This window comes from Silene latifolia, chromosome 9 (assembly GCF_048544455.1).
Source record: "Silene latifolia isolate original U9 population chromosome 9, ASM4854445v1, whole genome shotgun sequence".
Lineage (NCBI taxonomy): Eukaryota > Viridiplantae > Streptophyta > Magnoliopsida > Caryophyllales > Caryophyllaceae > Silene > Silene latifolia.
In genome coordinates this window covers 126,018,330-126,090,418 of record NC_133534.1, presented here as the reverse complement: position 1 = coordinate 126,090,418, position 72,089 = coordinate 126,018,330, and the positions used below count along the sequence as shown (strand labels likewise).

General features: G+C 37.8%; 2 protein-coding genes and 1 non-coding gene across 4 annotated transcripts; 1 reads left to right on the top strand and 2 right to left on the bottom strand.

Moving 5' to 3' along the window:
* Positions 1-16,706: 16,706 nt before the first annotated feature.
* On the bottom strand, positions 16,707-16,813 carry LOC141603534 (small nucleolar RNA R71). Its single transcript, XR_012525404.1, has one exon. It is a non-coding gene; the product is annotated as a small nucleolar RNA R71 (small nucleolar RNA).
* A 28,900-nt stretch (positions 16,814-45,713) lies between these two features.
* On the top strand, positions 45,714-50,919 carry LOC141600049 (putative receptor-like serine/threonine-protein kinase At5g57670). 2 transcript variants are annotated; one of them, XM_074420221.1, is made up of 9 exons: positions 45,714-46,013; positions 46,297-46,415; positions 46,532-46,650; positions 46,928-47,346; positions 48,901-49,155; positions 49,423-49,580; positions 49,878-50,096; positions 50,244-50,393; positions 50,480-50,919. In XM_074420221.1, the coding sequence occupies exons 1-9, from the start codon at positions 45,875-45,877 to the stop codon at positions 50,663-50,665; spliced, it is 1,764 nt and encodes a 587-aa protein (XP_074276322.1). In that variant the 5' UTR covers positions 45,714-45,874; the 3' UTR covers positions 50,666-50,919. The 2 variants fall into 2 exon arrangements, with proteins under 2 accessions (XP_074276322.1, XP_074276323.1); XM_074420222.1 differs by having other exon boundaries at positions 45,715-46,013; positions 46,300-46,415; positions 50,480-50,918.
* A 529-nt stretch (positions 50,920-51,448) lies between these two features.
* Positions 51,449-57,377, bottom strand: LOC141600050 (ADP-ribosylation factor 1-like). The gene is made up of 8 exons (XM_074420223.1): positions 57,009-57,377; positions 56,837-56,875; positions 56,678-56,740; positions 54,701-54,719; positions 53,351-53,462; positions 52,610-52,657; positions 52,140-52,270; positions 51,449-51,889 (listed from the first exon to the last, which is right to left on the bottom strand). Exons 1-8 carry the CDS (start codon positions 57,109-57,111, stop codon positions 51,856-51,858), a joined length of 549 nt encoding a protein of 182 aa, XP_074276324.1. The 5' UTR covers positions 57,112-57,377; the 3' UTR covers positions 51,449-51,855.
* Positions 57,378-72,089: the final 14,712 nt, after the last annotated feature.

Sequence of the window (72,089 nt, the reverse complement as noted above, 5' to 3'; positions counted from 1 at the left end):
CGAGTGATTAAAGGGGGAAGAAGTTCTCGATCGAGAGGAATGCTAATGAATATCACTCGATCGAGAGCCTTAAGTGTTCGATCGAGCAACAATCCTTGACGGGCTGGGCTTTTAAGCTTTATTTTCCGCAATTAGGTTAATAAATCTTATTTTTCTTATAAATAAGATATTAGGACGACATAATGGGGGGCTTCTCCTCTCTAATAACTCTTAATACTCTGCTGCTTGTTACTGTTACTTTGCCCTTATTTTCCGGATCATTTATATCAGTAATTTCTTCTCTCCTTTCTCTCTTTTTATTCAATGTTTATTGTTCCCTCTCCTTCTTTATTTATTGTTCTTATTTATTCCATGTCTAGCTAAATCCCCGTAGTATGTTAGGATTAGGGAAGCCGTGGTAGCGATGTTTTAATTGACTTATATAGATTAGTCTTGCGATAGGAATTGTATTAGGCAATTTAATTGTTATCCTCGAATGAATGCATGCGAGAGACCATAAATTTAGTTGACCCCGACCTAGATCGAAAGATTGGAAGGGAAGGCTTGCTTAATTACAATAGGGTATTGCAGTGAGGGCGAAAGTTAAGCTGTTTACGCTCTAGGGCGGTTTAAGGACCGAAAGGTGACGACCATAGCTCTTCTTATCAATAGTCTAATCGCCTTAGTATTCCCGATAGTATAAGATCTGATAGCTGCCACGGTAGACCGACTCCTAGCATACTTCCTTTCTCTTATTTTTAATTTCCTTTATTCCCTTCTCTTGCCTTTAGTTTCAGTAGTTTAGTTAGTTCACAATCAATTCAAAACCCCATTTCGTGACACCCTGACAGGACCAATTAAACAGGATAGATAGCAACTTAGCCTCCCCGTGGAGATCGACCCTACTTACCGACTTCATTAGTAGTAACTTAGGTATTTATTTTTGGTACGAAACGACAAAGATCAAATTTTGGCGCCGTTCTTCGGGGAGGCGACGCTTTTTATCTGTTTTATTTTGTTTGCCCTTTCGCCTCAAGGGAAGACTAAGTACCTTGAGGCTGTTCTTATCTTCTTCTTTAGTGTTGTTTTGATAGGCCTACAGGTTTATTAGACAGGCTAAGGGAGATTATCGAAGGGAAGGCTTGAGTACCTTCGATCCCTCTTTCCAAGATGACATCTGTCTCCCGACTAATTGCTCAGTTTGAAGCCCAAGCTGAGAAACCTGCTAGTTGGGAAAGGAAGAAATCTTGGGGATGTGGTGTTGCTGAGCACAATGCAGCTGTAGTTGTGCCGCCACATCCACTCCATCAATGGCCACCGCAACAAGATCCTCGTGATATACAGAAAAAAGAAATCGCGGAGCTGAAATCCTTAATTCTAGAATATGATAGATATATGGGTGCTCAAGTCACCGAGCTGCGATGCAAATTGCTCGGTTAATGTTTGGGTTGAATGATCGGCAACCGGAAGAGGTGTACTTGACCAAGAGCGGTTTTTCCCATGAAGAACCCGCGTTGCCCAATCTTGAAAATGATTTCTATATTTCGGATGACGACTTTCTATCGTATTTCCGTGTATGCGAGGATATCAGCGTGACAGGAAGAAAGTCCTCGATCGAGTAATATCTCTTCTCGATCGAGTGACATGCAGGAGGATAGTTCTCGATCGAGTGATTTTGTTACTCGATCGAGTGAGATGCGGGAGGAAAGTGGTCGATCGAGTGGTTATTCTGCTCGATCGACTGAATTGGCCATTGGGAGCTTTAATTCGTCACTTGGGTTCATATTGGATGACGAGTTTGACGATGATGAAGGTTACGGTGAACCTCCCTTATTCACAGCAGAGGCGGATACACGTGAAGCTGCGATTTACGGGATGGATTCCACTGAGGAGGTTGATGATAAAGCAGCTGAGACGGTAATTGCTCCTAGCACGAATGAGGTAATCCATTCCTTTGTCAGTGATTCCGTCGTTGAGAGCGACCAACCCGAGGTAGTAAGCGATAATTTCATTATTGTTTGTTTTAACAGTATATTGCCTCGTTTAATTTGTGCTCCTTCTTTTAATGCTACACCCTCTCATATGTGGACGCATAATTTAACGAATTTTCACCGTCCTTATCATTTCAAGTTTGCTAATCTGAATCGGGACCCTTATATATTGACAATTGCTCCCGCGCTCCTTTATTTTGTGGATAAATTTAGGAGCGCTCATAGGAAATTTGTTCGGCTTAAAAAGTTAAACATTTTTATTTCCTATTTCTGTATTCCACTTTTGTGCTACTTATGCTTTTTTGTAGCACATGCGCAGCTATTTGACAGGTTGCTGCGCGCTTTGAGCTGTTTTGATTGTGATTAATTATAGGGGCTCGAAGAAAAAGAAGGTCGAGCTGGGACCTGTCTGAAGCTAGCGCTACCCGGGAGGCAACCCGGAGATTTTATTTTGCATTTTAATTCATTTCAGTTGTAATAAATGGTTTTTATACCATAAAACTATCTCAGTATGCTTGTTTTTGTCAGTTGCGGGCTATTTTTCATTGCATTATGCAGGAATACGCTGCGGATCACTCGAGCGAGTACTTTTTGTACTCGATCGAGCACTCGTGCTGCCAAATCCATTCGATCGAGCATTTCATCTACTCGATCGACCACCTGCGAGCTGATTTTGGGTGCCCTTTCACGTTTTGACTTGGATTAGCTTCCTGAGACGGTTTTCCGGGCCTTAGCAACCTCCCATTTCATGGTCGGTTTGGGGAGGTCCCCTTATTCGCGCATTTTGTGAGTTTTTTCGCTTTTACTCTCTTTCTCCTTCAGTTTGCATTTCCTTTCCATGTTTTGGTACAATGGGGGCATTGTACGGTTTGGTTTGGGGAGGTTCTGCATCCATATCTGTGTCTGCATTTTGTTTTCATTGCATTTCAGTTATCATATTTAATTTATGTATGCATCGTCTGTTATTTCCATAAAAATTGAAAAAATGGAAAAAATTCAAAAAAAATTTCATGTTTATTTTAGCATATAGGTTGAGTCGGAACGGTAGATTTCAATGATGAAATTGCACTATATTTGTCGTTTGCTTAAGCCTTGCATTAATTAATATCTTTTAGCTTTGTCTTATTGCATATCTACGAGTTAATGTTTAATTCAGCTGAACATATAGACTTGACCTGAAATTTTGGCAACCTACTTATAAATTCTAAGATTTAGAGCCGTATAAACTGGTGTCATTTGTGACCAGTTTCATGTAGGATTGTGAGTAGTTACTCCTTGCATAACATGTTCATTAATTTGCACATATATGAAATTCAAATTGCTTTTTGCCGTCATACATTCGGGTTAGTGGTTGGTGTCACATGCAGGGAGGTGCTTACATTTCCCTTTTCTTTCATTTTTACCCATAAACTCCACATTAGCAAAATTTGCCTGTTGACCTTTAGCTACATTCCAAATTTAGCCTGCCTTGTCAAGCTAGTTTAGATTGTTTTGCGGTATATTGTCTATTGTATCAAATGTTGGCGCGTATTCTGTTGATTCGGAGTTGGTAATTTATGAAGAAAAGGAGGATGATGAAAAAAAAAAGACGTGAAAAAAAAAAGAAGGAAAAAAGAGAAGTTGAAAAAAAAGGAATTCAAAAAAAAAAAAAAAAAATTCGAAGAAAAAGAAGAAGAAACCGAAAGAAATAAAGAAAAAAAATTCAAAAAAAAATGTTGTTTGTTAGTCGGTTTCACTCCTATATTCTATCTTATATCATTTGAGGAGTATGTTTGGTTTGGTTTGGTGAGATTTTATGCCAAATGAAGGGCATGTGCTTTATTCTATAATTGAGTTGGAAATGGATATGTCTCATATGGTTCTGTTTAGGTACTAGCTTGATCACCTATACCTCCACATTCCCATAAATGTTTTGCCTTTTCTTACCCATTGCCTCACTTTACCATATTTTTGTAAGCCCTCGGCTGTGACAGGACCTTGTTTGGTTGGAATGTGTGTACGGTAGCTAGAATTGTCTATCATATTAGTTGCATGCATGTTTATGTGGGTCGTAGTCTAGGTGAGCGACTATTTTTCTCCCTCTCTCTTACATTCATATGCTTACCCTTTGCTTCATGAGAGAAGAGTGACCCGTGAGAGTCCATTATTAAAGGTCTTGCAAGGTCGACGGTTCAGCTACTTTTATAAACATCTTATAACTCGTTTGCATTTGACTATCTTGCTATGAGTGTTAGTTTGCTTGCATTAAATTGGTTTAAGTGGGCATTTGTAGCTAGCTCTGAGTTATCTTTTCCGTTCCATTAGTTGCATTTTAGTTTACTCGGGGACGAGTAAAGGTTTGGTTTGGGGAGATTTGATACGTGCATTTTATATAGTCTTTTTAGCCTATTTTATGCACGTATTTCTATGCTTTTATCGTAGTTTTATGCTACGAAATGCCCCGAATATGCTACTTTGGGTTATTATGTCTTATTTGCAGGTATGGATCCAAAAGTAGTGAAATCAAGCCTTTTACCATCCTTTTAGCATGCATTTGGAGGAAGAGTGAATTTGGAGCGGGAATGAAGCTATTTTGAGATGCGCATTGGAGTAAGGAAGTTAGGCGAGCCAAGAGAGTGCTTCAATTTGCTAGTTCCTGCTTGTAAGAGCCATATCTCTAGTTATACAACAGATATTCAGGTGATTCCAATTGGAGATGAAAGTTTGTCCTTTTAGCTTTCCAACGCCACCAACCACGCCCTGTTTGCCTAAGTAACGAAGGAATGGCAGCCGTTTGAAGTTCAGTGCGCGAAACAGGAATTACGCGCTGAGAAGTGCTCGATCGAGAACTATTTCTGTTCGATCGAGAGCCCATTTGCTCGATCGAGAGCTACTTCTTCTCGATCGAGTGATTAAAGGGGAAGAAGTTCTCGATCGAGAGGAATGCTAATGAATATCACTCGATCGAGAGCCTTAAGTGTTCGATCGAGCAACAATCCTTGACGGCCGGGCTTTTTAAGCTTTATTTTCCGCAATTAGGTTAATAAATCTTATTTTTCTTATAAATAAGATATTAGGACGACATAATGGGGGCTTCTCCTCTCTAATAACTCTTAATACTCTGCTTGTTATTCTTTGTTACTTTGCCCTTATTTTCCTGGATCATTTATATCGCAATTTCTTCTCTCCTTTCTCTCTTTTTATTCAATGTTTATTGTTCCCTCTCCTTCTTTATTTATTGTTCTTATTTATTCCATGTCTAGCTAAATCCCCGTAGTATGTTAGGATTAGGGAAGCCGTGGTAGCGATGTTTTAATTGACTTATATAGATTAGTCTTGCGATAGGAATTGTATTAGGCAATTTAATTGTTATCCGGTCGAATGAATGCATGCAGGAGACCATAAATTTAGTTGACCCCGACCTAGATCGAAAGATTGGAAGGGAAGGCTTGCTTAATTACAATAGGGTATTGCAGTGAGGGCGAAAGTTAAGCTGTTTACGCTCTAGGGCGGTTTAAGGACCGAAAGGTGACGACCATAGCTCTTCTTATCAATAGTCTAATCGCCTTAGTATTCCCGATAGTATAAGATCTGATAGCTGCCACGGTAGACCAACTCCTAGCATACTTCCTTTCTCTTATTTTTAATTTCCTTTATTCCCTTCTCTTGCCTTTAGTTTCAGTAGTTTAGTTAGTTCACAATCAATTCAAAACCCCCATTTCTGTGACACCCTGACAGACCGAATTAGACAGATAGATAGCAACTTAGCCTCCCTGTGGAGATCGACCCTACTTACTACTAGCTATTAGTTAGTTGTACTTAGGTATTTATTTTTGGTACGAAACGACAGTATCAGTATAAATAGTTAATGATTACATGTTCCAAAAATCAAATCCAAAATAAAGATTACTAAAGTTCAACAACTGAAACTGAAAGATAAATCTCATCACAGCGGAAGCTAGACTCGAGTGATGACTCCCTATCTCGTCCCCATAGCTAATACTCACCATCACCTGTCACAATCTGCTCACCATCCCCGAATGAATCACCACAGATTTTACAAAACAACAACGGGGTTAGTTTACTGCATAATCAAAACAAGACAAGTACGATAACATATCAGCTGATCATCATCCACCTCCAACTCCCAATCACATCAAGTAACTGACTACACACTAAAGTGTGTAGCCCTACCAGTGGGGGACCGCAGCCGTACCCACCTAAGCCCCGCTCGTCAACGAGCGATAACCCTGTTCATTAATGTGCACATCCCTTCCTGTGGCGGGTTACATAGAGGGCGAAACTAGGGCGTGAAGCCACTCCCGCAAGTGACTCCACTCAGCCGGGACACACCTCGTGAACATCACCATCAACCATCACAACTCCAACACCCAACTCCAATTCAACAATCAGCAGATAATCACAATATCAATCGTACAGCAATCACAATACAATCTTAAATCAATTAACAGTAAACCGAGTAGGGAAACCCTACCTTCTCGCAATCTGTTATGCCTCAGCCAATCATACAAATTGTAACACCCCGTATTTTATTAAGTTGGATAAAATTCTTTTAATTTCTATTTTGAATTTAATTACATCATTTAACGATTTATATATATATGCTTAGCTAATTAATTAATTTCATCATAATTCGATACGTTAATTTTAATAATCATTAATAGGTTTATTTAAAGTTAGTTCGAGTTTATTGAAGTTAGTTCGAGTTTATTTATTTAATAATTTCCGTTTCTTTACGAGTCCTTATGAAAGTTGTTTTAAGTGAACCCGAGATGGATTTTGGGAACAAAACCGTCCAATTAGCTATTTTGAGCTTATTTCACTAAGTTAGCAATTTTTATTAATATCCGTTAGTTTCGTAAAAATCACTAATAATTCCGTTTCAAGCCGATTTCTTATTATTTCCGTTAACTATCTGAGTTTATTTTATTTTTCATTCTTTAAACTTATTTATTATTGATTCCATTTCATTTATGAGACTCTTTCTTAAACCGGTTAAATTTAACTCGAAACGGTTTTAATAACTATCGAAGTTTCTTAACGACGAAGAAATGTACGTATAATAAATAGCAGGCTGGCAGGCTGCTGCCTCATTTTTGATTTCCCACGTCTCTTTCTTCTTTTCCTCTTCTTCGCCCTTCTTTTTTTCCTTCATCATTTACCTCTTCAATTTTTTGTCTATAATCCGTCCCGGTGCTCCGTTTGTCATCCGTTTTCAACATTTTTTCATTCCACAGTGGTCCTCTTATCGTTTCCGTCAATCCGTTGTAAGTAAAATTCATTTTCGTCATGTATTTTTACAAACCCATTTATATTTTCAGCTTTATTTATTATAAGACGGTTGTATGTACTAAAATAGACGGTCTGGTAGAAGATTACAAAGGTAACGATAACGGATTACTCGATATTACTTGTAAAATATGTTTATTTCGAATGCTGGTTAGTCTGTTTTATAATTGAGACGGTGTATAATTATATATAGGGATCTTTATGGATGTTAATTAGTCAGTTGTATAGTTGAGACGGTGTATACTGATATGTGGAGATGATTGAGACGGTGTATACTGACCTCTAGGGATCATTTGGGATGCTAGCTAGTAAGTGGTATATTTAAGACGGTGTATCTTTGACATGTATGGATTGTTTTGGGTGATAATTGGTGTGTTTTATAGTTGAGACGGTGTATACTGACATGTAGGGATTGTTTTGGACTGATTTGGACTCTGTGTTGGGGCGATTTTTGTAGTCTTTAGGGACTGTTTTTGAGTTGCTTTATACTTGTGGATTTCCGCTCTAAAACCGTTTTAAATGCTGACTTAGTTGGCTCAGCTAGGACTGTTTTTAGGCGCGAGAATGGAGTCTTAAGGGGACGATTGGTACTGTTTTGGGCGGGGACGAGAGCCGTCATCGTGGGTTTTCACTTTGCATTTGAGGACTGGAGTTGGGGTCGAACTTAGGCATCTTTTGGGTTCTGTTTTGGACTGATTTTTGGGTCAGGTTATGAAGTAGTTTGTGTGAAGGGTCTGAGTTGGCTCACTAAATGGGAAATTATATGGGTGAGATTAAGGTTAATGTGGCATTAGTATCCTGTAAGAGTTTAATTTCATTTGAAGCTTGGAATTACCGTATTGAAGTGTCACGTAAAACCTATGTATACAACAAGTGTCTAAAATTCGAGATAATAGTCTAAGATTAGTTATCTATTTAATTTCCGTCTCTTATTTTATATAACGATAATTCGTTAATATCGTCCTTTCACATAATTATTTTAGATGGCTCATATGTGGTTGAAGATGAAGAGTAATTTTGGGTTTTAGAAGCTTTCTCAAGTTATTACTTGTCTCTTTGCTAGCGTAAGGTAACTATTCCGAGTTACTCGACGAATTAATGTCACATTAGTAGTAATTGATGTTGTGTTTGGTGTTTGTTAAGTGTTTAGGTGATTGATAATGTGTTACTTTCGTTTTTCACATGATAGAAATTGGAAATAGCATGAGAATAATATTGCGATAAATTTTATGATTTGGGCCAAAGTAGGCCAAGACTCTGAGCTGGGCCAGATTGACCGAACGAGTTTGATCAAACTAGGTTTAAACCGGTCAGCCTCGATTTGACCGATGACCCGTCGCGGGACTCGGGTCGAGGGTTTGTCTTTGAGGTGAGATTGGATGTTTTACGTTGATGCCTTAATATTTGTGACTATCATTTCACATGTTGGTTGTTGGATGAATTGGTTGCTTTATACTTCAGTCTTCTTGTCTTGTTGCCATTTTAGCTTGTTCTCATGAATTATGAGATTAACGGTTAGCTGGAATTTGGGTTATTATTGATATTGGAGATATTGTTGGATTGTCAGCTGAATATGCTCTTGCGTAGCCTTTCATATACTAGGGTGTGTATGATCATTTGAGTGTGCAAGTTTGGACTCTTTGCCTCTCTTATGGTTAATTGGGTGTCCTACTTGTCTTGTGTGGTGTGGGCTAAAGTATTCAAGCTGGGACCTAGATTGGTTTTATTTAGGTCCTAGGTGAGTATTTCGGCCTTCATCATAGATAGGTCTTTATAGTCTTTGACGAGTGTATGTTCACTGCTCAATAGCCTTTGTGTTCCTGACTTGGTGGGTTTATATCCAAGTTGGGGCATGACCTCGTTACTTATTTTGAGAGTAAGTGGTCAGCTTAAGTACTAGCCAACCCTTTGGTGGACTCCTTAGGGTACTCACATGGTTTTATAAAATTGTGGGTCTTGGGTGCGGTGGTGTGTATCCGCATGTCTAGGTCTGCAGCATTTAGGACTAGGGTTGTGTTGTGTCTTGGCCATGTTTTTATAGAACCTCTGAGCCAGGATACCGGTTCGATTACCTTCCCTACCTCGTGGTATAGACTCGAGTTACAAAGTGACTATTGACCGTGCTAAGAACTTATGCCTGTCTTTGATATATTGTCCTTTCGTGTATGATGATTCTATGAATCATAGAAGGTGAGATGCAAGCCGGCTATGGTTGATAGAGTTTGGATTCCTGGATGTTATGTGATTCACATGATAGTGTAGTATGAGTCGGTCTAGTATTCACATGCTAGGACTATGTGTTGCTATATTGTTGTTCACATGATAAGCACGACTGTCTAGCATCTATATGCTAAGGCATTGTGTGATTCGTATTCATATTCTTATGTTTACATGTTATATTAATTATGACATTTCGTGGCTGGGAGAACTCGGAGTTACTCCCCACTGACTGTGGCTTTCGTATTTGTATAAAATGCGAATGACAGGTAGGTGATGCATATATGGGGTACATGGACGAGCTAGCGAGCAAAGTAACCTTGGAACCTAGATTGGTTTTATTTTATTGTGACCCTTATACACTTTTTATGTCACATACATTTTTGGGACATATGTCTCCCTCTTTACATTTGGTTGTATAATTTGCTATTCGCGACTTTAGCGATGTTTCATTCATAAGATTTGTTTTGGACCTTGCATGTTTGACACCTTCCCTTTTGGATATCTTTATAACAGGTTCAGGTTTTAAAAATTACAGGTTTTTACTATAATGAACCTATTACAAACATATCCATGCAGTTTTTATTTAGAATTTACATGTTTAATTTTTTCCGCGATAAGTGAGGGTGTCACACAAATGTATAACGTGTAACACATCATGACCTACAACAACGATAATCAACAATGAACCACACATACGATGACCCAAAACCCTAAACCCCCAAAGCCCAAAACTAGGGCAAACCCTAAAAGACAAACTGACAGACTCATAGGCCTAGTGACTTACCGACGCAAGAGAGGAAAGGACAAGACTCACGAGCAATCCACGCTATTAGAGAGATTAGAGGTGATTAGAGTTACGTATAAATGTTTTAGGTTTTGTAAAAAGTAAAATAAAACTGTTAAACTCAATTTATAACTCTAATCCACTTTAATCAAACCGCATAAAATAATTACCGTCAGACCGGATACTCAGTCGAATATAGAATATACTCGGCCGAGTATCCTCTACTCGGTCGAGTATTCCCATACTTGGCCGAGTATTCCAGGACAGTAGCCTGTCCAGAAACACACGACGCACTTACTCGGCCGAGTAAGCTATATTCGGCCGAGTAACAGACTTAGAAAACCGTAGTATTACAGTCATCCTCCTTAAAAAGAACTTCGTCCCCGAGGTTCCAACCCAACTATAGAACATGAACACCTAACACTAACTCTACCAACCAACACCGCTCAACACTCATCCCCCAAACTTGACACTAACTCACCCAACAAGGCCTACCTCAACAACGTCATTCAACTTAGCATCAACCACAGAATAGCCTCTTTAACTTCATAATACCATCGAATGCCAAAATATTAAGTGCTGCCAACTCTGTCTTACTCCCATAACGCTCACTAGCAACCTCAATACCAAGACAATCCATCAAATAAGATGGACCACCAAAACGGAATGTTACATTCTACCACCCTTAAAACGAACTTCCTCCTCGAATTTTACTCATACACATAAACATCATCATCCAATCCATCCTTCATTCCACACCAACACTGAAACTTCCAATTAAACTACAACATGTACAACTCTCAAACTCTCTTTGTCGCATGCTACTCCTCTTAAGATAAATGTTACGTCCTCGTAACTCACTAATACAAGACCCTTAGCTATATCTTCTCATTATCTTCATTACCACCGCATGTCAACGATAACCGCCTAGCCTCAACACCTACCTATATCCATTCTTATATCCAAGGCTCTCTTACTCTAGTTGTTCTCATACCTCAATTCATTCGGCACACCACCTAGCCTATACCACAAACGACATACTTCTTTATACATGCACTTATCTCCACAATCATAACTCACGATCCACAATTGTTACACACACTCACACTAGATCCTCAATTCTCTTGTTTATTATCGTAAAACTCATCCATAACTCAACATAGCACTATTTCCCAACACCCTATACTCACTGTCCCAATAAGGATCACGAACCACTTGCCGCTTCCAGCTCAGCGCACACCCATTCCACAAAACTCTTGTCACAAAAATGTCAACCGATGCCTCCTCTAAAACACGATCGAAAGTACTCTAACAACTCCTCATAACAGTGTCCCATCAACAGGATATCACTATACCATGATTACAATGACCATATGCGCAACTCCCTTCCATGTTATACTCTACTCTCACTCCCAAGCCGAAACTGGCAAGAAACATCAATAAACAAAACAACAGTCCATATGTCCAGACCGAAATCACAGGAAACAACAGTAAACAAAACAACAATCTATATAACTGGTATAAACTTTCGAAATCTCGTCTCATAAGTATCCCGCCTACTCCACCACAACCGATGACGGTATCGCAACACCGCCATCAACAGCCGCACCGCAACGCGAAAATACTCATATTACAACACGAAGCACCGTGCCCGGATCGCCACTCTAGGCACAACAACCACATCGTTAGCCATCGCAACTTATACAATCCCATAAACACTGACTTAGTACAACTTCCTTGACCAGAAGACTTCCTTAAAACCGCTTTACTAGATCACAATGCAACATATTACACGGATTAACAAATAATAACCTTATGAATATCATCCATACTATTAATCATGTGGCCAAAACCGCACACTATCACTTACATATATCATACATACACATACAAATATAACATGTGATGCGGAACACTCATATAACGACTCATAACTATAACACCATACCATTACTCGTGAGGTCAGAACCCCACACAAAGATTTACACACATCATAGACCCATAATCGAATCTAACTAGATAATCATGATCACATAAGTTACCACTTGATAACGAATATCTCTCATCCGAACTTAACTCAGATGCCCTTCATAAAATATCCTACCATCCACACACTTATCACCACCCGGCGAACGTAACCATATCATCAGTACTCAACTACTAGCAAACACCTCATGTATCAACATCTTATACTCCCTCACAACCATACATACCAATCAGTGTCCACAAAATCAACCCCTTTAGAACAGCTAACTTCCATATATCACATTATCCTCAACCACTAATGACAACACTACAACACCACCAACCTTCATGTGACTACTCTCTTACTATCACTTCTTAATATAACAATCGTTTCCTCTCTTTGGTTGTCATCCCAATAACGAACATCAAATCCACCAACAAAATTACCTCAACATTCTTTCCAATTCTATCCATTATCGTATCGTCACCTAACTCTCCACCAAAATCTCATATCGTCCAAACACCCTAACAGCTTCTTATTCCCTTAATACATCGAAAGTCACGGCTAACATAACGTCCTGAACTACTATATAACCATTAACTCACACCTTCTCATGATGCTATCGTACATTTCCATGATTCCTTACTTTCATGTTCCATAACTTTGGTCAACGTTCTCTAAGCTTACTTCCATCCAATAATACCAATTAATACTCCATCTCCTTCCTTATTCTACCTAACTCTTTAGTAATCCGGTTACCTTCTTGTTGCTCCACAACTCAAATCTCATTCATTCATATTAATATCTTCTCATTCTTTCTTATCACTGATCATCTCTCATCATACTACTCACTCACACTTGTCACCATCAAGTCCACACAACTAACGGTTACTCTTCAATTAGTTATCTCTCCCTTCCGTATTCCTAGAAACTAAAAATTCACCTCATATCGTTAATTTCCCAAAGAATTACACACTAGGCTCACGTCTTGATAATCCAAATTCCCCAAACTGAGTCACTATCTACAAATCCATGTCGCGACATAGCTCCATCTAAGTTCACTATATACCCCTCTTCTCCATCCCTCTACAAACACCTTTCATTACATATATATTCTTAACCAACAAAATCATATCCATCTCCCTCCATAAGTCCTTACACCTCTCAAGTTGTCACTATTCACATCCTTCCTTTCAATCTTTCATTCTCACGTTTCTTTACACTTATATCACCCTTGCCCATATACACTTACTTTTATATTACTCAACACGTGACTATATCACTCACCATATCTCACAAAACATACTCCTCGCCTCGATTAGCTCATAAATCTTCCCTTTATTTTTCCACTATCCCTCACAGCCACATATAACTCATGTCCTCCCTATCCAACACATATCCCTCTTAAGTCGGCATTCCCCACTTCATAGCATCTGGTAACTTACGTATCAAGACAGTCACAACTGTAAAAGAATGCTTTAAGACCCAAAACATACGTGTGCACATAACCTATGACTCAAAACATTTGTAAGAACGTAGCCGCCGACTCAAAACAACTACCCAAAGAGATACTCGGTCGAGTGCAAGACGTACTCGACCGAGTACAGGACACTCAGTCGAGTAATGAGACTACTCAGCCGAGTTCGCGACTCCAGAAACTAGATAGAATTATCACGGGAAGATTAATCGGCCGAATATGGGTTACTCGGTCGAGTATGAAAGATACTCGGCCGAGTATGGCCTACTCAGTCGAGTACCGACACAGTTCTCAGCAACATCCAGTTTTCGTAAAACAGTCATATCTCACTCGTTGCTTGGTCATTTTGGGCGTGTGATCTATCGTTAGAATCGTAAGAAGATAAGCTATCACCTCCAATTGAAATTACAGCAATACCATTTCTATAACTCGACTTATGACCAAATAAAGACAGCCTTACCGAAATCAAACTCTATACAATTCACTCTTTCTTGCCCAAACAACTTAAACAACAACAAAGAGAACACAAACAACTCAATACTTTTAAAAGCATGATGTGACTCATATTTGAGCACATTTAGTCCCCAAATTATCCTCATTCCTATGCTTTATAGTGCATAATTGGGTCATTTACTATCTTTAGTTTCCCATTTTGCATATTCTTTGAGGTTTTGTTTCCTTGGTAGGAGAGGAGTGCAAACCTTGTATTTTCATGGCAAAATGGAGCTAAATTGATCGCATTCAATGACCAAGCATCAAAGGGAAGACGGTACTCAAAGGCCTATGTAGATAATAAAGTAGATTGGGCAATGATGAAAGGATCCTTGCATCCTCAACAAGATCCCCGCGGATTGTTGAGGAAAGAAGAGAAGAAAAGTGTCTGACCTAGGATCCGAGCGGATCGCTGCCAATCCGAGCGTCCCCCTGCCCAGCAATCCGAGCGTCCCAACAGCAAGACGCTCGTCTTGAAGCCTCGCAATCCGAGCATCTCCTCCATGATCCGCTCGGATCTCATTACAGGAACCACCGTGCCAGCTTCCAAGACGCTCGGGACGAGCATATTTATGTGGGACTAGCAAAACGGAGATGCGCATCTCCTTGGAGAGGAGCACTTCCTCAACTTTTCTTAAGGGTCTTAATAGTCATTTAAGCCCTTGGTAACTCTAATCTTTGTACCTAATCTTTAGTATAAATACCCCTTTGTACTACCTAGATTAGCAAGCAATCTTAATACTCTCTAAATCAAGTTGTAATCAATTAGTAATCTCATCTTAATGTTGTAATCAACTCTTAATCTAGTCTTAATACAAATCTCATTTCTTAATCTTTCCTTAATTTCTCTATTGTTCATCATTTATTTTGGGTAATTAGAAGATCATTTGGGTTTATTGGGAGATTGACAACCTTCCATCAATCATCACGTACTTCTATTATTCTTTGCATTATTATTTTGGAATCTCCATAGGTATAATTCTCTTAATCCTTGCTTTAATTATTGTTAATTATTTTCATTCATTCATCATGTTTTGCCTTGTTAATGTGATTGACAACCTTGTTAGCATGTTAAACTTGATCATGAGTGAGTAGTTTCCTTAGCTAGGGTTAATGGGTAATTAGGAGAAACCAACATGGGGATTGATTCATGCTTAACCTAATATGTTTTCATAATTAATTTGCTTGCTTGTTGTGATTCCAACTTATGCACATGTTATGTTTGATGAAATGCGAGCCTGTGAATCCTTGCATTTTTTTTTACCCATTACTTATCTTTTCAATGAGGCTTGTAAGACATAAACCAACTTGAGCCTCATTAGACCATGCATAATGTTGAATAGGGAGGATTAAGTCAACTTGTAGGTGTTGTACAATCTAATCGATTCGGCCCCGGGACCTAAACCTTCTTAGGGATTGTAAGATATACACTAACTCGATCCCATCCCAATAGTAATTGCTTGCTTATAATTTGAGAACATATTTGTATGATCAACTCCCATGTATTCCCCTATGAACCCATGATACCCTAGTGCTTCTAATAAATTGTTTACACCTTCATTTTATCTACCTTGCTTTGTTTTTATTGTTAATTAGTTTTAATTGATCCCTTATCTCAACCCCAAATTGTGACACCCTAAGACACGACCATTTACAATTGAAAATCCTACATCAATACTCGTCCCTTGGGATCCGACCTTTACTTGCCTCTTTACTAAGCGTAGTTTGTGAAGTTATAAATATTGTTTTGGTTGAGTAACTTTTGACAACGAGTTTTACAACACCACCAGAAATGGCGCCGTTGCCGGGGACGGTGTTAACTTGATTTGATTTTCTTTGAATTGTTTTTAGTTGTGTCTTTCTTCACCTTGGGGAAGTCAATCTCCTCAAGGTTTGTTCTAATTGTTTTCAAGTTGTTTTATATCTTGCATGTCTAGGAGATCACAAGGTAACTTGTTACCCATTGATCTTGAAATTGAAAGAACTTTGACCAACAATAGAAGACTTACTAGATATACTTTGAGAGGTATTGGTGAGATTGTGGACATTCAACCAAATAATATTGAGTTTACCAACCCTTTTGCAAGAGAAGGAGAGGATAACCCAACACAAAACCAACCACAAAATCAACCCACAATGCCTAAATTTTCATCACATTCCGTACCAACCGAGGAAAACCTACCAAATGGTACTCCTACAACACAACATTTAACCGGTAATTTCATTGCCAAATCCGCATTCATACAACTAGTTGAGAGAAGTCAATTTGGGGGGATGCCTAGTGAAGACCCTAATTCTCATATGGAGACTTTTTGTGACTATTGTGATGCGATTTCTCAAACCGGAGTTACTCAAGACCAAATTCGATGGGTCTTATTTCCTTTTTCTTTGATTGGTACCGCGAAACAATAGTTGAAGAGCCTAGATAAAGCTACTCTTGGTATTGATTCTTGGAAGAAATTGGCACTTGCTTTCTACAAAAAATTCTATCCTCCGGAGAAGACTAACATGTTGAGAGCCCAAATCACCGGGTTCAAATAAAAGGAAGAGGAATCTTTGTATGAAGCATGGGAGAGATTTAAGGACACTTGTCGATCTTGTCCACACCATGGACTTAGCGAGTGGTTCCTTGTACAACAATTTTGGAATGGTCTATATGAAGACTCCCGAAACATTCTCAATATGGGATCAAATGGTATGTTTACCGAAGTTGATGACAATCAAACATGGAACAAGATTAAAGAAATGGCGGCCCATAACTCACAACATAGTAGACCTCGGAAGGCTACTAGAGGAGGAAAGCATGAGGTGGACTCTATTACTCAATTGGGTATTCAACTTAGTGCTCATATTGACACCATTAATTTGAAGTTTGAGAAGGTCATGGCTAAACTTGAAGAGGCCTCCAAATCACCCAAGCAACATGTTAATGCTATGGTAGCATCATCATCAATTCCAAGTGGAGTATGTGAGAGTTGTGGAACTATGGGACATGACCAAAGTGAATGTAGGGGAACAAGTTAATGCTTTCCAAGCATACAAAAGTGGCACCCCTTATTCCAACTATTACAATGAAAACACCAAATTCCATCCCAATCTTTCATACAAAAGTCAAAATGTTCAAAACCCTCAAACATACACCCCACCTCCAATGAGAAACCAAGCTCAAAGACCCTTTTACAATCAAACCAAAGTTATCAAAACCAACCTTCATACAATTAAACAAATGACCAAGGTTTTGATGTTCAAAAAGTGGTCCTCCAAATGCAAAAGAACCAGCAAGAGTTTTTCACTCAAATGCAAAAGGATAGTCAAGCAAAAGACATCACCATTAACAACATACTAGCTCACACAAAGATGTTGGAGACCCAAATGTCTCAATTAGCATCTTCTACTTCACAAAGACAAAAGGTGCAATTGCCACCTCAAGGTAATGCCCCATGACATGAGTCGGTGAATGCCATCCATTTGAGGAGTGGTGCGAGGTATGAAGGGCCGAAGAGGCCCGATGATGAAGATGTTGTGAATGCTAGTGACAAGGAAAGAGTTGTGGAAAACTCTAGGGAGGAAGAACCCACCATTCAAGAAGTTTCAAAGAAGGACGAAGAGAAGGCTAAGGAGAAAGAGCTTATTGTGATTCGACTTCCATTTCCAAGTCGTCAAGCTAAGCCTAAGTTTAATGAACAACTTGGGAAGTTTATGGAGATTGTGAAGAACTTGGAAGTCTCAATTCCATTTACGGAGTTAATCAATCACGTTCCGGCCTATGCAAAATACATGAAAGATATTCTTACAAAGAAGAAATCCATCCGGAAGCTTGAGACTATTGCTTTCAGTAAGGTGAGTAGTGCCATCCTACAAGGAAGTTCACCTCCAAAACAAAAGGATCTGGGAAGTTTCTTTATTCCATGCACCATTGGCGACACCACAATCAACAAAGCTCTATTTGACCTTGGGGCAAGTGTGAGTGTCATGCCATATTCGGTGTGCAAGAGGCTAGGAATGGGAGAGCTCAAGTGCACTAATATCACACTTCAAATGGCGGATCAATCAACGAAGACACCTTTAGGGTTATGGGAGGATGTGCCGGTAAGAATTGGCAAGTTCTTCATCCCGGTGGACTTTGTTATTGTTGACATGGAGGAAGACTCCAACATTCCTATCATTTTAGGAAGACCTTTCTTACACACCGCGGGAGCGGTGATTGACGTGAAACATGGAGAACTCACACTTGAAGTGGGAGATGAAACAATCACTTTTAATCTTGATAAGACAATGAGAGCTCCCCGACTACATGAGCCATGTTTTATGGTTGATCATTATAGCCGAGAAAGTGATAGGAAGAAGTTGGCATCTCAATGCAAAGAACAAGTTATGGGTAAAGAATCACCACCCATATGGGAAAAGAAAATGGGTAATCTCCAAGATGCTCCATCCAAAGAGCAAGAATGTTTCAACAAGAATGAGAGATTGAATAGCTCACCACCACTCATGACAAAAGAAGAAGAAGGCCTCATTGGCCATAATAACAAGAAGAAAGAGGAGTTGTTCTCATCAACTCATGATACTATTGGGGAACAAGTAGATGAAGTATGCGGTCTATGGGATGATGAGTTTGAAGGGTTAGTCAACCCTTATATTGGTAATGCTATGACCCAAGACCAAGGCTTTGGTGAACATTTCCACTCAAGTCACCACAATGAAGAACACAATGTGCAAAAGTCTATTGACGATTTTTATAATGACAATGAACAAGCCTTCGATTACTTCTTCAAGGTGTTGAGCAACATCAACAACACCTTGGCTATGCCCTCTTGACATCTCATACAGGGATGAGAGTTTGGTGGAGTCCTCCCTAAACCATCATTTGTAAATATTCTAACCCCTTAACTTGCATTTTACTTATTGTATTGCATTTTTGTCAATTTTGGATTTGTATCTTTATGCCTTGATCAAGATTACGATTTTGAGAGAAAGTGAGGGAGGAAATTATATGTTTATTGATGTGTAGTGTTTTGACATAGTGTGGGGATAGCAATTGCCTAGGCTATCCAAGCCTTCGTAGTGCCCCCACAATAAAGACCAAGGGAATGAAGAGTAAATGACATGGTTTATACGAATACCCACGGGTGGAACTGAATTCGTGAGGTACAGGGATAATCCGAGCGGCCCAAAAGCAATCCGCTCGTCTTGGATGAAAAATCCGAGCGTCCTGTAAGAAAAACGCTCGTCCTGAGAGAGCTGGAAAGGAAAATTTTTTCTCTGACTGAAGATCCGAGCGTCTCCTAAAGGAATCCGCTCGTCTCCTAAAGGAATCCGCTCGTCCGGCTTCTATTAAAATCTGGGATTTCTCCCTGACCAAGAATCTGAGCGTCCTCAAAAGAATCCGCTCGTCTCCCTTTAGAAAGACGATCTTCTTCTGCAAAAGACGCTCGTCTCAGCACAGGCTTTCTTTTCTGAAACAGCTGACAGAGAATCTGAGCGTCCCGACCACAAGACGCTCGTCTCCCCTGCTGAAATTCAAATATAATGGGATTAAAATCCCCCTTTCCCATTTCATTTTACTCACAAAACACAAACACATCTCCAAAACCCTCAAAACCCTCAATCCCTCCATCCATCAAAATCAATTTTCTCAACCAAATTCACCCAAATCAATTCCAAACTCCCTCAAAACTCAAACAAATCACTCATTTGTCAACAACAAGCAATTAAAACACCAAAATCCTCAATGTTTGAATCGATTTTCTAGGGTACAAAGGCGAAATTCGAATTTCCTAAATCGATTTGGATCTTATTGAAACTTGAGGAATTCAAGCAAATCTTTGGGTGTTACTACATACAAGGAGAAGATGGCTAGGACAAAAGGTGGAAACAAGGCACTTCCAAAGAAGAATCTCTCAAAAAGGCAACAAGCTCTTCAAGCGTCCAAAGCTTTGGTGTTTCAAAGTGCAAGGATGGAGATTCAAGAAACTCCTATGGTGGAAACTACTACTTCTACTCCGGTTGTTGAGCAACTACATGATTATCCGGAGGTAATTTTCACATCCGATGCTCATAGGAAGAAATTTGTATCCCTTGCTAAGAAATCTATCTTACCCACCAAGTTTATATGCCAAGAGACCTTGATCAAATCGGGTGCAAGAATTTTTTCGAGTCCATGGGATTGCTTACTTTGTTTAATATGCAAGAATTGACCTACTCATCCCTCACCTTGGAGTTTTTAAGCTCATTGAAAGTTACAAGGGTGGAGACTCGAACGAATATTGAATTCCGCCTTGAGAATGTTGATAGGAAAATGTCCTTTGGTGAGTTTGGTAAAGTTTTTGGCCTTAGAAATGACTCGACCTATGTGAAGAAACCCGCAACAAAATATGATCCCGCTCCTTTATGGAAGGCTATTACCGAAAGAAAGTTTACGTCTTACCATGATTGTTGTGCCCTTTATGTCCTTCATCCGGGCATAAGGGTGTGGCATAAGGTTGTTGGGCACGCTTTGATTGCTAGGAAGGGAACAAACCACTTCACCGAACTTGATTTTATCTATCTCGAGTCGACCTTGAATGTTGATAGAAAGTTCACCACAAAGTACAATATTCTTCAACTTTTAATTGAGAGGTGGCTTAATATCGATCATGGCAAGGAAGGTGTGGCCTTTATAGTAAATGGGGGATTGGTAACTTGGTTGGCAAAACACTTCAACCGGGACTTCAACAAAGATGGTACTTATAAACCGGTTAAGGGAGGCCACCTCATTGATTTAGCCACTATGGTTCACAAATTCCATTGGGTCAAGAATGACACACTTGACAATAAATTCGGGTGGTTAACAAAAGATGCTAAGTCCTTCACTTTACCAAACAAAATTTGCCGACTCAATGTCCATAGGGCACACTACCTTCTCCCACTCTCCGAGGAAGCCGATTACATAATACAACACCAAAGGGAGGACATTGCCGAGCCCTCCTCCTCTATTATCACTCCACCCTACCCATTCACCTACCATGAGTTTCGACCCGAAAATGTTACGGCGAGGAATTATTATTTGACTCTTTTGATGCAACAAATGCACAAGCAAGTCCATGAGGATCAAGTCGATGCATATAGAGCACAATATCCGCCTCTCTTACATCTAGCTAGGCAAGGACTTCTTGACCCATCTTGTCCTTTGCCTAGTTGGGCGGATAGGGAAGTTTTCTTTCCTAGTGCTTCTAAGGGTGTTAGCTTGGGTGAAGAGGAGGTTGTTGATGAGAGTGGTGGAAAATGAAGAAAATGAAGAGAATGAAGAAGGTGAAGAAGAAGAAGAAGAAGAAGAAGAAGAAGAAGAGGGTAGTGAGGAAGAAGAAGAGAGCTCAAGTGAAAGTGGTGAAACCTCCGGGTCTATGGAGGAAGATGAGGATGACGATGCTAGTGAGGAAGTCAGAGATGATGATGGAGATGGGAGTGATACCGCCATGGGCGATGATTGAGGATTAGCAAGCTATTGGGAGGATGCCACAATACTTTGTGAGTTTTCTACACCTCCCTTAGCTTTGCTCATTTCTCTTGTTTTCATATATTTCTATTCTTGATCATGAGTATTTTCACTGTTCCCACCATGTAAAATCCAAAATGACAATTGTAGTTTCATGCATAGCATCCTTATGCATGAACTCCCCCAATTTTTGACATTAGAAATAATGTCTATTTTGCTTTGGGGAAGTTTATGCATATGCATTGGGAGTTAATTTAAATTATGCTCTCCAACCAAACAAAACCTCATGCATCATATAATATAGTGTAGTTTGCATCACTTGTTTATATGTCATATAGTTTGCATTTAGCTTAGGAATCATGAATTTCATATAGCTTGCATAATTTCCTATCGTATTGGCCATTGAGGACAATGCCCATACTAGTGTGGGGATGGGAAATTCTAACATGACTTTTTAAACAAAAATGATAAAAATTGAAAAATTTTGAAAAATACAAAGACATGTCTTTTTCTTTCATAATCATAAAAACCATAAAAATTTGAAAAATTGAAAAACCCAAAAACATGTTCATAGTGTAGTCTTGTAATAATGTGTTTGTATATATTGTGTCTGTTCATCCTTTTTCACATTGATCGACTATGCTACATCCGATACATGAGGATATTGAATACCGCATGGTATGATCTTTCCAATCTTCTTTCTCCTCTTTATGTTAATGACGATGTGGCTTTATTTTGATTGATGCAGTACAAACAATATGATTATAGGATTGCATTTAGATTATATGGCATACTAGTCGGTAGAAGCATATGCATTAGGTTATATAAATGTTAGTTGCATCATGGCATATAGTTGCATTTAGGAAAAATTTTGTGAAAGCATCTATTTGGGAAGCTTGACAAGTGTATTTAAGGCCCTTGTAGATACTTTTTCTTCTTAAGACTTTGCTTGTTAGAATACTTGTAAAATACCCTAGGATGTGTCATGCTAGTATCCATTGACCCATGAATTAAGGTCTGGTCAAGAGTACCTTGTGATTTGATAAGTCCTTGGCTACTGTTTATTCTAAGGTGACCCTTGAAACCATGCAACCATCATCCATATTCTACCACATTTTGTCATTAAAGGAAATGGGCACAAAAATTGCTCAAAATTTGAGTTCAAGAATTGAAATGAAAAGTCAAGAAAGTTTGCAATTGCATCAAAAGAAAAGAGGAGTAACAAAAATGAAAACTCCTATGCTTCAAAAATAAGCACCCTCACTACAAATGGGGTGACTTTGAAAATGTTCAAAAGAAAATGCAAGAAAAAGTTAAAATTGTCAAGTGTTGAAAATCATCAAAGAAATGGCAAAAAGAAATGTTCTCAAAATGTCAAATGCCACAAATTGGGGGGAAAAACAACAACAAAAAGCAAACTCCCATATGAAACCCAAGTTCTATTGATCCCTTTTCCATCGTATCCACTTTTTTGCATGGTAGAGAGGGGGCGACCCTTTTTCTTGTCTAGGCAAGAAGGGGAATTCCGCGATCCTCCAGTGTTTCTAACACTATAGGGAGTCTACTCTTGACGAAAGCATTTAACAATTGAGGACAAAGGTACCCTAGCTTGACACAACTTGGAGGTGATTTATTGGTATCCTTCTAGGCTTAATAGTTTGAAGAAACCATATCTATATTGGAATGTGTACCCTTAGATTGCTTCCCTTTTAGATAATTTTCGCCACTTAGATGAGGAAAGTGGCTATCTATATTTGTAGATGCATCCATTTCTTGTTTTGTGTGCTTAATGCTTGGATGTGTCGTCATTTTGGCAAACCCCACCTTGCCTTGCAAGAAGGCATCTTACCTCATGGTTGTCTTGTTGTGAGTTGAAGGGGCGGAGTGAGACCCGCTAATTGTCTCACATCGGCTATTTTAGTAGGTTAGTTTAAATAAGGGTCCTAGTTTTTGTCACCTCTTTACTCGGGACGAGCAAAGGTTCGGTTTGGGGATGTTTGATGTGACTCATATTTGAGCATATTTAGTCCCGGAATGTACCTCGTTCCTATGCTTTTTAGTGCATAATTGGGTCATTTACTATCTTTAGTTTCCCACTTTGCATATTCTTTGAGGTTTTGTTTCCTTGGTAGGAGGAGTGCAAACCTTGGATTTCCATGGCAAAATGGAGCTAAATTGATCACATTCAATGACCAAGCGTCAAAGGGAAGATGATACTAGAAGGCCTATGTAGATAATAAAGTAGATTGGGCAATGATGAAAGGATCCTTGCATCCTCAACAAGATCCCCGCGGATTGTTGAGGAAAGAAGAGAAGAAAAGTGTCTGACCCAGGATCCGAGCGGATCGCTGCCAATCCGAGCGTCCCCCTGCCCAGCAATCCGAGCATCCCGAAAGCAAGATGCTCGTCTTGAAGCCTCACAATCCAAGTGTCTCCTCCATGATCCGCTCGGATCTTCTTACAGGAACCACCGTGCCAGCTTCCAAGACGCTCAGGACGAGCATATCTATGTGGGACTAGCAATACGGAGATGCGCATCTCCTTGGAGAGGAGCACTTCCTCAACTTTTCTTAAGGGTCTTAATAGTCATTTAAGCCCTTGGTAACCCTAATCTTTGTACCTAATCTTTAGTATAAATACCCCTTTGTACTACCTAGATTAGCAAGCAATCTTAATACTCTCTAAATCAAGTTGTAATCAATTAGTAATCTCATCTTAATCTTGTAATCAACTCTTAATCTAGTCTTAATACAAATCTCATTTCTTAATCTTTCCTTAATTTCTCTATTGTTCATCATTTATTTTGGGTAATTAGAAGATCATATGGGTTTATTGGGAGATTGACAACCTTCCATCAATCATCAAGTGCTTCTATTATTCTCTGCATTATTATTTTGGAATCTCCATAGGTATAATTCTCTTAATCTTTGCTTTAATTATTGTTAATTATTTTCATTCATTCATCATGTTTTGCCTTGTTAATGTGATTGACAACCTTGTTAGCATGTTAAACTTGATCATGAGTGAGTAGTTTTCTTAGCTAGGGTTAATGGGTAATTAGGGGAAACCAACATGGGGATTGATTCATGCTTAATCTAATATGTTTTAATAATTAATTTGCTTGCTTGTTTTGATTCCAACTTATGCACATGTTATGTTTGATGAAATGCGAGCCTGTGAATCCTTGCATTTTTTTACCCATCACTTATCTTTTCAATGAGGCTTGTAAGACTTAAAACAACTCGAGCCTCATTAGACCATGCATAATGTTGAATAGGGAGGATTAAGTCGACTTGTAGGTGTTGTACAATCTAATCGATTTGGCTCCGGGACCCAAACCTTCTTAGGGATTGTAAGATATACACTAACTCGATCCCATCACAACAATAATTGCTTGCTTATAATTTGAGAACATGTTTGTATGATCAACTCCCATGTATTCTCAAATGAACCCATCATATCCTAGTGCTTCTAATCAATTATTTACACCTTCATTTTATCTACCTTGTTTGGTTTTATTGTTGATTAGTTTTAATTGATCTCTTATCTCAACCCCAAATTGTGACCCCCTAAGACATGACCATTTACAATGGAAAATCCTACATCAATACCCTCCCTTGGGATCCGACCTTTACTTGCCTCTTTACTAAGAGTAGTTTGTGAAGTTATAAATATTGTTTTGGTTGAGTAACTTTTGACGACGAGTTTTAAAATAACACCAAAGCAGTATACTAGATGAGCTTTTATCATACCAACATCTTATGCACATGATTCTATTACCAACCAAACAAAACATACTTTTTCTACTAACATGCCATACTATCGTCTCCACTTTTCGTAACACATAAAGGCACTTAACCATCTCGTCTCGAACCATAACATGCATATCATACTATAAGACATAAACACAAACACAAGCATACACCGATTCCCATGACATACCCTGTAGTGACCGGCTGGAAATTGTATGGGCAACATTGCGGTTTTGAGACGTATCTCAAACCTTTGAGGTAGCTATAAACAATTCCTACACGGGTTCATTTTAATTAGACACCCTAAGTTCATCTGTTCATTGGTATCAGGTTCCAGAATCTTCTCTCTGATACCACTTTGTGACACCCCTATATACCAAGGTGCCTTACCAGGACCACCCTAGCATGGGAGACCGTCACCATCTCGGTTGCCCGAGGTTACTATATAATAGTTACCATTCCAAAACAACATTTATTAAAGTATAAATAGTTAATGATTACATGTTCCAAAAACCAAATCCAAAATAAAGATTATTAAAGTTCAACAACTGAAACTGAAAGATATATCTCATGACAGCGGAAGCTAGACTCGAGTGATGACTCCCTATCTCGTCCCCATAGCTAATACTCATCATCACCTGTCACAATCTGCTTACCATCCTCGAATGGATCACCACAGATTTTACAAAACAACAACGGGGTCAGTTTACTGCATAATCAAAACAAGACAAGTACGATAAGATATCAGATGATCATCATCCACCTCCAACTCCCAATCACATCAAGTAACTGACTACACACTAAAGTGTATAGCCCTGCCAGTGGGGGACCGCAGCCGTACCCACCTAAGCCCCGCTCATCAATGAGCGATAATCCTGTTCATTAATGTGCACATCCCTTCCTGTGGCGGGTTACACAGAGGGCGAAACTAGGGCGTGAAGCCACTCCCACAAGTGACTCCACTCAGCCGAGGACACACCTCGCGAACATCACCATCAACCATCACAACTCCAACACCCAACTCCAATTCAATAATCAGCAGATAATCATAATATCAATCGTATAGCAATCACAATACAATCTTAAATCAATTAACAGTAAACCGAGTAGGAAAACCCTACCTTCTCGTAATCTGTTATGCCTCAGCCAATCATAAAAATGCACAACGAGTAACACATCATCACCTACAACGACGATAATTGACCATCAACAACATATACGATGACCCAAAACCCTAAACCCCCAAGTCCCAAAACTAGGGCAAACCCTAAAAGATAAACTGACAGACTCATAGGACTAGTGACTTACCGACGCAATCAACGCAAGAGAGGAAAGGACAAGAATCACGAGCAATCCACGATCTTGAGAGACATTAGAGGTGATTAGAGTTTTGTTGGAGCTTGTGTCCTCCACAAATTAGTGTGATAACATTTATAAATCACTTATAGGTTCACAAGGGTATACTTCGTATTTTATCAGTTGATTAACGATTACCTAATAACGGTTGGCTTGCTAGAAAGTTTGACGTTATTATCATACTGATGGCGGTGATCAACTGGTCCCTAAAAGTCACACCTAAAGGATGTGTTTGAGAAATGTGATTGTATGAAAATGTAATCACATTGATGCCTTATATGACTAAACAGTTAGTCACTGTGTTGATGAGACGATTATTTAATGCTGAATAAATAATATAAGCTAAGACGAATTAACTGTCAATTCGTAAATTGAATATAATGAGTTATATTTAATTAATGTATATAATGTTAGCTTGGACGAATTAATATGTTAATTCGTAATTAAATGTAATCGGTTATATTTAATCAGCAAATGATAAATTATACGATATTGTCATAATAAATTATTATTGGCCCGTATTAATTAATGCGGAATAATATAAATGACAATATATGTTTAATACATTTTATACATTTAGCATGCTACCAAAATAAGAAGATTTAATATCCTTATTTTGGGTAACTGAAAAAAACCGAAAAAAAAAGAGAAATAACTCTCTTAATTTCGGTATATTGGGCCGAAAATTTGAAAAAGAAAATCTACCCTATTTTCTCCATATACTCGGTTTTATAAGGAGAGATAGGTGATTTTTATTGACCGAATTTTCTAACTCATTCTTGCCTCTCATCTAAAAACACAAAAACCGAAAACCCTAATTAATTTTACAGAAAATTTAGGGATCGATTCTAGCAAGAAGCAAGGGCATATCTCATATCGTCTTGGGTGCAACTGATAGGAGAATATCATTGTGATATTGTTCATAGGCCATAAAATCTAGGACCAAAGGTTATTTCTTAATACTTTACGATTTTAGTTTATGCATTTTATTTAGTTGAATGAATCGTTGAATGGTTTTATTTACATATTTTTGCAATCGGTCGTAATTTGTAATACTTAGTGTGGCCTTAGTCAAATTATGTTTTCGTAATGATGGGAACATAATTTTAATGTAATTTGAGATCTCGTATCTCCGTTTTGGTTTTCTTTATTTATTACGGTTTTGAAATTAGAATGTAAATAGGTTTATTATGTAATTTTTAAATTGTAATTTTTGAGAAGACTAAAGATGGAGATTGGAGCTCACTCCCGCTACATGGATCAAGTTGGAACATCAAGACAAGCTTCTCGGGTCCATGGATGGATTCCAAAGTTGTATTTATGTTCATTTTGATAGGATAGGCCACACTAGGACTTTATTTTGTTTTACGTTTTACCGTTCTTATTGCTTTTCATTCACATGCTAGTTAATGCATCATATTCCGCCTAAAACCAAACCACCTACTAAAATGCATGAAAATTGACACATATAGGTTGTATGTTACCGAAAAAAAGAGAAATAACTCTCTTAATTTCAGTATATTGGGCCGAAAATTTGAAAAGGAAAATCTACCCTATTTTCTCTATATACTCGGTTTTATAAGGATAGATAGGTGATTTTTCTTGACCGAATTTTCTAACTCATTCTTGCCTCTCATCTAAAAACACAAAACCCGAAAACCCTAATTAATTTTACAGAAAATTTAGGGATCGATTCTAGCAAGAAGCAAGGGCATATCTCATATCGTCTTGGGTGCAACTGATAGGAGAGTATCATTGCGATATTGTTCATAGGCCATAAAAGCTAGGACCGAAGGTTATTTCTTAATCCTTTACGATTTTGTTTATGCAATTTATTTTATGACTAGTTATCATCACTATATATTCGTTATAATCCTTAAAGTTAAAGGGATGCATACAGATAAATCCCACAAGGAACTCCTCAATTAAATGCTGTGTCCGAACGGATAAATCGAACCTTACTTGATATGGTACGATCCATGATGAGTCACACGGTAGTGCCTGATTCATTATGGGGTTTTGCTCTTTTGTCAGCTGCTCTTATACTTAACCGAAGTCCGACTAAAGTTGTCGACAAGACTCCATATGAAATGTGGAAGGGAACGGTCCCTAACTTGTCCTTTATTCGGGTTTGGGGCTGCGAGGCTTATGTCAAGTGGAGACACGAGGATAAGCTCGGCCCGCGATCGGTCAAGACATACTTTATAGGTTATCCAAAAGGAATATTTGGTCATTACTTCTATTCGCCTACCGAACATCGAGTTTTCGTTGCGGCTAGTGCGACGTTCTTAGAGAAAGAATTTCTCGAGAATAAGACAAGTAATAGAACCTTCGAGCTGTCGGAGACTCCATAACCAACAACCGAGGAACGGATGGAGGAAGTTATTCCTCCAACTGATGACACGGTTAATATTCCTGAGGAACCTAGGAGGTCGGGTAGAGTCTCTAATCCTCCGGACAGATACATTGGTATGGTCGAGGAGAATGACGTTTTGCTCCTAGAGAGTAATGAACCCGCTACCTATAAAGGTGCTATGGCCTGTTCCGACTCAAAGCTATGGCTCGAAGCCATGCAATCCGAGATGGACTCTATGTATGAGAATGACGTATGGGATCTTGTTGATTTACCTAATAAGGTAAAACCTCTACAGTGCAAATGGCTTTACAAAATAAAGCGTTCTGTAGACGCGCAACCAGATACCTATAAGGCACGACTAGTGGCAAAAGGTTTCACTCAAGTGCACGAATTGCATTATGATGAAATTTTTGCACCCGTAGTCATGCTACGTTCCATTCGGATAATCTTAGCGATTGCCGTATTTCATGACTATGAAATTTGGCAAATGGATGTGAAAACCGCCTTCTTAAACGGTTATTTGGAGGAAGATTTGTACATGGTGCAACCCGAAGGTTTCATAGATCCTGAACATCCTAAGAAAGTATGGAAGCTTAAGCGCTCCATTTATGGACTTAAGCAAGCTTCTCGGAGTTGGAATCATCGTTTCGACCAGGTGATAAAAGAGTATGGTTTCACTCGATCGGTCGAGGAACCATGCTTATATATCAAGTCGAGTGGGAGCAAGATTATATTCTTGATATTGTATGTCGATGACATACTCCTGATTGGGAATGACATTCCTCTCCTATCTTCGGTTAAAGAATGGTTGAAGAACCATTTCCAGATGAAAGATCTGGGTGAGGCACAACGCATTTTGGGAATCCGTATCTACCGAGATAGATCACGACGGACGTTATCACTTAGTCAGAAGTCTTATTTGGATAAGATTCTTGAGAAGTTCAGCATGACCAACTCCAAGAAGGGGAACCTTCCAATGACGTCTGGGATGCAGTTGAGCAAGTCTCAGTCACCCACGACGCCTGAAGGGATTGAGCGCATGAGTCGTGTTCCTTATGCATCTGCAATAGGATCAATCATGTATGCCATGATATGCACACGTCCAGACGTGGCATATGCATTGAGTATGACGAGTCGGTACCAAAAGAATCCAGGTGAAACACACTTTGGATAGTGTTAAAAATATCCTCAAGTACCTACGGAGGACTAAGGATAGGGTATTGACTTATGGAGGCGATACTAAGCTATGCGCAATCGATTCTGTGCAGATGCTAGCTTCCAAACGGATCGAGATGATTCAAAATCTCGGTCCGGGTTCGTCTTCACTCTTAATGGTGCTTTGTGGTCACCGGAAGAGTTCCAAACAGAGTGTTGTAGCAGATTCTACTACTGAATCCGAGTACTATGCCGCTTCGGAAGCAGCTAAGGAAGCGATATGGATGCGTCAATTCTTACAAGGACTTACGATAGTTCCTAGTTCGAATGACCCGATCACCATCTATTGTGACAATAGAGGTGCCATCTTCCAGGCTAAGGAGCCAAAGTCTAGCAACAAATCTAGACATGTACATCGGAAAGCTCACCTGATCCGTGATTACGTGAAGCAAGAAGAGATAGTGATTGACAAGATAGCTTCGGATGATAACATCGCAGACCCTCTCACTAAACCGTTGAATTTTGATAAGCATGAAGGGCACGTTATTTCCATGGGAATTAAACGTGTTCCTGAGTTATAGTAGTTGATTATGGATTTGATACATTTTCTTTTTCATATACTATTTATAACTTCATCGTTTTAATATAATATTTTGTTTTTCATGTGGATTGTACTGACAACATTGAACACCACAAAGTGAACTGAATTACATTATATTTTGTTTGGTCCGTAATCGCCTATATGAGCTGATAACTCTGGCTATTATATTGTGCAGTCGATTGAAAGGACAAGAATCACGAGCAATACACGATCTTGAGAGACATTAGAGGTGATTAGAGTTTTGTTGGAGCTTGTGTCCTCCACAAATTAGTGTAATAACATTTATAAATCTCTTATAGGTTCACAAGGGTATACTTCGTATTTTATCAGTTGATTAACGATTACCTAATAACAGTTGGCTTGCTAGAAAGTTTGACGTTATTATCATACTGATGGCGGTGATCAATACCCTCCCTTGGGATCCGACCTTTACTTGCCTCTTTACTAAGAGTAGTTTGTGAAGTTATAAATATTGTTTTGGTTGAGTAACTTTTGACGACGAGTTTTACAATAACACCAAAGCAGTATACTAGATGAGCTTTTATCATACCAACATCTTATGCACATGATTCTATTACCAACCAAACAAAACATACTTTTTCTACTAACATGCCATACTATCGTCTCCACTTTTCGTAACACATAAAGCCACTTAACAATCTCGTCTCGAACCACAACATGCATATCATACTATAAGATATAAACACAAACACAAGCATACACCGATTCCCATGACATACCCTGTAGTGACCGGCTGGAAATTGTATGGGCAACATTGCGGTTTCGAGACGTATCTCAAACCTTTGAGGTAGCTATAAACAATTCCTACACGGGTTCATTTTAATTAGACACCCTAAGTTCATCTGTTCATTGGTATCAGGTTCCAGAATCTTCTCTCTGATACCACTTTGTGACACCCCTATATACCAAGGTGCCTTACCAGGACCACCCTAGCATGGGAGACCGTCACCATCTCGGTTGCCGGAGGTTACTATATCATAGTTACCATTCCAAAATAACATTTATTAAAGTATAAATAGTTAATGATTACATGTTCCAAAAACCAAATCCAAAATAAAGATTATTAAAGTTCAACAACTAAAACTGAAAGATATATCTCATGACAGCGGAAGCTAGACTCGAGTGATGACTCCCTATCTCGTCCCCATAGCTAATACTCATCATCACCTGTCACAATCTGCTTACCATCCTTGAATGGATCACCACAGATTTTACAAAACAACAACGGGGTCAGTTTACTGCATAATCAAAACAAGACAAGTACGATAAGATATCAGCTGATCATCATCCACCTCCAACTCCCAATCACATCAAGTAACTGACTACACACTAAAGTGTATAGCCCTGCCAGTGGGGGACCGCAGCCGTACCCACCTAAGCCCCGCTCATCAATGAGCTATAATCCTGTTCATTAATGTGCACATCCCTTCCTGTGGCGGGTTACACAGAGGGCGAAACTAGGGCGTGAAGCCACTCCCACAAGTGACTTCACTCAGCCGAGGACACACCTCGCGAACATCACCATCAACCATCACAACTCCAACACCCAACTCCAATTCAATAATCAGCAGATAATCATAATATCAATCGTACAGCAATCACAATACAATCTTAAATCAATTAACAGTAAACCGAGTAGGAAAACCCTAACTTCTCGTAATCTGTTATGCCTCAGCCAATCATACAAATGCACAACGAGTAACACATCATCACCTACAACGACGATAATTGACCATCAACAACATATACGAGGACCCAAAACCCTAAACCCCCAAATCCCAAAACTAGGGCAAACCCTAAAAGATAAACTGACAGACTCATAGGACTAGTGACTTACCGACGCAATCAACGCAAGAGAGGAAAGGACAAGAATCACGAGCAATCCACGATCTTGAGAGACATTAGAGGTGATTAGAGTTTTATTGGAGCTTGTGTCCTCCACAAATTAGTGTGATAACATTTATAAATCTCTTATAGGTTCACAAGGGTATACTTCGTATTTTATCAGTTGATTAACGATTACCTAATAACGGTTGGCTTGCTAGAAAGTTTGACGTTATTATCATACTGATGGCGGTGATCAACTGGTCCCTAAAAGTCACACCTAAAGGATGTGTTTGAGAAATGTGATTGTATGAAAATATAATCACATTGATGCCTTATATGACTAAACAGTTAGTCACTGTGTTGATGAGACGATTATTTAATGCTGATTAAATAATATAAGCTAAGACGAATTAACTGTCAATTCGTAAATTGAATATAATGAGTTATATTTAATTAATGTATATAATGTTAGCTTGGACGAATTAATATGTTAATTCGTAATTAAATGTAATCGGTTATATTTAATCAGCAAATGATAAATTATACGATATTGTCATAATAAATTATTATTGACCCGTATTAATTAATGTGGAATAATATAAATGACAATATATATTTAATACATTTTATACATTTAGCATGCTACCAAAATAAGAAGATTTAATCTCCTTATTTTGGGTAAGTGAAAAAAAACCGAAAAAAAGAGAAATAACTCTCTTAATTTCGGTATATTGGGCCGAAATTTTGAAAAGTAAAATCTACCCTATTTTCTCCATATACTCGGTTTTATAAGGAGAGATAGGTGATTTTTCTTGACCGAATTTTCTAACTCATTCTTGCCTCTCATCTAAAAACACAAAAACCGAAAACCCTAATTAATTTTACAGAAAATTTAGGGATCGATTCTAGCAAGAAGCAAGGGCATATCTCATATCGTCTTGGGTGCAAATGATAGGAGAATATCATTGCGATATTGTTCATAGGCCATAAAAGCTAGGACCGAAGGTTATTTCTTAATCCTTTACGATTTTGTTTATGCAATTTATTTTATGACTAGTTATCATCACTATATATTCGTTATAATCCTTAAAGTTAAAGGGATGCATACAGATAAATCCCACAAGTTACGTAGAAATGTTTTAGGTTTTGTAAAAAGTAAAATAAAACTGTTAAACTCAATTTATAACTCTAATCCCCTTTAATCAAACCGCGTAAAATAATTACTGTCAGACCGGATACTCGGTCGAGTATAGAGTATACTCGGCCGAGTATCCTCTACTAGGTCGAGTATTCCCATACTCGGCCGAGTATTCCTGGATAGTAGCCTGTCCAGAAACACACGACGCACTTACTCGGCCGAGTAAGCCATATTCGGCCGAGTAACAGACTTAGAAAACCGTAGTATTACACGGACCGCGATAAAAAGTACCGCTCCTCAAAGAAATAACATTAACTTTGTCATGCGCTTATTTACCTTGAGGAGGAAGACCGGACTGTTTTGAAGGATTTTGAGCCGCCATTTGAGCAACTTGAGTATCCAACATCTTGTTATGAGCCATGAGTTCGGAAATCTAAGCCGTTTGCTTTTGGTGAATCATTAAAGTTTGTTGTAAGACAGCCTTTAACTCCGAAAACTTATTACTTGGAGCTTGAGGAGGAGGTTGCATTTATTGAAAACCTCCATGATTTTCCAAACAAAGTTACCTTGTGGTTGGTTACCACGATTTGGAGGAATAATATAAGTATTTTGCGGCGGAGCTTGAGGAAAAGTATTCTGACTCCTTTCAGGGAAGAAGTTAGAATATGGAGTACCTTGTTTGAAAGATTGGAAGGCATGAACTTGTTCAATGGTACTTATACACTTGGCCGCAGTGTGGCCATCTATCCCACATCTCTCACAGGACACCTCTTCTTGAACCATGTGAACCGTCTCTTGCTTACCCAAATTCTGAGTAGTCTTCAACTCGGCTATTTGAGCCGTTAAAGCCTCCAATTGCGCTGCAATGACATTATCTGAACCACTTCCTCTCTTACTTCCTCTGGGGTTACCATACTCAGCTGTGTGAGTAGCTATCTGATCAATCAATTTCCAAGCATTACCGTCATTAGTATTATCATGGAATCTCCCATTAGCAGCAGAATCAAGCAAGGCTCTGTGATCATCATACAACCCGTTATAAAACTGGTTGGAAAGAAACCAAATTTCGAAACCATGGTGGGGAACGGATCGAACTAGCCTCTTGAAACGAACCCAGGCTTCATTAAAGTCCTCAGTTGGAGCTTGCTTAAAACTCATGATCTGGCTTCTATGAGCATTAGTTTTCTGTGGTGGAAAATACCTCTTGTAGAATGCCAAGAGCTAATGAAGTCCAATTACTAATTGCGTCGGTCTCCATATCCAAGTCACGAAGCCACTCAGCTGCATCATCTCTCAAAGAGAAAGGAAATAAAGTCTGTTTCACTTGATCTTGAGTCACCCCAGCTGTCAAAGGAAAAGAGCAACAATATGTAACAAACTTCTCCTTGTGCTTTGCGGGGTCCTCTCCTACTTTTCCTCCAAACATATTCCTCTCTACTAAGCTTATATATGAAGGCTTGATCTCAAAAGTCCCTTTATCAGTGGTAGGGAGCTTGAAGCCTTTAGGAATAGAAGCAACCGTGGGTTCGGAGTGACTTGCCAAGGTAGGCATCTTTGATGTTGTAGAAACTATAGGTGCATAAATAAGTGTGTCCTCTTCAAAGGACGAATCTTCTGCGAAAGTATACCGCTCGTAGTCAAGTGTACCCAAGCCTTCCACCTGACTTACTTCTCTTTGAAATTTTCGTCTGTGCCAAAAAGTCTTTTCTGGCTCGGGATCAAAAGGCATAATCCCTAACCTGTTAGACCTGGGCATACACGAAAACAACAAGAAAATATCAAACTGTCTCAAGGAACTGATGCTCCCTGAGACAAAAGACAAAAATAAACAAAAACAAACAGAAAAAACTGTTGCCTCCCCGGCAACGGCGCCAAATTTGATAAGGTTATTTTCAGTCGTTGGCCTATCAAAATAAATCCTAAATTACTACTAACTGGTAGCTAGTGGCAAGAAAGGGTCGAATCCACAGGGAGGCGAGTTAATTGTTCTAGTTTGCTAATATTTAAGTTTGTCTTAAAGGTAACAGTTTTATGGGGGTTTTGATTGTTTGTTTACTAACAACTAATTGCAGAAAGAGTAAAGAATGAATAACAATAATATTAAGACGTCTAAGGCTTAGGTTCACTAGGTAGTTATTCGGGGGTGAGACTAAACTTAATGATAGAGCTAATTATGTTGTTTAAGGTTATATGATCGGTCGATTAAATATTCCTTTAGATCTAATTCAACATGCAATCGCTATCATTAAATTATCTTTATTCAGTTATCGCAACCTATATTGATTCTAACCTAATCAGTGAAAGTCTCAATTCGCTATACAAGTCAATTAACCCTGGCCAGTAATTAACTACTAGATGAAGAACAATAAACGGAACAACAACGAATAAACAATTTTAACTATCAATTCATTAATTAATTCCCCCTTCTAACAACCTAGATCCCATTCACCCTAGATAAGAGAATTAGCTACTCATATTAAAGGGAAGAACAACAACAATAATTGATGAAGACATAATTAAAGACAATAAATAAGAACAAAGAAATAATAGCATGAACTAAATTAATAATTAATGAGGAAAGATTAAGTATCTTAACGAATAATGAAGAACGGAATTTAGATCCAAAAGTAAGAACATAATCTAAACTAAAAGGATTTTGAGAGTTTTCTAGGGTAGCAATATGAAACTAAGTAAAATAAAGCGTAAGTAAGGCGTAAATAAACTAGGTTACGGTTCTAGGTATTTATAATAAAACATAACCAACTTAAAGAAAATTGCGGAAAATATGGAATCATATGGTTCCTCGATCGAGCCCCAATGTACTCGATCGAGTCACCAAGTTCCTTGATCGAGCCCGGCCATAGTTGATCGAGGCATCACTTGTTTCTGCTCATTTCTTCGTGTTTTCTTCTTAACTTCTCTCCCTTCATTCTTATGGATTCCCATGCCATGCTTTGTGTATTCCTTCATGCCTACTCCGCGATGCCCATTTCATTCCTTTTCTCCTCAAGTGCATCATTCCTACATCAAATAGCGGAAGTATCAACGACATTCTAACATAAAAGGCATGTAAATGATATAATCTAGCACGAAAACCGTATCAAAAGCAATTAAGGGGAGGCACAAATATTTATATAATTATGACTCATCAATTTTCTTTACTCATATTACTAAACATGCCTAAAGCCATATAATAACATCCATCATGCTCATATCATCCACAATACTCTATATTCATGCAATCATATACTTTCATTCCATCCAACCTTCTCACAAGGGACATATATAACACATGTAACGACTTCCCACGACACCCCGTGGTGACCGGCTTAAAGTTGTAAAGGCCGAAACATGGCTTTAGGACGTCTCCCAAGCCTCTGCGGTAGCTCCAAACAACTCCTACCCTGGTTCATTTTAATTAGACACCCTATGTTCATTTGTTCATTGGTTTTAGGTTCCAAAATCGTCGCTCTGATACCACTATGTAACACCCTCATATACCAAGGCGCATTACCAAGGACCACCCTGGCATACCAAGGTGCTACCATCTCGGTTGCTCGAGATGAAATATATCAAAAGTGACCATAAAAAAACATAATTAAGGTTTATAAATTTAAAGTGCGTACAACTGAAACCAAAATCTAAAAGGTCTACAAAACTGTCAAAGAATGTGATGAACAATTGTATCAAAAATCAGCGGAAACTAGACATGTTAAAGCTCAGTAATGACTCCATCCCAGTCATGACCCACGAGCTATCCACTGCATACCTGCTAATCAACTGCTCACCATCTCCAAATGGATCACCGCAGTTTTGTAAAACAACAATGGGGTCAGTCAACTGATTAACCAAAATAAGGAATGCAACAAAGTAAACATCCAAGCAATTCATCACACATTCCTCCAACTCCAATAATCTCCAATCATTGACTACACACTAAAGTGTGTAGCCCTGCCAGATTACCCATCGTAATAGGTAATCCACACAGCCAGTGGGGACCTCAGCCATACCACCTAAACCCCGCTCAACTCCAAGAGCGAATAACCCATGTCCATTAATGTGCACATCCCCTTGTCAAGGGAACTACAAGGAGCGAATCAAGGGCGTGAAGCCATTCCCGATGATGACTCCACTCAGCCGAGGACGCACCTCAAGAACCACAACAACCAAATCAAAACATCCAATATATCACAATCACAACAATAATAATAGAAATCATGCTAATAAATCAATCATCATCATCTTATATCCAATTATTTAGGTAACGGAGTTGGGAAAACCATACCTTATTAGTGAATCTGCAATCAACAAACAACAGCGGAAGCTAGTATTGTTCCTCCACGAACTCGTCACCTAGCAATAATCACAACTATACTCTATGTCACAATCATACCAAATGACCCCTTTTTTCTCAATCTAAACAATTAGGGCAAAATCCTAAGGGACAACATAATAATAAATAAGGTACTAGAGACTTACCAACGGAATCGATATAGAGAAGAGGGATAAAGACTCAAGATCAATCAAATAGCCTTGGAAGTGATTAGGGTGATTAGAGAGGTGATAGGCGTCGTCAGGTTTTGTAAAAAGTGATTTGTAAACTGATAACACGAAATTTATAATCTCTAATCACCTTAACCAAAACCGCGGAAATAAACCCGTCAGACCAGGTACTCGGCCGAGTACGACCTACTCGGCCCAGTATCTCACAACTCGGTCGAGTGCTCCTGAGCAGTAGCCTGATCAGAAGTCACATGATGACTTACTCGGTCGAGTTCCACTTACTCTACCGAGTAACTAAGGACTAGAACAACGTGGTATTACAGGCACAGTTGCGGCTGTGGACCTGATGAAATGGTAGGTCGGGCATAGGGATGCAGAAGTGCCTTGGACCTGATGTATCTGTACAGTAGGCGCCGTACGGAGTTGGTCGTGGACTTGATGAAGCGTGACGTGGTATTGTGTGTTAGTCGTGAATGTGATTTTGACTGTGTATATGAAAGAAGGTCGTGAGCCTATGTGTTCTCATAATATAGTAAATTCGTTGTGTTGTGTTGTGTTGTGCAGGGATATTTTAGTATTTTACTTCGTTATTGCTTGTAAATTTATATTTGGCATGTAGTTGGATGTGTTGTGTCTTGTGTAAATTGTCACCTATTTCCGGTGTGACCTGTGTTAATCCATTCAATGATTTCCAATTAAATGGGGAGTAGTTAATAATCAGGTTTAGATGATTAGAGGATTGGATATTTGTTGTTATTGTTGTGTGCTTGTGGACATGGGCCACCTGCACGCCAAGCCAATCTGTGGACATGCAACAGTCGGAAAGCCACGCTCGGTGACGTAGAAATGCTTTTGACCGGATCACTTTAGATCGGTAGGTTTCGTCTTGTAAAGGTCTCGAAACGATGCAAAGATGTTCGGAGTCGCCACCAAGCAATTATGGGATGCCTGGAAACCGTTCGAATCCACTTTGTACCTTGGTCAAACGAAGCAAAACGCGGTGCTTGACATAGGTACAAAAGATAAGGAATCGTCCCTATTTAGCATCCTATCGCTAAAAGGGTGTAGAAATGCTTGATATGAAATAACTATATTAAGTTCATTGTTTTGTAAAAAAAAAGTATAAAAAAATGCTTGATATTAACTAATTATATTAAGTTCATTGCTTTGTGATTAGTCAAATTTTATCTTCGTACTCGGGTTAAACCGACATGGTATGTAGAACCAAGGATGATTCTCCATGTATGACTAATATGGTTTTTGCAAATGTAAACAAATGAATAAGAGTGCTTTAAAATACCCTAAAAAATATTAATTAACTAAATATTATCACCGAGTCACGAATTAAACCGTCATCGCATGAAGAGTCAAGGGTGAAAATAATTCATGATTAAAAATGCTCATCATAAAAATGATTTGAAATATATGAAATGGTAAAAACCAATTGCAAGAAAGAAATGAAAATAAAGAAAAAGATGAACTCAAACACATTTGAGTTCTGGCTGGGGAGGCCTAAAGAGGCGCGAAATTGGTAGTGGTGACTACCAGTCTCTGTCTCCAGTCAAAACTCAGTTTTGTCTTAATCAATCCGTATTTTGGATCATGTTATGCATGTTTTATCATATTAAAGTCATGAAAACAGATAAAAAGAACATGAAAGAAGAGGATTAATTACACCCTCATACTTACATGCCAGGTTTTTTGACGAGAAATCGAGGGGTTTTTATAGAGGATTTGTGTGGTGTTGTGCGTTTTGGGCGACGTGGCCATATAGGCTGCTTGAAGAGGCTCGAGCATGTCCGCGGGTCTTCAAGTTGTCTTGTCACTATCGCATTTGGATTTGTGGTTTTTTCTATCCTAGGTTTTGTAGGATATGATTGTACTTGACCATCAAGTATACCATGTCTACTTAGCATGAAAGCATTGTGTGGGGTTTTGTTTTTTGTGTTTAACTCGGTTTGACTCGTTGTTTGAGTCGGAATTTTAATTTTGAGTGGGTTTTTGGTCCGGTGGCGGTTTTGACTCTAGTTAGTGTCATTGCGACCCCGTCGTCGTGCATAAAATACTCTAGGTATTTTTGAAATGTTTTGAACATGTTTTCGTTTTCGAAATCATTTTTTGAGTTTTCCGACGCGTAGTTATATAAACTGTCGATCAAACATAGCGATGCCTAAGCATGTTGTAGTCCGATAATTATCGGGTGTTTGTTAAGGATTCAACAGATACCGGGTATCTACAGTGCACTGAGCTGGGGTGGGACGTAGAGTTGCTAAAGTGTAATGTTTATTCGTGTTATAAAAGTATGAAATGACGTAGTATACTTCACACTCGAGTTATTACTTGCTCATTATCGATTCTTTATCAAGTTTCAAGCGTGAAATACCTATCTTGAATAACTACTTGTGTAGAGTCGTTTTCTTGTGGAAATGTCATTATGCCTTATATTCTTGCTTGACATGATTTACGCCTATCTCATGCATTATGCCGATATTTGGTTAACTCATGCTCTTTCTGCCTATTTCGTGCCGTTTTGCCGAACTCGGGGTACTCGACTTCCGTTCTGTCGTTCGAGTCTTGGATGTGAAACGTTTATCGCATATTAAATCGGGAAACATTCATCCCGAGAGTCTGGTCAGGTTTAGACTAGTACCGTATTATGATCATCATCCTGCCAGGAGGAAATGAGTCTAGAGAAGTAATAGTCTTGCTTGGTTTTGGTTATTTGCATATGCCATTTGCCATTTGAAATCGTACTCGTGTTGACCAAGTTGTGTCTATGCTCTCTTATCATACTCTAGCTTTCTGTGTTCCTAAGACATATTTATTTATTGTTATCATGTTGACTTAGTTGTATGTATGCTTCCATATTGTATTTTATGCTTATCAAGTTATCCATGTTGACATGTATGATAAATTTTCATTTTTGCCTTCTCATATCAAGCCATTCATGTGTCATGTATGTTTATTGCTCATTCTTGTTTTCTCATATCAAGATACTCATGTTGACATACATGTTTGATGTTCATTCTCGTCTTTTCATATCAAGTTATTCATGTTAATATGTATGTTTAATGTCATTCTTGTCTTCTCATGTCAAGTTATCCTTGTTATTGTATTTATCTTATTTTGCCTTAGTTTCGTTCTCAATTATGTTTTTTTTGATATAATATGGCTGGGAGAACCTTGAGTTACTCCCCACTGATTGTGGCGTTCATGTTTACATGAATGACAGGTGATAGTGTTGCTTCTTGAGGGTGAAGACGTGTGAGCTAGTGCGCGTTGTACTTACAACGATTGACCTTCCTCGTTGTAGTTTAGAATTGTGTATAGTTTTATAATTGTGCTTTATTTAGGGATTAAGATACCGCACATTTAGCTAAGTTGTATTTTGTATAAAAACTTTTTTAAAACTCAAATTTTTGGTTTATAAAGTGACTCCGCTGTTTTTAATATTAAAGTTTTTAAAATCTCATTTTTTCCACTGTCAAGTTCACATTTATTTTATCATAAGATTGCGGGGGTTCACAAAGCTGCTCTCAAATCTCCCGTGTGGCATGCTTCTATGCGAACCCAATTTGAGGCTCTCCTCTCCAACTACACATGGGACCTAGTCCCCCCATCTCCTACTCAAACCGTCTTTGGTTGTAAGTGGGTTTTTAGAACCAAATACAATCCCGATGATACCATCGAAAAACACAAGGCTCGCCTTGTCACCAAGGGCTTTCACCAATGCCCTGGCCTCAACTATAATGAAACCTTTAGCCTTGTTGTAAAACCGACCACGATCCGAACTTTGCTAAGTCTTGCAGCCATGCATAGCTGGGTACTTTGTTAACTAGATGTGAATGATGCCTTTCTCTAAGACACGCTCAACGAGACTGTTTTCATGGCACAACCCCTGGGTTTGCTAACTCGGCCAATCCTTCCCATGTGTGTCGCCTTCGTAAAGCCATCTTTGGTCTTAAGTAAGCCTCGTGGGCTTGGTATACTGAGCTTCGCACTTATCTTCTTCAAACTGGGTTTACTAACTCCGTCTCGGATACTTCTCTGTTTATTAAAGCTGCTTCTAATCCTATTTATGTGCTTGTATATGTCGATGATATCATTGTATAGGTACAAGTGCTCCTTTTGGTTCTAAATTCATTACTGCGATTACTTCACGCTTTTCTCTTAAGGATGGTCCTTGAACTACTTTCTTGGTGTTGAAGTGCACACCTATTCTACTGGCGTTTTCCTTAGCCAACGGCAATATGTCTCTGATATGTTGGAGCGTGCCTCGATGGCTGGTTCGAAGCCTGTTTAGATGCCACTTGATCCCTTCGCCAAGCTATCTCTTCATGAAGGTGACCCTCTCACTGATCCTACCTCGTATCGTACACTGGTGGGTGGGTTTCAGTACCTTTCGCTCACTCGTCTCGACTTGGCCTATGCTGTTAGTTGTCTATCTCAATTTATGCATTCCCCTATGATAGTGCACTGGTCTGCCCTAAAGAGATTACTTTGCTACTTATCCGGCACTACTTTGATGGGTTTATGGCTCCGCAAATCCTCCCTCCAGCTCATGCCTCATGCCTACTCTGAAGGGGACTGGGCTGGTTATCTGGATAACTATCTTTCTACCGGTGCTTACATTGTTTATCTTGGTTGTAATCTCATCTCTTTGAGTTCCAAGAAGGAACGTAAAATCGCTCTTTCTTCCACTGAAGCCGAGTATCGGTCTATTTCTAACACTGCTGCTGAACTATCTTGGCTCCAGAACTTGTTACGTGAGCTCAATGTTGTGCTGCCTTCACCTCCTACTATCTTTTGTGACAATTTTGGTGCTACTCACTTAAGTGAAAATCCGGTTTTCATTTTCGTATGAAGCACCTTGCTCTTGACTTCCATTTTATTCGTGAGTTGGTGCAATACGATTCTTTGCGTGGTACTACTGTGAAAAAGGATGATCAGTTGACGAACGCGCTTACCAAGCCTCTTTCTCGACCTCGTTTGCAAATGTTGCTCTCCCATGATCGGCCTCTCTGATCGGTCGTCCGTCTTGCGGGAGCATGTTAAGATTACGTGATCTACTCGATTTCCTTATTGTTAATATTTCATAATCTTAGTTTTGTCTATTGTATATTGTGCATATCTCTAGTATTTCCTTATACGGAGTAATATTTATATTGTTCTCCAAGCATTGTATATGATTTTGGTTCTATTCTTATATATACTTTGTAATTACATTAATAAAACTCAAGCTTTCTAGATAAACGTTTCACTTACAGTAAGTAGGTAATAAAATATACATTACAACCAGCAAAACATTAAGTCATTATTCTGCATAAATTGTCATATAGTACCACAATAAACTTAGGCCTCGTTTGGTTGCTCGTTGAAATACAATTCCTCCGGAATATCAAATTCATGGGAATTAAACTCTCACATGAAATTCATATGAATAAGCAAAATTCGTTTGGTTGCCGATGTAGGAATTCAATTATACCGGAGTTTGCAATTACCTAGGGGACATAGGTAATCCAACTCCTCCACAATGGAGGAGTTGAAAACTCCTTGAAAAATGGAATGCCTACATTATGGCAAAAAAAAAAGGCAACCAAACAAGTCCCAACTCATTTTATAATTCATGGGATTTTCCAACTCCCATGATTTACAAGGGGCAACCAAACAAGATCATAGTATTTTAAAACACGATGTAACCCTTTGGTAAGGATACATGTAATTTGATGTGGAGAGGACACCACAATGCACAATGGAGAAAATGCACGCGGTACCCTTGAAGTTTCAAATTTTGCCCGAAATACCCAATTTTTTGTTCCGGAAAACTTTAAGAGGCTATAACTCGTGTCTACGAGTTCAGAAAGTGATAATTTTTTTTTCGAATCGATTATCATTCCGAGAACTACTATTTGAAAAAAAAATTTATCATATTTGGATCCTGTGGCTAGGAGTACGTACGTCAAAATATTTTTTACCGAACAAACTTTGAATGACCATATCTCTTGGTCATGAATTCCAAACTCAACAATTTTATTTTTCAAGTCGTAGTTCTCGAAAAGATAATCAACTTGGAAAAAAAAATCGTCACTTTCTGAGCTCGTAAACACAAGTTATAACTTCTTAAAGTTTTCCGGATAAAAAAATTGGGCATTTTAGACCAAATATCAAAGTTCAAAGGTACCGCGTGCATTTTCCGTTGCACAAAACATGGCCACATACAACCTTTTTATGCACAAAACAAATATTCATTTTAATACGTTTAGTACGATGATGTTACATTAATTAAATCACACTAACTTTTAGCCATAGACCAAGTTTGCCGTAGTGACGCAAGCATGAAATTCTAAGAGCAAATTATGGAGTTCTCATTATAAATAAATCATTTCTCACTTCTATGATGTAGGAGTGTATGATAAGTGTATGTGACAGTTAGAGACTTACCAACGGCTCAATAATCAATCATGAGCAAGAACCCAAAAGAAAAAGGATAGTTTGTGAGTAAGTGTAACAAGTACTCCCTTACCAAACCATACAAAAGAAATAGTTTATGTAAGCCAGTCACAGCCATGTAACTCGCTTACACATCAAGATAAAATCAAATATTATGCCAATGCATGTCCACCACCTTTGCTTACCCTTCAAATCACCCTACCTTACAACACTTGATAATTCTATCTACACACATTTCTTCTTCTTTTGGACAATCCTTTCTATTTTGCCATATGTATGTTTTTTACCAATACAATGTTGCAACTTATTTTTACGAAAATGACAATGTAATTTGATAAATAATTTAGTTTATCTCAATGGAGATCTGAGTTGAATCTAATATATTTTGTGGATGACAAGTAGCACAACGTATCATATCATGATCTCCTATATTATTGATGTTTATATGTTTCTATAGTGTTTTGGATCTTGTTTATTAGTCGATGGTAGAAAGTACATGAGCTAAGTGGATTTCAAAACAGCTAGAGGATTAAGGAAAACATTATTTGTCTATACCAGTCTTATAAAGAAGGCATTATTATTAAGAGACAGACATCTAGTTATAATTATAATATTTCTTATTTCTAGATAAAAAGATAGCACCACGGCATTAGGGTTAACACTCGAGTTAGAAGAGTTAGAATTGGTTATGGGGTTTGGGGTCACAAGGTAACTGACAGAATCATAATTGATAATCTCTCACAAAAATGGAACTACTTAAGATATTTTAAAACTAAAAAAATAGATAAAAGTTTAAGATGCACATGCTTGATGGAGACGAAAAACTCAACGTGGGATTAGTAAGGTGGCCATACTCATGCTCCTCTCCACTATACCTAAACCAAACTTACCCACACTATTTCTACACGTACAACCAAACTAAATTCAACTAAATTCACTCTTGTACTCTGAATTAATCGTAGCCAAGAATCCTTAAAAAGGGAACAAAGAAAAACCAAAACAAGTATCAAAAACAAACAAATCTTCTTCTCAAAAATATAGTTATGGTCCCTTGTTCAACAGCTCCGTTAACTATACTAGTAGGAATCCCTTTAGATGTTGATGAAGCCAAAGAGCTTCTTACTTGGGCCATTAACATTCTTTCGAATCCTCGTGACACCATCGTCGCCCTACATGTTCTAGGTCAGTTATTTTACATTATGTTTTACTAATCTGTTTGCGCTTCTTTTATTATAAAGTAGTATAGTATAGTACACATGACGGTCAATGTCAATTTCCACTACTATATTTTTCAAGGATAATCTAAAATAACACTGACATAGGCGAGAATCTTGGAGACACTTGGTTATGAACATATGCATCTTACTATAGCTTATAAAAATTCCATATCGACCATATGCATTTTACTAGAAATCTTAGCTAAACCATAATGGCTAATTTGGAGTGGTTGAACTGAACCATCCAGTAGGGAAGGAGCCGAAGAAGCTTATACCGATATCAAGAGACTACAACAGATTTCGTCGCGCAAAAACTTTTGTTCTGTCCACCATGGGAGAGTTTGCAGAGGATAGTCAATGTCGACAGGTATAACATGCTAAACTAATCCTCATGATCAATAAATGAATGAATTGAACATAATGTTTTCAACATTTTATGTTTGATAATGTTATTTTTTGTGCTAATAAATCCACTGCATTTAGGTGAATTTGGAAGCTAGGGTAAGGTACGGTGCTAGTATAGGAAGTGGATTAATCGACGAAGCCAAGAGAACATCCGCGACATTTCTAGTACTTAGAGGCTCTTCAACAAAACCAAATGGGTAAGTTTTTCATTTTAACATACGGAGTACTAATTTGAACACCTTTTTTCGAGTAAACTCCAATACAATCGTGGAAAGCAATGGTCGGTCATTGAACGAGGGGGCTAGCAGGACCATTCACTCCCTACAACTTTTTTTTTTCCTCTATATTACTCTATTATTACATTACGAGTTTGCATACTTAATTCAAATTACGAGTTTGCATACTCTTATATTTTTTCTTGCAAAAAAGAACTTGTTTATAATGTAGTGTGACTGTTTTAATTGTATGAAACAGAAAAACAGGGGAAATAACAAGATATTGCATGAAACGTGTTCCTAAGGGGTGCTCAATAATCTCAATGGGACAATTAACTAGTGAAGAAGTATGCGATTCATCCGCAAAGGGAACAACAGAGAAGAGATCTCCAAGGACAGTTTTGAGTGGAGTTGATAGAGATGATGATAACTCAAGTTTTGATGACTCGAGTAGCAACTCTGAGTCATCAGCACCTACAACGACAACTACAACAACAATAATCAAGTCTAAGGAATCGCCATTGAGACGTGTAGCGTCCTTTTTTCTAAGGAACTCACCAAGTGGTAGGAGAAAAATTAGTGAGAGTACTCGCCATGAAGGGGATAAACATGAACAACCTGTATTGAAGTGCTTTAGCTTTGATGAGATCTCTCTCGCTACAAACGACTTTCACCCAGGTAATTTTAGTTCGATGCTTTCTGAAGTTTAATAGTCACGGCACAGGTACGTATATTTTTCAAGGTTTGTTAAAACCATCTTTACTAAAAGTTTACTGGTATCTCCATTTATTTCATTTCTATATGTTTCTTCAATATATGTGCCGACTATTTTCAACCAAAGATATGAAAATGAAAGTAGAGGGAGGCAATCTTTGACAGCAAATTAATAACCTTACTCTATAGTCAATACTCTATACCTAGGATATTAAGTATGGTGAAGCATGCATTTAGATCATACATGTACATCAAACTTACCTGATTGTAAATAATATAGAGATGTCCCATTCCTCAAGTAATTGCTCGAGTTATAATAAAGGTGTACAACTGTACCTCTTTCAAGTTCACGTCACATAACTTGAGTAAAATGGGCTACCAATTATCAAAGGGAAAAAAACAGTGCGATACTCAAAACAAAGTTTATCATAGAGTTTATAGTCACTTTCAGGGTACTGAACTACCAAAATTTTGGCAGGCGTTGACATCAACCGTTGCACTTTAGAAAGTAATTTTTTCATCAATCAGAAATTTTAAATAGAGAGGTGTTACTTTCATGATGTGAAATTGTACTCCTTCTATTCCGGTCATTTGTTGTCCTTTTCTATTTTGGGTGTCACAATCATTTGTTGTCCTTTCTATTTTAAGAATGAACTTGATGAGTAATTTGATAATTCTCATTCAATTTTGTTCCACTTGTCATTTAGTTATTAGCTTTTTCCTCTTTTCTTGGTCTTTGTGCCAAAACGAAAGGACAACAATTGACCGGGACGGGGGAGTATATTTTTTTCAACATACTCTATCCATTTTAATAAATTTCATATGTTTGATTAAAATATACCTCACATATAAATAAAAAATTTATTTTATGAAATTTATTTGAATTAAGGAAGTACTATATAATACAAGACTTAGACAATTTTTTTGAAGTAGTGGATAATCTTAAATTTAAGCAGAACAGGTTCTTACGTCTCCTCTGAATTACTTTTGTACCAGTATAAATTTAACTTTATAATAATTTGAGCGAGATGCATATTTTTAAGATGAAATTTTGCCTCTATTAGTTTCAAGGCCGGTCTTTATCAACTATACTTAATAAACAACAAGCATGTGAAAAATACTTATCTATCATTCGGGCTCTCTAATAGTATGTTCAAAAGATTTTCAAAATTGGGGTCTCTCTCAAGTCCATTTACTTCCTAAGTGAGCAAGTTCAAGTACCATTAACTAAAAGATTAGTTTTCCTATTGTTTGAGGCCTGAATTTGACTTTTAGAACAGGACCTCTCCAATTCATTTGACGGCCATGTCATACACCGAGTACAATGACTTTTACCCTCGCTCTAACCGTCTCCATTAGAAATGAAGAACAAATATAATTAGTATACTCATCATTGTTCTTGAAATTCACCTAATTAAATGTAAACTTGCCTTACAAGATACACGCTTTCTAGTTTCTAATAAGCTAATCATCATTTAAGTTCCTCAAAAAACAATATTTCTCCTATGTTGTTGGCAGATAAAATGATAGGACAAGGAGGATATTCGGAAGTGTACAGAGGTGACCTAAGTGATGGAAACAGCATAGCAGTCAAAAGATTAACAAAGGACAACAGTAATCCAAATAAAGAGAAAGAGTTTCTTGTGGAATTGGGCATAAGTAGTCAAGTTTCTCATCCTAATACAGCTACCTTAATTGGATATTGTATTGAAAATGGTCTTTATCTCATCTTTCCACTCTCTCCTAATGGCAATCTCTTCAATGCCCTTCATGGTAAGATCAATTTTAAGTTACTAGTAATATAAACTCGTCCGTACCGTCCTAATTAATAGTTTATCTTTGTTTGAATTCTCCTAGTAAAAAAAGGATTATGTACCTCGTATCCCTTTACCTTTACACACGAAGTTATAACGTTTGCGACATCAAGGCAATGTTATAGTTCTCAACGGACTATTAACGACTTTTTCTTGTAAACCGGCCTGCCTGTGGGGTTTAGAGCCATTTGAAGTATCAAATGGACTAAGACAATTGTATTTGTAGGTAATGCAAACAAGCCTCTAGAATGGGAAATGAGGTATAAAATAGCATTAGGAGTAGCAAGAGGACTTGATTATTTGCACAAGAGTTGCAAGCATCGGATCATACACCGTGACATCAAAGCCTCTAACGTTCTTCTTGGACCTAATTATGAACCTCAAGTAAGCATTTACTCATTGACCGACGTGCATATTTACACAAGTCGTCTAATATATTAGAATTGTTCATAGACATGACATTGTATTGTACCGATTCATAAAAGAAGTAGGTATCTAAGACATCGTGTTGTGCCCCCTCCTTCTCATTATTTGTTCACCTTTTATATTCTTTGTGAGGGGTTTTTAATCAAAGATAAATAAATGATGATAATATTCTATGTTATGGAGTTAAATCGATATTTGTTGAGACAGCCTCTCAATTCAGTGACTGAAATTATGAATTTTGTATATTACGATTAGATCACAGATTTTGGACTTGCAAAATGGCTTCCTGCAAGCAAGAGCAACCAGCATGCGGTGTTACCAATAGAAGGAACATTTGGGTACTTAGCTCCAGAGTACTTCATGCATGGAATTGTAGACGAGAAAACTGATGTTTTTGCGTTTGGGATTCTTCTCCTTGAGATTGTTACAGGCCAAAGACCTATTAATTCTTCCAAAGAAAGTCTTCTCTTATGGGTAAACCACATACTCCCTCCCTAACAATCATTTTGGCCATTGACGTATGTTGACATGTTGTAGACCTTGTCGTGGTCAGTAGATCGATATTTTGTTTCCCCTTGTTGAAACTCAGTTTTGTCTAATGACAATTTACAATTGATACAGGCTATGCCAATGATGGAGAGTGGGAAGACATTAGAGCTAGTTGATCCAAGATTAGAGGGTACATATGATGTAGAAGAATTGCATAAAATTGTGGTTACAGCTTCTTGTTGCATTAGACATTCCGCTGCCTGGCGTCCAACAATGACAGAGGTACATCAAACTACAAACGTACTCTACATCTCTGAAACCTTAAAAGCAAAATTTAATTAACTTGAGACATATATGGTAATGTATAGGTGTTGGAGCTTTTGACTCATGGTCAAGATCCCGAGCATGCTAGGAGATGGAGTATGTTAAAGAGTTCGTCGGGTGATGAAATGGATGATTACTCCATGGTTTTTGGATACAGTCTTCCTGTTGATATCGATCTACAGAGAGCAGTTGCGGAGCTTGAATACACTTTGGACGAATCTACGCTTTAATAACCACCTCTTTTTGTTTATTTTTTTGACAGGGTCTAATTAATATGGATAATTAGGCAATTATCATGCATTTTAGGTTGTAAATATTTATTTTTATTATAATTAGTGATAATGCACTTTCTGTATGCATATTGTATAACCGGGAAACTTATTTAGTAGTAACCACATTTCATGGAGTTCGAAATTTATATCATGCCTTACATTTAAGAATTTTTTTTTAAATATGAAATCCTTTTTGTGCTTCTGGAATTACCAAATCACTTGCACGGAATATGGTTGTGTTAGTTCTATTAGGTTTATGTTTTGCTCTCATGTTAAATAAATTTGGATATAACTATGGCTCTATAAGCCAAAACAGTATGTAGTTACGTCTTTTTCCAGTTGTCAAAAAAAAATCACTTGGCACGGATTCATAGAAAAAAAATATTGTAATTCACAAATTCTCATTTGTGACGGGCATATCCGTCGCAAGCTTGCGACGGGTCAAATATTACCCATGTGGATAGATAATACAAAAGCAGAATGCCTAGGGAGTATCAATATGTTTTGTTTATCTACCCACATAGATATTATTTTACCCGTCGCAAGCTTGTGACGGATATGTCCGTCACAAGAGAGATTACAATTATGCTTGTGTTCTTGTACATGTTATGGTACAAACTTATCACATAGTAGGCTAGTGTTCCAAGCATATTTGATATTTGTAATTCTTTTCACAAATTCGAAAAACATATATGACACCGTTATATACACATACCACTATACCAGTAAGCCTGTTACGAATAAAGAAAACATCAAATGACATGACTTTATTCATACAACGGTCTCACACAATACAATTCTTATAACATTAAATCTCAAAGTTAAGGCTCATCAATTACAAAACGAGAGCAAACTCAATGACCTACACATTAAGATGTACTACTGATAAATTATGGTAGTCGCATGGCAATAAACTCAGCTAAGTAAAACTACACAGCTAAAATCCAGAAGATGGGCACAGACTGAAACCAATCAGATGCAGTAAAAATTTTACTTTGTATGAATCGCAGATTTTACAAGTCTAAAGGGTGTTGAAATTCACCAAAGATGAACCGTTATAGTTGTACTCAAAACTACACTTGAATTGATATCTTTTTCATTCCTTACTCGCTGAACAACTCTGCCTGATCTTTGAAACCGGTTAAGCATCAGGCACTTCCAGATTTCAGTGTATTACTCAACCTACATAATCCATAAATTATTCAATCAATTTTTTCGACATATAGTTTTGACTGAGCCAAATAGCCAAGAGATTGCCAAGAAACAGCACCACATCAAATGCAGTATCCAAGTAACACATTTAAACAAGAACAAACTACATCGAAATGAACATGAATGATTCAATCACATATTCCACTAATCAATTTAAGAAAAAGCGGTCATTCATTCTATAGAGAAAGGAAAAGAAAGGCGTCAAAGTAGTAGTGGTTACCAGTCTAAGCCTTCGAATAGGCCTTCGCCTTTAGTAGCAGAGGTCTTGAAAATAGCCCACTGCCTGCTTTTGATTTTGTGTAGCTCTAGTGACTCAGTGACAGCAGCATCGTCCAGTGCACCAGGGAGATCCTGTAAAGAATCGATAAAAGTTAAAAAGTCACCCAAAAGAAAAAGATGAGGAAGCATTGACAAACAAGAGGCCCAAGTTTCTTTGAGAAGTAACTTCTTAGAAGTTCAAAACAGCCCAAAATGACAGCCATACACCACCCAGTCCACATTCATGCGATCATCAAACGGTAGAAAATCAAAAGAACGACTGTGATGTACAAATTTAACATCACATCCAAATGCCTAATAAGTTTCATTTAGGTCCTACAAGTTCTAACATGCAAAAATTGCAATTTATACATCTTGATTAGGAATGCCTAACCTCTCACTAAATTAATGAAAATCAGACAAAGGCCAAACCTGCTTGTTAGCAAAAATTAGGACTACGGCGCCCTTTAATTCTTCCTCCTGAAAAGATGTGATATTTGTCAAATTAAGTTTCAGATTTCAATTACAGCGCCTGAATTACACAGATGAATGAGTAACAAAAGACCAGAAATCATGTCAGTATCTGAAGCAAGGATCATTCTGTCATTTTGTTTCAACTTTCAAGTGATAGAAGTAAAAGTGTAAAACTACAAACCAGATTCACTGAAGCAGCAAGTCGAGAATATTGTATACATGACTTCTGTTTTTGTATCCTCAATCTTAAAGCAGAAACCAGGAAAGTTCTGCTGAGTGCTAATGTAAATAATTACAGTATATGTAAACGTTGTTTCCAGATAAGGGGTTTTTTTTTTGTTGTGAAATGAGCCTCAAAAGCCGTACAAATGTACATCACAAGAGAGATGGGTGATTTGGAGAACTGGATAACAACTATTGTTTGCGGCCCTGAATATATTTACCGCGGACTTGCGAAGCACCAAAACAAGGAACATCTTCACTAAACCAGTCATTAGAAGCTTTTACCTATCCTTCATCTAAAATCGGGACTGAGAAAGCGTCGTAGTAATAGAGTTATATGGAACACTGCATACAGAGTTGGCTAATACGGGTTTGTGAGTTCATAAGTTAAGTTTATGCAACAAAAGAAAGTTCAGTTGTGTTTTTCTTTTCCAGTTCTTCAAATATAGCAAAGAAACAAGTGTCAAAAGTATTTACCTCTAAAATTGCATGAAACTCATCCTTGGCTATTGCAAGACGATCAGTATCACTTGAGTCAACCACATAGATTATAGCTTGGGTATTTGGAAAGTAACACCTCCAATATGGTCTGGTAAACAAATTGAAAAGATTCAAAGAAAATGATGAAGAAATCTCTCTGAACGCAACTAATGTATGTGCCACTGAACGTGCTAAACTCAAAAGTCTTAATTATACATTTTGTTCCTAGATAAAGTAACCAGGAAAAGAGACAGCAGCACAGCACTGTAGAAATTTTGTAAAAATAAAAAAAAAAATAAAAAAAAAAAACTCTCCCTCTATTGTACAGTTTGTCAAAACTTAAGGATACTATGAAACAACAGAATATTGCAAGTTAAGTTGTTTCCTAGTAATTTTGATCACATCCAGACTTTATTTACGTTTCCACACCTGGTTATTTATGGGAAAGGGAATGAAAGAGTGAAAAAAATAAAGGGAAGGGATCGGATCGGATCGGATCGGATAGGATCAAAGAGAACATGCATTTTTCCTCCTAATCTTTGAAAACGGATCCTCCCATTTCTATCTCCTTGTCCAACAGCCCAGCCCCATATCAAAATAATTGAAATTGGTACAGTGCTCCACTACCTCTTTTTTTTAGTTTTAAAAGGCACAACGAGCAAGAGGTGAGTCTTGTGCCCGTAGAGACGAGGTACAGGGTGTGAGGTGAAGGGCTGAAGGGCTGAAGGCGCATGCTCATGCACAATGAGCAGAAAAGTTATGCCAACACAGTTTAAAAAAATGTGCAACATTACTCCTGTTTTTGGAAAATAAAGAGGGATATTATGTAAAGAAGTAAAAACTAGTAATCATGAGGCAAACAGAAGGCATAATAAAAGAACGAGAAGACAAAAGATGGAATTTGCAAAGTATTGCTCGCTAGCTTCCCCTTATGTAAAAGGCACACCTAAGGCGCCGTGATACATTTTAGGGGATGTATCACTGTGTCTTGTGCTTAGAGTGATGTCTTGTGGTTGACGTTCACAGCTAGTTACTCGCTGATTGAGAAAAGGGAAGGTTATAAGACAGACATCCTGTGGGAATGGAAAAAGTAGTCTCTTCAGTCCATTTCTAATGGCACGCCTTGTCTCAAACACACGCTGAAATTTTCTAACAGTTTAGGTTTCCAATTCTAGCACTAGAGGCACAAAAGTTTTAGGGATAATCACATTGCTTTGGATAATCAAAATGCTGAAGGAGGGAATAAACTTTGAGGAACCATAAAAGATCTAATCACAAAGCATGCAGACTCTCATGAGAACTGAATCAATTAGCTGAATACATCAGACATCGGAGAGGATGACGTACCTAATACTCGTCTGCCCACCTGCGCCAATATAAGAAATACCACATATTAGGAATACTTTGAAAAAGTTTAAATGCTAAGGCGAATCACATGCTGAATAAACACAATCACGCGTTTGTTAACTATAAGTAAATAAAAGGCATTAAATAGCAACATAATAAAGCAAAAAAAATAAAAATAAAAAATAAAAGGCTTAGGAGAATCACATTCTCAATTTTAGAATTTAAGCCCAACACTAGCAAAATTGTCTATGAAGTAGTTTGGTCATTATGGAAATTCTAGCAGAATCACATTGCGGACATAAAATATGTATAATAATAAGATGACAGAAAAAATAAACAAATTGAAGATGAGCGGTGATTTGAATTGATTTTAATGGAAGGCTGTGAATTTGTGATTATGAATTTATTGGTCAGTAAGGAGTGAACATCCACCACAAGGAGAAAAGCTATTTATTTGTGAGCTTGCTTATGTTGCCTAATACTCAACAGTTCACTTAATATACACTGAAACACTCTTGTGTCACGGATTTTTGTGTCCTGGTTTTGGAAGATTTAAAGTAAACTGCATTCCAGACCAAGAATAGCCACTCCATTTATCAAACATGCACAGTAGGTAAACTAACTGACGGACTAAGGAAAGTTGGAAATTTAAAGACAATAAAGCTATCACCTACGAAGGCAAGTGAATAAATAATATTACAGTACAGTAACAATAGAGAAATTCAGCATATGTTGCAGCCTGCAAGTAATTGGAAATTCCCAGATAATCAACTCCATATTCCATACGCTAACAGCAGTTTGAGAGTAACTGAGTGGAGCGCCAGTGCAGAACTTGCGACTGATTATCTCCTAGGTTTAACGTAATTGATTAGAACGCCAAAGGTTGAAATTTTTATTTTGAGAGAGATTATCTTGAACTTGCCTAATAGTTAGAGGTCAGACTGTATATCTTAACCAACAAACATTACAGATGGAGGTTGCCACTATAGGAGAAATCTTCTACACTCTAGATGCTGAGTATCAGGTCCAAGTATCCAACTACATATCTACGTACTGTGATGAACCTCAAAAGGGAACATATATATGATTCTCTTAGAAAGTTGACAATGACTGACAATGAACCTCAATCATTGTCGCAGTATGTCTTGAGCAACACATAGCAATTCCTGTATCTTGGCCATTAGATAATCCTGCCCTCTGCCCTCACTAATTCTACAGTAGAATCCAGCTACTTCCCAATCACTCACTCACTCAAACTGTCACGCTTTCTCCAGTCAATCACTTCTTCAGATTGATACTCCATATATGACAAAATTGTCCCATCTTATTACACCAAATCCATGTTGATGTTGTGAGGGACTAAGGGAAAACGGTGGGATTACACAAAACATCAGTTAGCTACATTTGCACGCATTCGTACAAATACATACCAAATCATAAAGCCATGAGGTAACAGAAAACAATTTGCACCCTAATTCCTCTAGAATCTCCACATTGAACTTGTCTATTAAATTTTTATTCAAGTAGAGAATCTTATACGAAGAAGGGGAGCCTTGGCGCACCGGTTAAGGTGTTGCTTTGTGACCGTGAGATCACGGGTTCAAGTCCTTGGAACGGCCTCTAGTCAAAATGGCAAGGGGAGGCTTGCCCCAATTACACCCTTGTGGTAGAACCCTTCCCCAGACCCTCGCCTAGCGGGGACGCCATCGTGCACCGGGCTGCCCTTTATAGAATCTTATACGAAACTAGCACAAGAACTCAAAATTTTGTGCAACCATAACAAAAATACCCAAATACGACCTTCCATGCAACTAATTGTTTGCGTTTCATTGAAATACTCCTCGCAGAAGAATAAAAACGTAACAACTAGTTGAATGAGACGGAGTACTCATCTTAATATCCTTAATGTGCAAAATCAGGCATTATCATATCATATCATATCATATCATATCATTGAAAGATGGGAAATTCTCATACCCAGATCCCAAACTTGGAATTTAATGTTCTTGTACTGCACAGTTTCAACATTGAACCCAATTGCTGCATACACACATAATAATCAATACACAAAATCGTATCGTACAACAAAAATATAATCATAACCAATTCATAAAAAGTTTAGAACAGAATACCAACTTGGTATAGTGGAAACAACTTCACCCATCTGTAAGCGATCTGGGTTAATGAAATCAAACCAAAACATGAGCAAGATTAAAAATTGAGAGATACCCAGATCATAAAATTGAAAAATAATAAATGGGTAGAAATCAGAATTGCAAAAACTGGAATTGAGGAGAGAAGAACATACAAAGAATAGTGGTTTTGCCGGCATTGTCAAGACCAAGAACAAGTATTCGAGCTTCTTTATTGCCAAAAAGAGAGGAGAATAATCGAGTAAACAAAATACCCATTTCCAAAATTAATTGTTACTTTGAGATACTAAGATCTGAAGTGGTGACTGATTTTATGTTGGGATTTTTGCTAAACATCAATTAGTGAGATTTCAGAGAGATAGTAATGAAATTGTAAGGAAGGTTCAGAGATTTGGACTTCCAGAGTCCCAGAAATAGTTCTTCCGTACTGCGTACTCGCCTACTCGATATAAAATTCGAAGCCAAGAGGAAACAGGATCGAGGACTTCAAGATTGAGCACGCAAATACACGATACGAACCCGACACGAAATTAACGGGTTAGGATTGAGGTTTGATGATTCATTTATGTAAGTAGGTCGACACGAACACAACACGATATTTAATTCGCTCGGCCTTCATGACCCGTTTACATGTGACACGAACAAAAACCTAACACAATCTGATCTGTTTGTCAGATCTACTTAAAAAGAAGTAAATCGATCACGGTCACGATCTTACTTGAATAGATCTGTTCTAGAGTCTTCGACCCACATACCCTTAAAATCGATTATGGTCTAAGGATTGCGAAAGTGTCTTAGAAAACGAGTTATTTGGTTCTGTTTTAGAGTTGGCACGGACTAATGTGAAACATCTAAAACTGAACGTGATATAATTTAAATTTGGTGAATCAAACCAATCTAAATTTTGGTGAATGAAAGTTATCAACCCAACTTGATCCGAACAATTTTCTTAAATGTTTTAACACAAATTCTTGTTTCTTAAATCTTAAGATAGGTCAAATATATACCAAATCACGTGGAAAGTTGCCTAAAAAAGGCGAAAACTTGTCTCTATTAGCACCATGTGGTAGTATTTAATCCCGTTTTAAGATTTCGGAGGAATACTCCATCTTAACCAAGACTTACTAATATTTTAACTAAAAACAAAATAAATACACATAAGAATAGTCATTTCTCTTTTTGGTATTAACATAAGAACGATCCATTTTGAAATATTTATGTCGATAACCTGATTCGATAATAATAGTTCAGAACTCGACTCAACTTATCACTCAATGATGAGTTGATGACCAGGACCCAACATTAACTGTACTCGGCTCAAACAGAACTATCATTGATCCTGCACAACTCGAAGTCGAGATGACTGTGCCCATTGTAACACCCTCATATACCAAGGTTGTGACACCCCCACATACCAAGGTGCCTTACCAGAACCATCCTAGCATGAGAGACCGTACCATCTCGTTTTCCCAAGGCTAGTATATCAAAGTTACCATCCCAAAACAACAGTTATTAAAGTATAAAGACTTAACGATTACATATTCTAAAAACAAATCCAAAACAAATGTTTGCTCATGTTCAACAACTGAAACTAAAACGATAATTCTCATGACAGCGGAAGTTAGACTCGAAATGATGACTCCCATCTCGTCCCGAAAGCTAAAGACCATCATCACCTGTCACAATCTGCTCACTATCCCCGAATGGGTCACCACAGATTTACTAAACAACAACGGGGTCAGTTTTCTGCATAATCAAAATAAGACAAGGTACGATAAGATAAACAGTTGTTCACAATCCACCTCAAACTCCCAATCACATCATGTAACTGACTACACACTAAAGTGTGTAGCCCTGCCAATGGGGGACCGCAGTCGTACCCACCTAAGCCCCGCTCATCAACGAGCGATAACCTTGTTCATTAATGTGCACATCCCCTCCTGTGGCGGGTTTCACAGAGGGCGAAACTAGGGCGTAAAGCTACTCCTGCAAGGGACTCCACTCAGCCGAAAACGCACCTCGCGAACATCATCATCAACCATCACCACACCAACACCAAATTCCAATCCAACACAACAGATAATCACAATATCAATCGTAAAAACAATTACAACACAATATTAAATCAATTAAACAGTAAACCGAGTAGGGAAACCCTACCTTAGCACAAACTGAAATGAGACAATCAAGCAGGCTAAAATGGCTCCTCTACAAAGTCTCCACCTAACAACAATCACATAATTCCAATTACAACATGCTAAAATCCCCTTTCCCCCAAATCATAAACTAGGGCAAACCTTAAGAGACAATTTAACGAAACTCATAGAACTTAGAGGCTTACCGACACAGTCGACGCAAAGGAAGTGTGAACAAGATTCACGAACCATCCACGAACTTGGGAGAGAGATTTGGGAGATGATTAGAGTTACGTTGTAAGTTTAGGTTTTGTAAAAATGATTAAGAAACTGTAAATCCCATTTTATATAACTTTAATCCTCTCTAAATCAAACCGCGGAAATAAACATCGTTAGACCGGATACTCGATCGAGTATAGAGTATACTCGGCCGAGTATCCTCTACTCGGTCGAGTATTCCCATACTCGGCCGAGTATTCCTAGGCAGTAATCTGACCAGAAACACATGACACCCTTACTCGGTCGAGTAAGCCATATTCGGGCGAGTAACAGACTTAGAAAACCGTAGTATTACAGTCTTGCCTTCTTAAAAAGAACTTCGTCCCCGAAATTCACATTATACACACAAAACAATACGAGCAACCTTAACACAGTTCCTCAACAAATACTACCAGAACCAAACAACTCCCATTACACAAAACAAAACACCCGACTCAAAGTGAAAAGATGACACAAACATGCATAGCTAAGCCAACTCAAACCAACCAAAAAACAAGCATGCGACTATCTCCTACCCCCCTAAAAAAACAACGGTTACGTCCCTGTAACCAAACATACCTGATAAAAAAGGTGAGGAAAACGCTCTCTCATTGACTCCTCTGGTTCCCATGTAGCTTCTTCCACATTGTGATTAGACCAAAGTACCTTTAGTAAGATGGTCTCAGCATTCCTTATCTTGCGCACTTTGCGGTCCAAGATCTCCTTAGGAACCTCCGCATAAGATAAAGATTCATTAAGCTCTATGTTCTCAACCTCAAGCACATGTGATTAGGGATGTCAATTATGACCCAAACCGAATCGAACCGAAGGAAAAAATTTGATCCAAACCCACTCTTTAAAAACCCATTCCCGATCCACTATTTAAAAGCCCAAATCCATATCTACTATTGGAAAACCCGAACCAAATCCAAACCAGATCCATTCATACCTGAACCCGATCCAAGTGGATATTATTGAAAATTTAGGCTTTACTAACCATAAATTTAAATTTTCTTATATAAAATTAAATTTTTATGTAGTCAAATCAAGTTTCGTATTGGGTTTTGGATTATGTAGTGGATCGGGTATGGATTTGGAGCGGGTGTGGGTTTGAAAAAAGTATAATGGATCGGGTATGGATTTTAAAATTTTGGATATGGATCGGGTATGGATATGGATCTGTGATCCAATAAGTAAGTGGATAGGATTTGGATCTAGCAAAACCCGATCCAACCCGACCCATTGTCATCCCTACATGTGATGGATCACTCATATACTTCCGGAGCTGTGAAACATGAAACACGTTGTGGTCTAGATCCAACGCTGGTGGTAAAGCTAGGCGTTAGGCTACTTCACCTACACGATCCAAAATCTCATACGGACCGATAAACTTCTGGCTCAACTTACCTTTCTTGCCAAACCTCATCACCCCTCGCATAAGTGACACTTTCAAAAGGACTTTGTCACTCACTGCGAACTTGATGTCCCTGCGGTGCAAATATGCATAACTCTTTTGGTGATCTTCAGCTGCTTTCATTTTTATGAGGAATTAGACGAACTTTCTCAATCATATCTTGCACCATCAGTGGTCCTAAAATCACCGCCTCTGCACTATCGTTCCAACAAACTGGACGCCTGCACATTCTGCCATACAAAGCCTCGAATGGTGCTATCTTAATACTGGTGTGATAGATGTTTTTGTAAGAAAACTCAATCAAGTCTAGCCTATCTTTCCAACTCCCATCGAACTCCATGTCACAAGCCCTCAAAATGTCCTCCAAAGTTTTGATAGTCCTCTCCATCTGACCATCTGTCGCCGGATGAAAAGCTGTACTCATCTTTAAGGTCGTTCCCATCAAATTCGGCAACTCCTTGTAATACCCGTCTTTTTAGGGACCCGTTGACCGTCGTTGACTAACCTTAGGCGCACGTCTAGACCTTTGTTAACCTCTCGAGTTTAGTCTTACGTCATAGTAAACCTTTGTGGGTAGGAGGCTCGATCTAGCGGAGGCTACTCAATCGAGTAGCTCAGCCACTCAATCGAGTAGAGGCCACTCGATCGAGTAAGTTATACACTCGATCGAGTAACTGGAGTTCAGCGGTAAAATATATATCGCGACATCGTGAAACAAAAATCATTTCTTTTCTTTTCTACTAAACCTAGATGCCGTCACCTCTTTATCCCTTCACCTATATTCATCCTTTTGGAGCTTTTGAGAGTTGACACACCATGGGGATGGGAAGCATGAGTCGGGTAGCGGTCTTGTCGCCGGAATGCTATGTATAGGTATGTTGTCATCATCATCATCGTCTTCCTTGTTTCTGTTTGTGGTAGTGATAGTAGTAATAGGTTGTCATACTGTTTGTAATAGGTGGTTGTGGTGGTTTCTTGTCATCTTGTGATTGTATGCGGTGTTGCTGCGGATTGCTAAAGGTAGATTTTCCTACTCAGTACTGTTGGTTGTTTAGTATGTTGGTTTTAGTGTCTGATTGAATTTGGTATTGTGATCTGTAGTGTGGATTGGTTGTAGTTGATTATTGTTGTTTGTCTCCGGTTCGCGAGGTGTGCCCTCGGCTGAGTGGAGTCGCTTGCGGGAGTGGCTTCACGCCCTTTATTGGCCCTCTGTGGAACCCGCCACGGGAGGGGATGTGCACAGTAAGGAACATGGGTTATCGCTCGGGATTGATAAGCGGGGAGTTGGTGGGTACGGCTGCGATCCCCTACTGGCGGGGAGGTTTACCGGTTGCGACTGGTAATCTGGCAGGACTGGACCTTCGGGCAGTCAAAAGAGTGTGGGTGATTGGAGAAGGTTATGTGTGTATGTCTGTTGTATCTAGTTTTGTGTGTTCCTTCAGTTACTGATCTTGTGTGGTGGTGTTGTGTTTTCTTCTTGTGTTATGTCTGCCGTGATCCATTATAGTGAGCAGTCGGTCTTAGCAGGTTGATATTGAAGAAAATGTAGATTCAAATACATGTTAACATACTCTTATATGTCTAAATAATTTGTCATAAAATTAAAACGGATCTTATGCATGCAAACGATGATATAAATAGAGGAGAAATCATGTCCTTACAAAATGGATTTCGGCTATTAGGGCACAAGAGAGATCACCTATCTCTTCTTGTTCTTGAGCTATTCCAATGGAAGAACAAAGATCTAAGTGTAAGATCTCTCCCTATGCTTTATACCCAAGGCTTCTCTTAATTAAATTAATATTACAAATACTAGTTATAATATTAATCAAGGTAGAAAAATGGAACCAAAATATTTATAAACTCTTATATTATTTCGGTTTTTAGAGAGATAAAAGGGAGGATTTTATTTCTCTCTAAAACTCTAATTTTGGATGATGTGAATTAGAATGAATACCCACTAAAACATTTTAGTGTTATTAGGTAAAATTATAAGAAAAACAATGATCACATTTTGCTTCCCAAAACCGTGTAAGAGGAGCTTTAGGGTGAGCCAATGCATGGAGAAATTGTTCTTCACAAGGAACAATAGGCTTGCATGGCTAGGTTGCTTTTTAATCATTGTGTTTTCCACTAATCACAAACAACTTATAATTAGCTAAACACCTTCTAATTTTTCGGCCCTTTACATAATATGGTGTCCATATTATTTTTGTCAATTGTCTATATGTTACATGTCACATGTCACATATATTTGTTATGTAATTTTTAACTTATTAAAAATCAACGTATTAATAAAAATACGTCACATACAAAATCGACTTTAGTAATATCATAATTACTAGTACCAAAATATTTTACCAATTATAAATCACAACTGATTGCATTTATAACAATTCATTCAATTTAATTGCTACATTAAACAATTATTTCATCCGAGTAATGATACAATTCAATTACTCGGACCGTACCTTATTTTAATCACATTTCAATATGATACGTAAATTTTACTTCCAAAATCGTCCGTCAATTTTCAAGTAATTTAATTAACTCGTAACATTATACGATTAATTAAATAATCAATTAAGAGTATTGCCCTTTAGGTATGACCTAGGGGTCAACTGATCACCACCGTCACACGACAAAGAATGTCAAACTCTAGTCACCAATCATTACCGATATATGTTGACCAGGTTGACAAGAAACAAAATTACTTCCCAATTGTATTCATTTTAATGAGACTTAAACATGTGATCATCATGATCAACAGTCGTGATCGCATTATTGTCGGAGGACACATATGCCAACAATCTCCCACTTGTCCTCGACAAGTGTGCGTCACCAATTCTCTTGTCCTATTACTATCTCCCACTCAATGCAAGGTGTCTTTCAGGTCGTACTTGCAAGTGATCATATCGAGAGTGGTTTCCTCGATCTGGAGAATAACTGATTGACCGGATTTATCCACTCTGGATGCCATCCGAGCGTGGCCACGCATTTCCAGTTCATTACTCCTCGAGTGGCCCTGAGATATTGTTATAACCCTGACAAGGGGTGGACAATTCCTATCGCACTCATTCCCTTCGACTAGCCACAGCTAGACCTGGCAAAACGGGTCACTCGGGTCGGGTACGGGTCGGGTCAGTTTGGGTCGGGTCATTTCGGGTCTGTCACATATTTCGGGTCGGGTTGGGTCGGGTCGGGTCACTTTCGGGTTTCGGGTCAATTTCGGGTGACCTGTTGTCGGGTCATTTCGGGTCGGGTCATTTTCGGGTATAGGTCATTTTGGGTCAGGTTGCTTTTGAGTTAATGGCTAAGCACTTAAGTTAATACTATTTTGATTAAGAAATACTATTTTGCAAATTTAACTGTTTATTAGGAATTATTGTAACCAATGAAACTTTATTTGATATATATAGTATTAATATGAGTTAGTACTAGTCGTTTCAGGTCATTTCGGGTCACTTCAAGTCATTTGGGATCAGGTCAGTTATGAGTCGGGTTTTTTCGGATTGGGTCACCTCGGGTCGGATCAACATTGGGTCAGACAATGTTCGGGTCGGGTCTGGGTCAGGTCGGGTCAATTCGGGTTTCGGGTCATATTCGGGTCAAGCAAGTTCGGGTCATTTTTGGGTCTCGGGTCAGCCTTTTCGGGTCGGGTCATTCGGGTTTGACCCATTTTGCCAGGTCTAGCCACAGCCATCATAACCCAAAATATGCCCATTTGACCCCATTTACGAAGGTCGTAGTAACACAAATCAAAGTTAATCTGAAACTGTGCCATCTTAGGAGAATAGTCTTTAGTCAAAAGAATCGACTCATTCGAATACTATAGTAGCTCTCGCCACGACCAGGCTATATAAATTTGCCGAACTCGTAAGCGGTCATAAGGCCCGACGGAAAGTTCCTAACAATCGCCTATGTGATCGACTAGTCATCTCACATGACTCTATGGCACTTGAACTTGCCATCAATCGCATCACACTCTAGTCACTTCGAGACGTCACCTCATATAAGTAACTATGGGCAAAAACAATGTTAATCCATGTTCACTTTAACGGGGTTCAATTGTCTCTACAACCCGTTTGGATATAACAATGTTCAAGGTGAGTTAATAATAACTCAAACGACAAGTGTCGACATCACACTCGGGTAGTCAATATCATATTACAACCTTGTGATGTTTATCATAAGTGTAAACACTTATTGATTGCAATAGAAGTTTAACATCCCATGTGTCCACGTGTTCAAACTTCTTACACTTGCAATTTCCTTCACATTCATGTTCTCATACCATGAATTTTACCAAGCACACATCAAGGTTCTCGACCTTGGTTTTGGTTCTTTAACTTGAAAGAACTTTCTTATCGATCATCTCATAACGAACGAATTTGCGATGAATAATACAACTTGTACCGATCAAGTATTCCATCCACACACAATGCACTAGGTATATGTTTTGTAGAATCTTGTAACAATTGACAAGATTATTAGCTTAGTACTTCTCACAAGTCCTAGCTTTATTAGGAAAGATTGTTTTGAATAACCTCTTATTTTAACCAAGTATCTTTCCAAAACTTCTCATTTCTCTTTCTGGGCTTGAAAGATTTGGGATTCTCATAAATCCTCATATGTGCTCGGATTTTCTACAATATGTGCAAACTCTTGACACACAATAGAACATCCGTCAATCATCGAAATCGCTCATCGGATTCTACTCGAGAATTCATGACGCTTCTATTATGGCTCACCAAGTCAATCATCATGCTCTTATGCATATGATTCATAATTGGACATGTACATGATTATTCTAATGGCGGAAACATTAGTTACTAATAATCATGAGATCAACCGTTCTCAGGTTCAATGAACTACCATGACTGCTAATGGTAATCCCATTTCTCATTCATATGAATAACCTATGTAAATGTTGATACGATGTGTATCTCTTTAATACTAATCCAACATCTCATGATGTAATTGGATTCATCATTGTCCATTTTCATCCAGAATTGAAAACTCAAAAGCTTCTTTATGAAAGAAGGTATTAGCTCGTCATTCTTTAAAGAGTAGTGAGTTTTATACATTCAAGGATGATAGCTCCCACTAAATTCTATGTCTTCACATGAGAATTTCCTAACTCCCACTCAATTCTACATATTTCGAAATTGACTTCTTAATCGAAATTTGTCAAGAATATAAATATAAATTGCTTTGCCAAGTTACTAGGATAAAACCATATATGTTCCCATCATATCCTTTCAAAATGCCTATTTTGAAGTGGTCTTATCTCAACCTTACGGAAAGAGATTTTAAATCTCTAACACACTCATGTCATAATGATGTGTAGCAATGTCAATATTCAAATACAAATAATATTTAGAATACGTCCTTCGCAAATACCCTTTTGGAAGGAGATTTAACCATTTCATAGGGAGGTTAAGCAATGACATTTGCGTGGTTAAAACGTTGGCTATTGAAGATATCGGAATATCAATCTTTGCAACTTGATCATAACTAGTATGTTACTATGATTCATTTAGGCTCTTAAGTAAAACTCATGATTTAAACTATTGGTCAAATGATTCATAACCTTAGTCAAAAGCTTGTTAAGACTTTACATTAGTCATTTTTCTTCCAAAACTTCTTTTGGTCTCCTCGTGTAGTTATCTTGAGAATAAACTCTTATGATTACTTCACTTGGTCTCTTAAGTCATTTAGAACTAACTTGAGACTATAGATCTCATCTATTTGGTATACTATGTAAATAGACATACCTTCATTCAAATCATTCTCTCTTGCGTAGATCTTCATTTACACAAGTACACAATTATATCTTGCCTTGTGTGTTGTGTCCTCATTTTTCTCCCACTCTATCTTTAGAATAAATACACTATAGATTCAAAGATAGCATATGAGACACAAATTAATGATGTTGAAGTATAAGGAGAACTATCTCATAGATAGACTTATAGTTATTGTTTTCATATGTATACTTGGTGATTGACATACCTTTAGGAGAGTTCATAGACTCAAAATCACTTTATAAGTGATCATACACACGCCTTAAGCATGTGGACATATAATGAAACCCGTCATTATATTTGTCTATTAGATTACTTTAAGTGAATGATCTTATGTTTCAAAACGCAAGCATTTAAAGATGAAATTTTAGAACATAAAGGATAAATGATAAAATGGGTGACTTGGGTTGCAAACCAAGTCACCATCATCCAAAATACAAACCATTATCCAAAATACCTTTCCATGTCGAACACGGAAACTTAAAGTTCTAAAAATTCAAAACATGACTTAAAATAAGACAATGAAAAACAAAGCTCCATAAAAGCTATCCTTAGCTTCTTCATGGTTTCTTATGCTTGCTTTTCTTTTCCTTTGTCTTTGCTTGGTGGCGGCCCTATTTACAATAAAAAGGGAGATACATTATCACAACTTTGCATCATAATACCATAGTTGAATTTAGAAACATAAAAGAAGGTTAGTCATTTACCTACTGGAGTGATCTTTCCAGCTTTGATATCACCAAGGTATTTGGAACAATTCCTCTTCCAATGTCCCATGCCATTACAATAATGGCATTTGTCAAGAGGACCCTTCTTGACTTTGGAGGTGCTAGCTTCACAAGACTTAGCTTTGGTGAATGTGGGAGCTTGTTTCTTGCCCTTTCTCCCATTCTTCTTGAACTTCCCCTTACTCTTTGTGCTTATGTTAAGCACATCCTTGGGAGGGTTCACATTTAACCCCATGTCCCTCTCGGCTTGCACAAGTAACTTGTGCAACTCCTCAAGAGACACATCCTTGTCTTGCATGTTGAAATTCACCCGGAATTGCACATATGCCTTAACTTTAGACAAGGAGTGTAGAATCCTATCTACGATGAGTTCTTTGGGGATTTCAACTTTTTGAATCTTCAAGGTCTCGACAAGCTCCATGAGTTTGAGCACATGAGGGCTAACCTTTTGGCCCTCTTTGAAGTCGAGATCAAAGAATGCCGCGGCCGCCTCATATTGGACGATCCGCGGGGTTTGTGAAAACATGGTCACAAGTTTGGAGTAAATCTCATTAGCATTGCCCATTTTGAAGGCTCTCCTTTGGAGTTCCGCCTCCATCGCAAATATTAAGACATTTTTCATTGCGGCGGACTCCTTTTGGTAAGCCTCATAGGCTTCCCTAGTGGCCGCGGTGGACCTAGTGGAGGGTTCGGGTGGAGAGGCCTCGGTAAGGTAACGAAGCTTGTCGTCACCTTCGGCGGCTAATTTGAGTTGGGCATCCCACTCGGAGAAATTTGACCCATTCTTTTCAAGTTTACATCGATCCATAAAGGATCGGAGCCATGATGAAGTAGCGAGTGGTGTAGCATTAGGAGTTGGTGTTGATGTTGCCATTTGTTATGAAAAAGAAGTGGTCTACAAAACAAAATATAAGGAGTAAAACAATTGTCGTTTTAATTATACTCGTAAAAATGTATGATTTAAACAAGTTTTACGCATTTTTCTAGTGACCTCTACCCAACTAGATAAATGATTCCAAGACCCAAATTCATATCGACTTAGGCACGGTGGGGCCGATACATCCTTCATCAATATAACTCGGTGGATTAACGTTTAATCGATTCTACTTTTAGAACTCTTGGTCGATAATATTACATTAACTATTATCTATAGCCCAAAACACATCGACAAGGGCACGGTGGGGCCGATACATCCCTTATCAAATACTTTTGTTGAGTTCAATCCAAATTTCGAATAAATGTGTCCATGATCCAAACCCACATTAACTTGGGCACGGTGGGGCCGATACATCCCTCATCAACATGAATTCGGTGGATTAACATTCATCACCCACTTCCCCTACGTAACAAGGTTTGTACCCCGGTGGGGCCGAGCGCACTCCCTCGCGAAATAGGTTTTCATGGTTTCTACTATTTGGTAAGGCTATGTCTCAATTGATAGTTTTAGCGAGAGGTCATGTCAAATTATTATCTATCACGTTTTAAGTGAACTAAAGCGGTGAACTACGATAATTATATTTGACACGGTCGATTAACTCGATAAAATAAGACAATGCATGTTTAGTTATGGCGATTTAGCGATGCATGTGACATAAAATAAAATGCAAGCATAAAGGAAAAATAAATCCTAGTATGGCCTTCCTAAAATAGAAAAACTATTAATCTATTACATATTCGGAAACCAACTCCATTGGTCCCTTGAACTTCGGTTGTGGCACGCATCTCGAGGTAACACCGTCTTTATGTATCGCCATTCTTGAAGAAATCCGTCTTTAGGAACTCCGGAATGAATAAAATTACATAATAAATTACATAATTTCCTATTATACATTTGTAACTAAAATAAAATAAATCTATTAAATTACAAAACGGTGATACGAGATCACAATAAAAATTACAACCGAATCGATATTCCCATACATTTCGGGAAATACCAATTAAAATCTAAGGCCATACTAAGTAAAATTACATAATTCAAAATTACATAAATTAAAATTATGACAATCATAAAGAAAAATACAGCATTATAATATGTATGAACATGCTCAATTTTTATGCTAAATCGCCTTTTAATTAGCCAATATCGTATATTACTCGGTTTTTACGAATTTGCGTGATTTCAACATTTTATAATCACAAAAATGCATAAACTCATATTTATGCATAAGTTAATTACCCTAACCTCTTAGGACTCAAAATATAGTCTCCACTAGTAATTTGACCATAATTAACTTTTATTTACAAAATTGTTCATAAAAGGACTAAAAATACAAAAATAAGCTATTAAACTTCAAATAAATCCAAAAATTTCAAATAAATTCAAAATTTGAAATTTAAATCCATGAACATTCTGGAAAAATCCATGACACTCATAATGTTCAAAATCTTAGGTTAAAAATTTCGAAAATTTTCCGGAAAAACAATGTTGCGGTTTATCGATATTTAATAAAATAATCGTAAAAACATGGAAAAATTATTTTCATTAACTTTTCAATTTTAGATCTGAAAAATATAATAAAATGCAACATTAGACGTTTTTCCTAAGTCATAGATTATGTTTTATTAATTTTCAACTAATAATGTCACTATTTATGCTATTTTTCTTCAAAAATTCATAAATCATGCTAAAAGACTTCTTTATAGCCAATTATTTTACACACATCTTGTAAAATAGCATGTGACAACATATAAATTTTCTATGACCATATTCGAAATTTAACTCATATTAACCTATTTTTCTCTTAAATCCATATTTAATAATGAAAAATTCATTTTTCGAGCATAACAAGTGCAAAAATTATGAAAAATTACAGGTTATCTCAAAATAATATATATGATAACATATCCAAAGATCAACTTAAAATTCGAAGTATAGCTAATTTTCGACCAAAAATGACATTTTTATTCATAAAATCACATTTAAATGCCATTATTGTAAATTATGAACAATAAAAATCCGAAAAATTAACCAAAATATCCTAAAACACTTTAGGACCAGAAATATTAACATGCATGTAATAATTTCGTGATATATCATAATAACACAAATTTTTACAAGTTTTATTTTGTTATTCATATAACTCGGAAAAACTTTTAACCAATTTGCATGCAAACAACCGTGGCTCTTGATACCGATTGAAGGAAATGTAGATTCAAATACATGTTAACATACTCTTATATGTCTAAATAATTTGTCATAAAATTAAAACGGATCTTATGCATGCAAACGATGATATAAATAGAGGAGAAATCATGTCCTTACAAAATGGATTTCGGCTATTAGGGCACAAGAGAGATCACCTATCTCTTCTTGTTCTTGAGCTATTCCAATGGAAGAACAAAGATCTAAGTGTAAGATCTCTCCCTATGCTTTATACCCAAGGCTTCTCTTAATTAAATTAATATTACAAATACTAGTTATAATATTAATCAAGGTAGAAAAATGGAACCAAAATATTTATAAACTCTTATATTAATTCGGTTTTTAGAGAGATAAAAGGGAGGATTTTATTTCTCTCTAAAACTCTAATTTTGGATGATGTGAATTAGAATGAATACCCACTAAAACATTTTAGTGTTATTAGGTAAAATTATAAGAAAAACAATGATCACATTTTGCTTCCCAAAACCGTGTAAGAGGAGCTTTAGGGTGAGCCAATGCATGGAGAAATTGTTCTTCACAAGGAACAATAGGCTTGCATGGCTAGGTTGCTTTTTAATCATTGTGTTTTCCACTAATCACAAACAACTTATAATTAGCTAAACACCTTCTAATTTTTCGGCCCTTTACATAATATGGTGTCCATATTATTTTTGTCAATTGTCTATATGTTACATGTCACATGTCACATATATTTGTTATGTAATTTTTAACTTATTAAAAATCAACGTATTAATAAAAATACGTCACATACAAAATCGACTTTAGTAATATCATAATTACTAGTACCAAAATATTTTACCAATTATAAATCACAACTGATTGCATTTATAACAATTCATTCAATTTAATTGCTACATTAAACAATTATTTCATCCGAGTAATGACACAATTCAATTACTCGACTGCATTATTATTTAATCACATTTCAATATGATACGTAAATTTTACTTCCAAAATCGTCCGTCAATTTTCAAGTAATTTAATTAACTCGTAACATTATACGATTAATTAAATAATCAATTAAGAGTATTGCCCTTTAGGTATGACCTAGGGGGTCAACTGATCACCACCGTCACACGACAGTAATGTCAAACTCTAGTCAGCCAATCATTACCGATATATGTTGACCAGTTGACAGTAACAAAATTACTTCCCAATTGTATTCATTTTAATGAGACTTAAACATGTGATCATCATGATCAACAGTCGTGATCGCATTATTGTCGGAGGACACATATTCCAACAGATATATGGATCTTATATGGGTTCTTGGAAGGACGAGTCTTCTACGAGTCATGGCAGAGATAGTTTCACGTAGTTGATAGTTGTCACCAGTTGTACCTTTTCTTTTGTTGATAACTTGTAAATAACTTAATTGTTCTTTTATTGACGTTTAGTATGTACTATTCCTTGGGCAACCGAAATGGTAACGCCCTTATCTGTTGGGGAAGGTCTTTTTAAGGCTCCTTGGTAGATGGGGGTGTTACACTCTTGCCAAAACTGTGATATGGACCTCGCATCTCGATCCGACAATATATCCTTTGGTACACCATGTAACCGAACCACATGGTTTCTGTAACCCAAAGCTAGTTGTATCTTGGTCCAAGTATCCTTCATCGGAATGAAGTGAGATACCTTAGTTAAACGATCGACGATCACCGAAATCATATTGTTACCTTGCTATGTCTTTGGTAACCCCACGATAAAGTCCATAGAGATTGACTCCCACTTCCA

Bases quoted from the DNA above. Each gene is read 5' to 3' on its own strand.
- LOC141600049 (XM_074420221.1), top strand. From the start codon at position 45,875: ATGGTCCCTTGTTCAACAGCTCCGTTAACTATACTAGTAGGAATCCCT. The intron at 46,416-46,531 runs GTATAACATGCT...CACTGCATTTAG, and splicing joins AGGATAGTCAATGTCGACAG to GTGAATTTGGAAGCTAGGGT. The intron at 50,097-50,243 runs GTAAACCACATA...CAATTGATACAG, and splicing joins AAGAAAGTCTTCTCTTATGG to GCTATGCCAATGATGGAGAG.
- LOC141600050 (XM_074420223.1), bottom strand. From the start codon at position 57,111: ATGGGTATTTTGTTTACTCGATTATTCTCCTCTCTTTTTGGCAATAAA. The intron at 52,271-52,609 runs GTTTGGCCTTTG...GATTCTTTACAG, and splicing joins TAATTTTTGCTAACAAGCAG to GATCTCCCTGGTGCACTGGA. The intron at 51,890-52,139 runs GTAACCACTACT...TGGATTATGTAG, and splicing joins CTATTCGAAGGCTTAGACTG to GTTGAGTAATACACTGAAAT.